The 66078-nt window shown below is 41.3% G+C and overlaps 1 protein-coding gene across 2 annotated transcripts; it reads left to right on the forward strand.

Annotated features, from left to right (window-relative positions):
* Nucleotides 1–6898: 6898 nt before the first annotated feature.
* On the forward strand, nt 6899–52896 carry ABCG1 (ATP binding cassette subfamily G member 1; the record flags this gene model as incomplete). Of its 2 annotated transcripts, XM_080613426.1 has the most annotated exons (16): nt 6899–6940; nt 9924–10178; nt 20796–20820; nt 40472–40589; nt 40983–41115; nt 42498–42548; nt 44351–44496; nt 45196–45319; nt 46344–46458; nt 47166–47314; nt 47486–47587; nt 48701–48869; nt 49057–49157; nt 49607–49765; nt 51157–51275; nt 52668–52896. In XM_080613426.1, 16 exons carry the CDS (start codon nt 6899–6901, stop codon nt 52894–52896), a joined length of 2037 nt encoding a protein of 678 aa, XP_080469552.1. The 2 variants fall into 2 exon arrangements, with proteins under 2 accessions (XP_080469552.1, XP_080469553.1); XM_080613427.1 differs by lacking the exon at nt 20796–20820 and having other exon boundaries at nt 9924–10167.
* Nucleotides 52897–66078: the final 13182 nt, after the last annotated feature.

The raw sequence follows: 66078 nt of genomic DNA on the forward strand, positions 1-66078 counted from the left end.
GAATAGAATGCTGTATCCCAGCAGAAATGGACTCAGAACAGGATTTGGCAACTGAAAGGTAGGCAAACCAGCATGAGCTCCCACAGTTTCACAGTGGCCAAGAAAGGTTAATGAGATGCTTGGATTAACAGTGCATAAGCAGGGCAGGAGTAAGGTAATGTTAACTCTGAACATGGCATTACTGAGGTCAACACTGGAATGCTGCATCAAGTTTTGGCATCAACTACTCTATGGAGAGGCTGAAAAGGTATAAACAAAGATCCCAAAATGGTTAGATGGCAGCTGCCTTACAGAGAGCCTTAAATGGTTCAGTGTGCGCAGTTTATCAAAAAGATTTGATAAAACTTTTTATGTCTAACTATCTACCTTCTTGGGACCAGGCGATGGAAAAGTACCAAACTGTAAAGGGCTTATTAACCTGGTTAATTGCACATCTAAATAAATAGATGAGAAGTGGAGTAGACATGTAAATACTCTACAAATGATTATACAGCAAATGAAAACCTGGTGGAATAAACTATCAAAGGTAACTTTGCTCTTCTTTGATTTGGTATTTTTAAATAAAGCTAGAATACCTGTACAGAAGAGAGCTGAACATTACCAACTCCCATACAGGGTAATGGAGACTGGCTGAAAGGCTGGTGACATATGAAGGACCAGACTAGCAGGTATGGCCTCTTAGTCTGACATGTATCAACTTGTCGATGGCCAAATATGTATGAATTAGGAAAGGCTCACCATGACAGCTTTCACGTCAGGTCTGCAGACTGACTATGTAAGTCAAGTGCTATTGAATGCTGTGGCTGTGAGGTTTGTGATGGTGCCAAATTATTTGCAGGGTTCCCAGTGCACCAGTCTCAAACCTCTATGAGCTGTGCCAGGGACTCCAAGGAGCTCATCTCCCCAGGCTGACAGACTGTCACTCTGATAACCATGACAAATCTGTACATAGTTCAGGGCCTGCAATTCAGCTCCCTCACGGGTAATGACAGCTCTGCTTCCTCAGGAGCCTTCTGGTGACCAGGTACCTTTCACAGAGTGCACTGTACTAATTTCTTGTTTCTAGATGTATTTGTGGACAAAAGCAGTGCCAAGGACATGTAACAAGCAAACAAGCATGCCCTAAGCGTATGAGCTCCTGCCACACTCCTTTCTGCACATAATCCTGATAACTGGATGATATAAGTGTGTTATTGCTTTTCCCCCTCTCAGTCTCATGTGGGCTACTGGAAGGAGGGAGTGGGACAACTTTTCCAATGCCTTGTTAGTAACTATACAGTTTTGAGGGGGTTTGTAGCTTTCTTCCCCTGAGCTAAAGGAGAACATGCGACTTCTCTATGGGACTAATAGGCTCATTTTGTTGCCTAGGAATCATGGTCATTATCTCCCAGGAATTTCAGTGCTGCAGGAAATAAATGTAATACAGCTGCAAGGAGCACCAAAGGAGGTTCATGTCACTCATAAAATGAACTTTGAGATGTGCCAGATGGCACGGTCAAGTGGAATAACTGGGGTTTCTTTGCTGAGTCTCGTATCTCTCAGAAAGAGTCTAAAATTCCACATCTTCTGCACTTCTGATGCCAGTCATGTACAAAACCACCTGAGGCAGACAGGGTTGGGAAAAGGACTCTTTTTCCTTATGATGTGGATAGTTACAGTGTTTTTCTGGCAGGCACAGTAACTGCTCTGCCTAACCTGGAGCAGCGGGCTTTATTCAGTCCTCTGTCCTTTATAGAAGAGCTGTATACCCTGGGGTGAAACTCCATGAAGTTGTTCCACTCCACAGAGAAACAGAGGAGAGGGGGCATTCACAACCCTTCCCCAGCTGGTGTAGTTGCTTTTTCAAATCAGAACAACTGCAAGGGGAAAGACATCCAACGCTTTCCCCACAGAATACTTACCTTCAGCTAAACTGCAGCTAAAACTGGTCAGAAATAGCTTGGTGTTTTGCTCTTGAATTTCTTGCCTTTGGATCTTGGAAAGGGGGTGTTTGAGTACCCAAATGTAAAAACACTGACAAAATCTCAGGGAAAATAAATAGGTGAGACTTCTTGTGTTATTCCTGGAAATGTTACTTGAAAACAAAAATGGTGTAAGAACACAGCTTAGGTGATCTCTGTCTCTATAGCACTGGCCATGGCTATTCCAAGTTAGGTGTCCCCAGCTGATAGGGAAGCCAAGATGGATTCAGAATCCATTCCAAATCAAGGTAAATATTCAAGGAAAGACTGAATTTTCTTTTGGGTATGCCCATTTCTTTCCAGTGACTGAGAGTTTGCATGACTAGCTTTGATACCAATTTTCTAGGCAGCTAAAATTAGAGACAAATCCCACCCATTATACAGAGTATACCTAACCTGAAAGGAATGACTGATTATGTTCTTCAATATTAAAGAGCTCCGAAGGCAGATCTGTTTAAACTGACTGATCACATTCTGCTCAAATAGCGTTACGTGAATATTTCCAGTTTAGGAAGGGATATATTAGTGTCATGTACAAGAAGACATGACAAAATTGAGAAGGGTTACAACTGTTGTTCCAACAAATATGGAAGGGGAACAACAGGAAGGGAGAAGAAAAATGTTATCTAAGTCAGGGATTTAATGTATTTTAGTAAGATGCTCCTTCAAATTTCAAGTCACTGCCAAAAATACTGGGATATACTTTTTAGCTGGAGACTGGGTGCAAAGCTGCTAGTAACTTCCTAGTAGTAAAGAAAAGTTCGACATGTCACTGGTGATTTGTTTGATGTATCACCTGAAAGTCATATATATGTTGATGTCTTACAAGTCCTAATACATGGGAACCTGAACAGAGAATAGCATTTGTTTAGTTAAAATAATTATCTTCCAGTAACATACTGATTTTCTTCCCCTTGATGCTTTCCTTTCCTGTGTCCTTTCTTTTTAAAGCACAATGCAGGCTCATGGCTACCAGCTGCCAGAACCCAGCCTTTCTCAGAATCAGACCATAAATTTTTTTTCAACTTCATCTTAGGCTGTTCAAACTTTCCAATGTCCTTTCCACTCTTATTTCACCAAATCTATGGAAATAACTGGGGTAGAGCATGAAAAGAGAGAAATTATACTTCGGAATCCAAAACAGTGTATATTTTCAAATGGCAAAGTGACACTCCATCTGCGATAAATTGTTGTTGCTGGGGCTTTAATTTAGGTCAATAATTGTCTGAGCGTTTCACAGTGGGATGTGTTTCTTTGTGTTCTCTGTTCCTTCAACTTTTTAGGTAGATTTAGAAGCACACTTCTGAAATGACAACCCCAAATGTTTTTCTTTGATAAATGTTTTTTTTTCTAAGAACAGGACATTATTGTCAAAAGCTCCTTAAATCTTTTCCATAGAATTCCTTCAACTCTGACCAGACCAGCATAAATTAACGGCAAGTTGCAAACAGTTAAAACCAAGGTTTTGTTGAGGTTTGTTTCGTTTTGTTTTTTTTATGAACACTCCATCTAAAACATTTTGCCTTCGATAGCTGAGACTTTCTTTTTCTCATCTGCTTCTTCAGCACTTCTCAGTTGAACTTTTCCTACATGTTGCATCTCGGCAGTTAAGACCATGCTGGCCTCTGCAGTTCCCCAGGCTACTTCTATGAACTAGTTCTTGTACAGAAGCACCAGAGCTATCAGCACTGCACTGAAATGCCTCCTCTGGCTGTGCTGCAAATCTGCTGTACCCTGCCACTGATGAGTTTCCACTTCACCCTGCTCTTCCCCGGTGCATTTCTGCTTGCAATGGATGTCCTTTTTCTTTCCTGTGGGCTGCATCAGTCTACTGCCTGTAACCCTTATCCTGCTGTAAAGCTTGGAAGCTACTACTATTTCCTATTCTATTTTAGGAGTCAGAGTTTTGTCCCTGCCTGCTTGTCCTCACCTTCATTTGCAGGTTCTCTTTTTTTTCTGTCCTGGATTTTTTTAACATGGTTTTATATCTTTCTCTCTTTTTTATCTTTCTCTTTTTTTTTTAATTATTTTTTTTTTTTTCCCTAGAGTTGTCTTCTTGATCATTTTGTCTGCAGGGACCAGGGGATCACTGGTAAAGTTAATGGAAGAGTTAATGAGGGAATGTAGGAATGCAGGAGACTGCTATTTTTATCACGCTTCGTCTTATGTAATCATTTTTTGCCTGTGTGGTATCAAAATAGATACCAAACACAACTTGGTTTCTGAGAAACCTGTTTTATGTCTCAGTTTTTCACACACAGCTCCCTTAGATACTGATACTGCGGCCACCCTGGAAAAGTAAGTCCTCAGGATCTGATCATGTATTCTTGCTCAGGAAAAACTCTCATGGAAGGTGACAGGAACGGTGCTTGAGGCTGCAGGGTAGAGCCATCACTTGTCTTAGTATCATGCCCAGTGTTTATGCCTTTATGACACTTCATACAGTGAAAGGTAGTTTTCATATGTGCCGTTAAAAGAAGTATGGTAAATAGATGGTTGAGCCCACGCTACTTCAGCCATGACATTGATAGAGAAACTGTCACTTCATTCATCAGGGTCATACAATGTCTCATGAACTTGGAGCAATGCTCCTCCTTGCATGCTGCTGGGCTGTGAACGAGGGGCAGTAACACGACTGAGCTGGCGACCTGCGTGAGCCCAGGTGGGCAGTGCAAGCAGCCCTGCAGCTGACAGGCAGTGCATGCCTTCCTGTGAAGGACTGGGCTGTGAAAGGACTGTTCAGCCTTTAGCACTGTAAGGTGCTTACAGATGGAGGTAAAACTTTTGTTTGTGCAGCGGATTTCGATACTGTGTTGTTTGAGTTTCATTAGAGCCTTTATGTTGTTACCCTTACTTCTTCCTGAGCCTTTACAAAGTTAAAACAGAGCATTGTGCTGGATCGGTATCACACATTCACTAAGATCAGAGTATCTCTTGCTCTCTGTACCTTGTTCCATCTCACAGTTAAAATAAATGATATCTTTAAGCAGTTTGGTTTACTCTGTAAATGCCTTAAACATATACAGCTGTATAGCACAAGGGGAAATGGCCTTAAAGTGAAAGAGGGTAGATTTAGATTTGATATTAGGAAGAAATTCTTGACTTATGAGTGTGGAGAAACAGTGGAACAGGTTGTCCAGGGAAGTTGTGGCTGCCCCAACCTTGGAAATGGTTAAGGACATGTTGGACAGGGCCTTGAGCAACCTGGTTTAGTGGGAGGTGTCCCTGCCCATAGCAGAAGGGTGGAACTAGGTGACCTTTAATGTCCCTTCCAACCCAAACCATTCTGTTGATTCTATTTCACAGCCTTTTTCAGGTCCTGTAGGGAGATAATGCAGCCTTCTCAATGTTTCTAAGGGAAAATAAATGAGACAAGCTTGAATAAATCTTAGATGCTATCGACACGTGCTCCAAATCAAGTTAATTAAAACCCGGGACCCTCACTGGAAGACTGCTTCATAATTTCTCTTTATTTCTAACATTAAAAGAGAATTGCATTTCAAATTTCTTCTCAAACACAGTTCAAGCCTTCAGTGAGTATGCGCCCATCCGTGTTTGGTCTGGTATTCCAGAGCAGGTAGATGACCAAAGAAGAGCCAAAATCAGCTGTAGGCTGGGTGAGTATCAGGGTGACACCTAATATAAGCCAGCCTGAGCTTAAGCATTTTGAGTATCCATTCTCAGGAGGGAGGGTACTGTGCGAGATGGACTCTCATCTGACCCGGCATAGATGTTCTGTGCAGCAGTTGCCTCCTTGCAGCGCTGTGCCTCTTGCAGTAAACACCCCCCCACAGCTCAGCAAGGATAAAACACTTAACTACCTTCCAGGGGCTTTGTGAAGATTACCTCTGTGTGTTTACAATGCTAAACAAGCACCAAGAATTATAGCAAGCCCCCTGGTTAGCAGAGATTATGAACTCATGTAGAACATTCAGTAGATGCTTGGAACCCTGCTCTTGGACCCCTGCTATAATTTATCACCTCTTCCTACTGCTTCCTAGGGAATAGAGAGGGAGCATCAGCACACACCAAAAACCGGCCCAGCAGCTATGTAACTTCTCAGGCACTCCAGGCAACTGGCGGCTCTTCCATTATCTGGCTTCTTGGTGAACTGGCTGAGCAGAGCTTCCTGCCAGTGGGTAGCACGGCTCATGAATCTATGTCACAACCTCATCATGGGTCTAGATTCAAGTCAGCAGCGCTAAAACAACCCCAACAGCAGGTGAACAGCACCCACTACACCTCATAAACATGGAGTTTAGGCCCCATCTTTGCAGGACCATGCTGAAATGCAGGTGTTTGATTTGACGGAGAAATGAATGAAGACGGAAACTCATTGAGAACCTTCATTCTCCCTATTTCTGAACCTAACAGCTTGCTCGGCTTGTAAATCAATGGCACGCAAGTCCCAGGGCCAGAAGAGCCGTCTCCTCATGCGGGCAGGATGGCACAAGACAACATCAGAAGGTGCCTCGACTCCCCGTTTCCTCGGGGAACGCCACCGCGCATCCCCTCCGAGAGGCCATGAGGAAGCCGGGCCGGGACCTTTGGTGGTTAGGGGGTGTGGAGGCAACGCCGGCAGCCCTCCCCAGTGGTGTCCGGGCGATCGCTCCTCGCCCGCAGTCCCCTAGGGGAAGCGTCTGCTGCCTGATTTGGGCAGAGGGACGGTGACGGCCCCGGCCCCCCCCGGAGGGGCGCCCCTTTGGGCTGGGCTGCACGGCACCGCTCCGCCGGCTCTCCCCAGCCTTGCAGCAGGGACCGGGGGGCGGGCAGCCCCGGGCGGAGGCGGCCCCAGCGCAGGGGGAGGTCGCTCCCTCGCTGCCCGCCTGCCTCCCGCAGCCACTCCGGGCGGAGAGGCGGCACTCGAGGGCTCGGCGCGGCGCCGGCGGAGCTGGAGCAGCAGCCAGCAGCCAGCAGCCGGGCGGGCAGCGGGGCACATGGCATGTCTGATGGCGGCTTTCTCCCTGGGCACCGCTTTGGTAAGGCGCGCCCTTACCTCCCTGCCTACCTCCGCGGGGTGCTGCGCGGCCGCTGCGGGCCACGTGCGGGGCTGGGAGGGACACGGGGCGAGGGCTCCGCGGGTAATGTCCCACTGTCCCTGAGGGACAACCGGGACTGATCGGTGGTCCCGGGGCTGCGTCCCACCGCGGGGTGCGGAGCGCGGGGCAGCCCCCGTTTGGCGGCGGGGAGTGTGAGGGGACCGCGGCGCTTGACCGCTAGTTACCTCAGTGCTGTCGCTAAGACGGGGGGATTAGCGGCTGCTCCGAGCATGCTCCTTGCGCCGCTGCGCCCCGTCGTTTTCAAAACAGATTTGCCGAGGCACCGTAACCTTTGCATAACAGCCGGGGCGGCGTGAGGCGGGCGGGCGGCTGGGCAAGGAGCAGGCAGAGCCGGCGGGACCGTCTTGCCGCTGCGGGAGGGCGGTGGGGCCTTGCACGGTGGGCGCCGGGAAGCGGTTCAGGTCCTTAGCGGGAGAGTAAAACTATAGGGGAAGTAAACCTGTACGAAAGCGGCTGAGATGTGAACGTAGTCCTTGAGAACATAGCGCTCTTCGTGTCTGATGCGCAGGGGGGTTCAAGTGGGTACCAGTTTGAAGGGTTTGTTGGTGTTATCCGGTGTGGGAAGGGAGTTGGGGTGTGCTTGAGGAGTTAGTTACACAGGGCTTGCGTAAGTGTGTGGCTGTCGTATCCATGGGGGTTGCCCATCTCTTCGCAAACAAAGATGATCCCTTGACTGGGAGCTGTTTCTGCCATCCCAGGGCCTATGAGGATCCTCACCCCTGGCAGGTGGTGGCTGGAGAAGGCAGGCTTGTGACCAAGGACTGGCAGGACTCTGTCAGTGAAAACAGGCATTTCAGTCCACTGGGTGATTGAAATGGTTTGTTTTATGTGCCCAGAATAAAAGTGTCTGGCTTCATACTGCCAGATGAGTAAGTAGGTGGACAAGGACTTTGCCCAAAGGATATTTCTATTTGAATTGATTTGAACTAGAGAAACTCCAGCCGTCACCTGAATGCTCAAGGTGACCGGCTCACTGAGAGTTGTTTTTTTTTTGATATTCTCTTTGATGTGTGAAGTGGTTCTTCTGAACCAAACAGCTTATGAGTGACAAGCCTTGAAAACATTCAGGAAAGAATAGTGCTAACTCATCTTCTCTTATTTTTTAGGGAAGAGGGAGGTTCCCCTACTTTAACTGTTCAGTTCTAGGATGTTTTACATTACTCTTGTTATGTTCAAATTACATACCATTACAGTCAGCTCTGTAAGAAATCAGGAGTGTTACTGGATACCTGACCTTTAAGTAAGTTGAGGGCATGATTAAAATCTCTTGAGAAAATTAAGTAAGCAGAGCTGATTTTAACCTCCAGAACTTGGGGCTTGTGCATGGAGAACAAGACAGCCCTCGCTATGTAGTGGTTATTTAGGGCTACTTTTAAAATATTTTCCATCAGTGTTATGTAGGACTTTAATATTCTTCATCTGCATTCGTGTCAAGTGACTGATCTGAGCAGCACTGTTTTTACAACATAAAGGAAAAGAACAGTAACCGTGACAGAGGATGAAACTGGCACAGAGAAAAGGGGGCAATGTGACTTCTCTGTGGCATTGGAGGATAAGTAGGGGGAGACAGTGGCTTGACCTACAGCTCTCTGTTTGGAGGTATTCCAACACTAATGCCTTGAAAAGTAGTGCAGCTCATAGGTTTTCCAACAGTTAACCTTTGGAGATGTGTACGTTGTTGGGAAGATGTGACAGCATGGGAAGCCTAGCACAAAAGAAGTCTCCAATGCAGATCTACATTAAAAATACTAATATTTTCTAATAAACAGCTGTGCAGATGTTGGGCCCTGCTTGGGACATTCACCAAACAACAGATGACAGTTAACAGCCTAACTCTTCAAACTTGTGTTTAGCTGAAGAAAATTCATTATTGTTTCACTTTTGGCTTTATACACAGCCTCTTGATATTGGTGCAAGGTGCCTATGCAGGTGAAAGTAATGGAAAAAGTTCCAATTTGTGTGCATAATAAAAAAGAAGAGAAAGGCAGGTGGCAGGCCATCATCATGGTCAGGAGAGGAGGGGAAAGAGATTCAGTCCAAAAAATGCCAAGTGGAATTACAATGAGTGCTGCAGTGGGCAAAGCGTAGTGAGAAATATGGCTGTAAGCATGGAGCATTGACCTTACAATGTCAACAGTGCAAGTACTTTAGCAAGGTTTAATATGTTTGTGTAGCTGATAAGATTTCCATTAGGAATCACTGTCAAGCAAGGAAAGGGTGCAAGGATTTTAGGTGGAAAGCATTGTGCTTTTCTAACAGACATCTAGGAAAGAAGTACTGTTCCAGGTTGCAAAGTCTCCAGAACTATCAGCGCAGGAGCAAATAAGGCACAAAATCATACATTTTAAAATTCACAGAAATATAGCTTGTGCAGCTTCACATTTATGGAATTACATGCCGATCCAAAGGAATGACAGCTCTTAGACTTTTTGAGTGGTTGTCTTTTGAAATGTCTGCACAAATAATTGTTTGGCAGCTCCCTTCCCCCTTCAGCTCTGTCCCAATACAAGCCCTGGAATCAGAGTAACTAGAACCAAATTCTTTTGGGTGCATGAGAAACCAAACACAATGGGGACTGAACTTACAAATGTATTAATCTGGTGCAAGAGCTGCTCTGTTCTGACGATACTAATGTGCTATGTATACACCCTTTGAGGGGTAACTGGTGCTAAAGGAACTACCCTTTGTGTGCTGCCGAATGCGAGGGCTCTTTTACCTCTTCTGTCAAGACACTGGCAGAACAAACAAAAGTTTGGGTTTTGTTTCCCCTTTCACCTTTCAGTACATTACAGTGCTGGGTTCTTGTGTTACTTAAGTAATAATTCTTCTAGTGCAGAAGGTTTGGAAACGTGTTCCTAAACAAAAGTCTGTGAACTTTGTCCATTCTCCAACTTCTCTCTAGAACGGCAGCAATTCTGCTTGTACCATGGCCGAGCCAAAGTCGGTGTGTGTTTCGGTGGATGAAGTAGTGTCCAATGGCACAGATAACCAAGACATTCGACTGATGAATGGACATTTAAAAAAAGTGGACAGTACTCTGACAGAAGCTCATCGTTTCTCCTACCTACCCCGCAGACCAGCTGTGAATATTGAGTTTAAAGAACTGTCATACTCTATCCAAGAAGGGCCATGGTGGAGAAAGAAAGGTGAGAAAAGCGTAATGTTTTGGCTAACATATAAACGTTATTGCCCATGTGGGTGGTCATGCTAGGTGTAATGAATCTGCTGTGGAGCAAGTAGAGGAAGCACATTTTCAGAGTTGCTTTTTGCTTGGCTTCTTGATATACCCACTGCTTCTACTTGACACTGGGGAACCTTCCCAAAGCCTGATGCAGTGGGGTGTGTGGCCCCTTGCACTCCAAGAAACTGTAGGTGCAATAGTTCATACAACTGCATATTTTTCCTCCTAATTCTAAAGTATCTGAAGTAATTATAGTGTTGCTGTACTGCCAAGTATCTGCCCTGTGATCTTGTATGTCTACAATTTGTTGTTGGCGGTGGGTGGAGCATGCAGTAAAGACGGGGGTGAGGGGAAAGAGGATGCTTTTTTTACTTTTGCAATTGGCTGTTTTGTGAAATGGTTATTTTTTTCAATACTATTTCAGAACAGACAGCGTCGCAGAATTTCAGAAGGCATTTGAAACCAGGGTAAAAGTTATTCTCTTAAAGTGCTGTGTTTGGAAATAAATGCTGTGAGCCATAGGAATGTCAGACCATGCCTATCTCTTGGTGTTCTATGATGGGTCTCTCTAAGCTTACCATTTCTTTTAACTGATGAAAGCACTGGCTATTGCTAGGAATGAATCCTAGCATATTCCATAATAGCTAGGAGTAAATCCTAGAATTTAATCAAGGACTAGGATGCTCTTTTGCTAGCTACTTTGCTAATAATACACAGCAAAGAGTTCACAGTCTACAACACAAGGCACATTAAATGGATGCATCTCAAGGAAGGGATGTTACCACTTTCACAATCCAGTTGCACTTACAGTGGCTCTGAGACAGTTCTTCTGGTGCTGATTTACTGATGGGAATAAGGAAGGCATATTCAGCTCTCTTCTTTATATGCTCTTGGTCTATTCCAGTTCTGAAAGGTGGGTGTAAGGTGGCTCCGTCCTTTTTCATCTGCTTTGTATGCATTCCTTTTATACCTTCATCTGCTTTGTGTAGCTGTGTGTTTCATAGAGAGTTTTTGTTTTGTGTGTGTGACTAGTCATCTCCAGAATGAAAACTAGGTTGTGCAGTAAATTCCTGCTAGCACAAAGAAGTAAGCCCAAGACAAAATACTGAAATCTTAAGGAGAATTTTATGTACTAAATTGTGTAACTGCTTTTCCTTGAGGAATTCTCTCTTAGTAATGTAAATTGGTATGGTTGTGTGCTTTAGTTCTTTTTAAGAGATAAGCCCCTTCCAGTATGCTCCTTACCTGAGCCATACTTGATACCTGCACTTGCTCTGAATCTATAAATCCACTGGCTTAAAGGTTCTACTTGAAATTGTTTCATAAAGTACACTGCTGCTGTCTTGAAATTGTGTAATTATCACAACACCAAGCCTTGAATAGTCTAAAAATGTGTGGTATGAAAAACACTGGAGCTATGGCCATGGAAGTGCTACTGTATGTGGACAGCCTGTGCATATAATTATTCATGTGTTGAAGGATGTGCTGACTTGAGGCTTTAATGGCTTTTTTTCAACATCAAAACTGTATCTACACACACCTGCCTTATTTTAATTATTGATTAAAATTGCATGTGTAGCCATACTGTCCAGAGGTGAACAACTTGATTTGGCAGCAACTTTTGTACATTCAGAATTATTTTTTATCTTGCAGAACAAACTCAAGTGTTGAAGTTTTTTTCCCCAAAAAATGGAGCTAGGTTAAAGTGTCTCATGTAAGATTTAAAACCTTGAGTTTTCTAACTGGATCTCTTTCTCATTGGCCTGAAATGATTGAGGGGTTCTATGCCAGAAACCTCTATCCACATTTGCTGAAATGACTGAGTGACATGGCTTGAACCCACTGGCACATCCTGGCAAAATGTCCTGCTGCTGAAAAAGACCTGTTGTGATATTTAACTCTAGGGTATGTCTATGAATAGGTCACTACACTTAGATTTGAAAGAGGAGATTAAACTTTTCTTGCCGTCTATAAGCAGGAGTTCATATTCCCTCCTTACCTGGTCTTGCACCATATGTGTTTCCTCAGGCCGCTAAGGACAGCCTGCAAGTGGCTGTGAGGCATACTGCCTGCCAGCAGGTCTTGGCACTCTTCTGCTCACCAGGGATCTAGAACAGACTTGGGAGATGAACAGTTGATGCCAAGCTGACTATGAGCCAAAGTGTACTCTCACTGCAAGCAAGAGAAACCACATCATGTGTCACCTTTGGAGGATGTGGCAAGTTGTTATCCTTCTCAACATCAGTGAGAGCACAGTGGGAATAACATATTCAGCTTTGAGCCCTCCAGATCAACAGAGGTGTTAGGAAGCTGGAAAGGGTCTGTCAGAGGGGTTAAAAATTGGTCAGGAAGCCTACAAAAAGAGGCTGAGGGAGCTGGGCTTGTTCGGTCTAGTGAAGGGGAGTCTGGTGGATGATCTCATTCTGGCATACCACTAACTAGAGGGCAGCTCAGTGAAACTGAACTCCTGTCAGTAGCACTAGATGATACATAACAAGAGCCAGTGGCCACATACTGAAGTTTGGATGGCTTATGGTAGTCCTTATGAGATACCTGTTCACCCCAAGGTTGATGCAGCCCTGGAAAGCCCAGCCATGTTGCCTACTCCAGGGACTGACACAATACATTGGTTTTAATAGAAATACATCAGAGAAATACAAAACTGAGTTGCCTGAATGGTCTAATGAAGGTAATGACCAAACTATCAGATTCCTTGAATTGTTTTAGTGGTTCTGCAAGTAGAATTGTTTGTGTGTAATTTGGAACGGGCTTGTAGATAAATGCCTCACATGTAAAACTGTTTTGAATGTCTCTTACTCACTTCTCCTCCAATGGGAAACTGTGACTTAGCAATGGGCTTTAATCTGCCTCTGCTTAACAGAAGGGCTATACTGTGCCTCCAGACACTGGTGGTGGTTGTAGCTCTACACTCCTTGTGGGTTTCCCATGCTAAAAGGATCTCTCATGGCTGTGACGTGAAATATTTAAAATTTATTTTTTTTTTTACAAGAATAGCAGAAAACAAACTCCTGAAAGTACAAATCCAATGTAGGAAATATGACTGATTTTTAAAAAGCAATACACTTGTATGCACAAGATGAAAATAAAAAGGGTGATGTCTGTCAGCTCGCATTGTTCTTGGGTGCTGGTTGTGGCAATAAGCGATAAGGGATGTTGTTACGAAAATGTGCCTTTTAAATGAATGGTGTTTCTATTCTGAAGTGGAGATTGGAAAAAAGTTCTGCTATTTCTACATCATCCTCCGTGACTGTAATGAATTAGTTAAAACCTTTTATGACTGTTGGATCACAAAAGGAGAAGTATAGTTTCCTTGCAAAGACAGTTTGTGCCAGCTTGTTGGGGAGGAATTCAACTAAAGAGCAACAAAAAAATGTACTCCTGTCAGTAAAAATGGTATTTCAAAGTAATGTTAAGGTTAGGCTCTAAGTTAACAAAAGGAAGAATAATTAGTAATGCTGCCATTGTGTTCTGTACTTAGTTTTGTTGTTCAGACAATGACACTCATGGTGTGTAACATCATTTACTTTTTATTAAAAACACAATGAAACATGAATTTGCATTGCTTGTCATCAACAAAGAAGCTAAATAAGTCATAGTAGACTTCAAATTAGAATTTTTATTGATTTGTGTCTCAGCCTTAAAATGCCAAATTTATCTATTAAATCTCACTTTCTCTTCAAAAATAAGGGCATTTTCATTCTCAGATTTATATGATAAATGCCACTCTCTTCATTTTAATGAGGTTTTATCAGATTCATAGCAAAGATTGGTATGACTCTGGACCTGATTCACTCATGATGTAATTCCTCTTGAAGTCAGTGATATTAACAGGGAAGTAATCTGGCCGGTGAGTCCTTGATCAGAGCAGCTGTGTATATGACCCATTTCATTCAGCAGGAGTTCTTACCAATATGGAAATTTGGAAAGGTTACGAGGTAAAAGTTTCGCAGGGTCTCGGATGACTTTTCGCCATAGAGCTTTTATGGAATCAGTCAACTTATAGAATCAACTGTTTCTTCAGTTTTGAAGGAGAGAGATTGATCCAGAGATCTTGGGAGGTTAAGGGTCTTCTAGAACTGGAAACATGTCTCAGTCTTTGAATCCAGCCTATCTTTAGGCATGTCCCAGGGGTCTCCTGTGGGTCACCAAGGTTCAAGGTTTGCTTAAGAAAGCTACAGGAGTCCTGGAGTGGAGACACTGATCAAGATCAAGACAAACTGGTAAAGCCAGAAAAACAAAACTTCAGCACACATAGAGCCGAAAATACCTTCTCCTTTCTTTTAGGACGTGGGAGCCAGCTGGCTTAGAGGGGAAGAGAGAGTCCTGTGTTAGATCCAGTGTGGGCTGCTTATATGTGGAAAAACAAGATCTGCAGAGTTTCAGAACAAAATGTGGCCAAAGTTTCACTGCCTTGTAACAGAGCCATTTATCTAAGGGCTGAGGAGAGGATCTGAAAGTGGATCTTATGTGGGCTTCAGAACTGTTTAAGCTGCAGTTTGAAATGCAAACCACAGAAATATATATTGGTTTTACCAGTTTATAAACAAATTATAGGTACATAAGTTTTGATACTAAAACTGCCTGAAACCTGTTTGCAAGAGGATTTTTGAGAAAAGTCAGTGCCTTAGGTTTCTGCTGTTTTTGTTAAAAGCAACATAAAGTAGTCTGAATAGAATGAGTGCTTTGAGGATGAAATTAGAGGTAGTCCCAAATACGAATTGGGCATGACAAGTTCTTTGGAGCCTTCTGTCTTGATCAGACTCATTTAGCTTCACTTTGAAAAGATAGATACATTTTATATACCCACCAGAGAATGTTTGTTCTATTGTTTTTAGGTAGTTTTGCTTTAATGTAGGATGGAAATGGAAATACTGTTTCTACGTAACTTGAGTGCATCCAGGAAGAAAGTAGTAATAAATTTCGAAACTCCACAACTCAGGGATTACTTTTTTTCCCTCTCATACTTGTCAGTATTCATGGTTAATTAGGCAACATTTTAGTTGGAAATTTCTCCATTGTTATTTTTAGTGCCGTAATGACTCATTTGTGCTGCACTCACAGAGTGTAAGATCTGTTAGGATTTGGTCTGTAGTAACCTTTGAGGGAACGGGATCCAGACAGACAAAATGCAGCCGAGGGTTTTTTTTGGAGTGGTTTAGTAGCAATTCAGAATGCATGCTCAGCAGAAAATGTGGTATTTCTGTTAATTTGGGTTTGTTCTAATGGCTCAGACCGTGTGGAAACAATCAGCCAGAGAGGTGCTGTCTTCTCTGTCAAGGTTGTTGCTTTGAGATTCAGCACATTAAACAGCAGGAGTGGAAGGAGAGGAAGGAAGAACCACACTTATTCTGGATTACTCTGTTACGTCCAATGGGGAAACATGGAGCCTTTGGCACGTTGCTTGATATTCATGAAATGCAAAAAGTGGTCATCACGGTCTGAGATAGTGTCATGAGAACATGGCTACATTTCAGCTAGGAGGTCTGTATATTATGTTAATACTGATTCCTGCAGAAGAGGGAAACTTAACCCCCTGTCAAATCATCATCAGAGATTTAAACAGGCTGGGTTTTGCTGATTTGCTTCGGTGCTCTGTTACAAATTAGTTCTGGTACGCGCAGTTAAACAGACCTGGTTCTTTTTAGTTAGGCTTTTTTTACTACATCCTTTCTGTGACTTCATTTAAAAGATTCCCCTCCCCCCCCCGTGAGATATCCGAAAAGGGGGGGAGGGGGGGAAGGGAGGGGGGGATTTGCTCTAAATTATTTGCTAATCCGTGCTGGAGGAGTCGGAAAAAGCCTGTCCTCATGCCCAGCAGGTGCACTGCGGTAGAGGTGCCGCATGCACGGTCTGGGTCTCTCCCGGCGCGGTTACTGGCGGGCAATGCACTGCAGTAACCCGGCGGTGATGCTCTCAACGTGCTGCCTGGGTCCCGGTTGGCTGATCCACGCGCTGTTGCTAAGATAGGAGGAAAAGATGCAGAACAGTAAAGAGCAAAAACCACTTCCCGAGAGAGGGTTTGGGTTGGGGTGGTTTTTTTCTGCCTTTTCTTTGACAGATGGGTTGTATTGTTTGACTGCTTTGTCTGAGAGTGTGTTTTCATCTTGGAGAGCAGGATGTATGCAAATTAAGATCTGTATGTTAGAAGGAATAAACAAGTTAAACTGGTTGAAATGAACTGCAGTACTAATAAAAAGCTCTTCAAGCAAATATTTTGTGGATTCATTTTCAGTGACTTAAAATGTTTCATTAATTTCACTAACATGATTTTTAGCAAGAAGATTTCTTAATGCATATTTCAACCTTGCTAAAGTCTATGCAGTTTTTCTGTTAACACTTAAGCTCTCTCATGATGGTAAAAATATACTGAGTAGTCACTGTTACTGGAATTGTTCACAGTTTTTTATTAAGTGATATATAGCTCTTCCTAGCAACTTCTTGCATGGGTTGTATAAAATAGAGGTTACTGGGGACAAGTCTTGGTCAGCCCCTTTCTCTGATCCTTCTACTGTTTCCCAGCTGAGTATGGCCTTAGTTCAGCATTACTTATTTTCCTTCAAGGAGAATCCATTGTTATTGTTGTGGGTTTGTTTTATGGTGGGTTTTTTTTGTACCTGGAGCTTTTTTTGGAAATGTGTTTGAGTTTGATTCCATGAATTTGGGTCACTGAGACTTTGTGTGAGTAGAACATATTCTTCTTCCTCTTGCTTTTTAGTTTATTAGAACTAAATAATACAATGACCTGTTTTTCATTCTAGCTGATGTTTTAATGCTAGTTGCCATTGTGAAAACTTTTGGCCGAGGAAGGAAGTTTTAGAGCTGTACCAATAAAGCATTTCAGAATTTATATGCCAGGAACATGATGATGGCAGTGGTGATGACGACTTGTCAGGAGTTTGAGCTGTGGACTCTGCTGTTTCCATCTCACAGTAAGCATGTGGGATGGCTGTAACTCACCTTGACAACCGTCCACTACAACTTCCTGTACACTGAGTGGGATTTGATGACATGCTTTGCTGTCCTCTGCCCATACACTGTCATGTCTTGCTCGAGGTGTTGAGGAGCTAGAGACAGCATGTACCATTGTATGGGTGTACTTTTTTCTTATTTCAAAGTAGCGTTCGGTCCACAGTCTGAAGATATTTGAAGTCTGAAGGAAACTGAGGCAAGAGTCATTTTGCAATCGAAGGCTTCAGCCATCATATGATTGATCAGATGGTTGATCAGTAAAAGAAAAGAGAAATCACAAAAGCAACCATGAACAGAAGGTAGCTCAAGAGTAAAAATGCTGTTACGAGTCCATTTTTACATGTGCATTTACATGCCATTTTGGAAAGTGCGTTCTGGAAGCATGGGTGCCTGAACTTGCCTGCTTACTAAGGCAGGTCTTTTGTTCTCAGGGGATTTAATGTCTGAGTTCAGTTGTGTATTCTCTAAAGAAATTAATTGCTTCACACTTCCCTGTAGCATTGTTCTTGTAGGTAAACTGGCTTTGGGAAGCCAGAGCTCAGCAAACATGATACTACTCAAAATGGGGCAGACCCTCCCAAGGAGTACTCAACTGCATTATGATTCACAACTGTACTCATTAAACTGATGGCTACATTTGTCCTCTATTAGAAAACAGTGTTTGGTCTTACTATTAAAATTATCATCTCAAGACTTAATTGAAACAACACACAAGGAGAATCCCAGCAAAATTTACATGGTATTTTAACACATGGCAATGAACTGATTTGGATTTTTAATTAGAGCATTGCAAACTGAAGGGTGGGTGCTCAGCCTCAAGGGGAATGTCCCTGAGGCAAAACCTAAATGAAGAAACCAAAAAGGCCATGCCTTATCCCCAGAACCTCTGTGATTTACACGCTTCTGAAGTATGTAAGGATATAAGGCTAACATAAGCTGTATAAATGACAAAAAAAGACAAAAATAAGATGGAAGTTTAGGTCAGCTTGCCATTGTGAGAAGTTAGAGAAAGTCCACCTGGCCCAATGTCCTTTCTTTGACAGCAGGTAGACCGAATGCTTGGGGAAGAGTTCCAGTGCAGGCAAGTGTGTAGTAGTGTTTCCCTGGGTTCTTGCAGCTTGCAGCTCAGAGATTTCCTGAACTAGGTGTAGTATTTTGTGTTTACTAGCTCTTGATGGATTTTTCTATTGTAAAACCATTAATTTGCTCTCTGAACCTAAGTGAGCTTTTAGTGTTCATGCTGGTACCTTGCTATTTACCTCCTTTTTCAAACCATTCAGGAGTAAGGTGGACAGAGCATAGCCCAATAAAGATTCCCTGAGACTCAGGGGTAAGCTTTCTTTATTGATTGACCATTGAGTCCTACTCTTTTGTTTCCTGTTGATTTATCTGCTGTCTCATTTATTTGAGAACTGGCCATCTACCTTCTTGTCAGATTAATTTATCTAAGAACTTTAATAGCAGATCTTGTTGAAACATGACATTCATGTAAGATGACAAAATGGCCTTCTTTTTTTAGGTATTACTTCCAAAAGGCATCACATGCAATTTATATTAAGAAATCTTGTAATTTACCAGAATTCTGTAGTAATACCAGAGGCTTCTATACAAGATCTGTCCTTTTTCTCTATGAAAAGCACTGGGACAGTAGCAAGCTGAGGTGTTAGGAGTTCACATTGCCTCACCACTGTGCCGGCTTTGAACCTAGAAGCTAGCAATTTTTGTTTACCACTGTTGGTACAGAGGATAGCAAAACCACCATCCCTTACTTACATTGTGCCATGTGGAAAATTTAGTTATCTAATAGAAGGTAATTTGCAAGCACAGTTTTAATGCCTAGGACTGGCAGAGTCCTCCTCATCAAGCACAGGACCAAGGTGTAGCAGGCATTGTCTTGATCTCAAAGCCTATGTTAAGTAGGAAATGGAAAGACTGAAGGTCCCCAAATCCATTCAAACATAGTCACTTTTCCACCAACCTTCAAATATATGAAAAGAATATATAATAAAATATGTATGGAAGAATTACTTCCGTTTTCAAACAATTCTTTAACTCGTTCATCCCTGAAACAACGTTAAGCGTGATGGGAAAGGGTTATAGAAGGCCAAGCAATTTTGTTTTCAGTACCTATTTAAATCTCAATAGCTTCCTAAAAGTAGATGTTCTTATATATGTTTCACCTGTTACTGAAATAATTATCAGGAGGCCTATTGAAATACCCCATCGGTGATGATTCAGGTATTAGAAGATGCTCCCTTGTGAATTATGTGCTTTAGTGTAGACGTTTACTTTGGTCTTTGGATACTTCGTCTATAAGAGAAGATTTTAGAATGAATATCTGATACAGAATACAAGTGGTAATATAAAATACAGGAGGACTTTCGCTGTGTAATTATCTCTGGAACTGAGGGCAAAATAGTTCTGCCTAGGAAATGATGTGGCTGGAAACACATGCTGCAGAATGTCTTGAGTCATGCTGGGGGAACCTTTGTAACTGCATTTCCCAATTGGACTTTCTTGTTGCTGTTAGGCTTGTATTCTCATTTACAGTTCATTTAGATGTCGCTGATTTCAGGGGGAGAACCAGGTGCACCCTGAAGACTTAATTCTCTTCAAAGGCAATACAGATGAAGCCACCCAAATTCTTATCAGGAAGAAGTATGTGGAATTATATAGTAGTCAGACTGAGTTAACCGCTTCTTTGTTCATTTTTTGTTACGTATCTGTTCCAAAGAAAAATAACAGCAGAGACCTTGGCTTTACAAGATAATTTACCATCTGCCTCTCATCTAGTATCTACAGCCTACATCTTTTGTGTAAGAATCATACTTCTTCCTGCTTTGCATGTTTAGAATGATAACAAATGCTGCTTATAATTGCAGTACATCTGCTACAGGAGAGAGGAGAAGGTGGAACATGCAATGGTCAGGTTCTTGGGTAACTGAGACCTGTGCTCTGTCTCTTGCAGACAAGAGGAATTTCAAATGAGGTGATGCACCTAGTTAATATAAAATTTGAAGAACAAAAATCTGAACTTTTTGATACTCTTTTTAAGCAATAAAGTTAAATTCTGCCCTGTTGCATCTGTTCTCTGCTTGTGGAAGCAGTCATGTGGATGAGGCTGCACCAACAGAACATGGCTAGTATAATTTTTTCAGTCATGATTCAGTTACTACATCAAATGCTTCAGAAATTAAACACTGTAATAGCACCAGCATGGCAGAGCTAAAATTGTAAATGAGTACACAATTAAAAGGTAGAGGATCGAAGATAAATAGTTGCTATTAGAGGAAGGTCAGGGTTTTTTTTCTGGGTCAAAAAACCATGAACTTCAGCCAGCTGAATATGAATATTGAGGCCCAGCTGTCTACAAGAACTATTTGAGGCTCATGAAGCTGAAGCATGTGGTGACTGTCTGGGATGGAGCTCCTTTTCCTTCTGCACTTGCAAAGGTGAAGGTCATATGCTGCCACCAGTGAAATGTGAGAGTCAGAAAGGCAAGTTAAAAAGTGGAGGGGTGTGTGTGTGCACAGCTGAAGCCGACACGTTACTCTCTTGGGTTTTGGTTTTGACCCTGAGTCTTGGAGAATTACTAAAGGAGAGTTTGCCCCAGAGGAGCAAATTGACAGTAAATATTAAGCCTGCATACGCTGGATCAGAGACCTTTCTGAAAACCAGTTGGGTCAGATCTGTTTTGTAATCAGAACTGCAAGTTCTTCACAACAAGAAGTTTGCGAGAGCTTCTAATTGTGGTGATTGTAAAACAAGACTATTGGCAGTAGCCAGATTTGGTGGGGCTTTGGGACCAGAGGGGATTTCTCCAGCCCCAGCCCAATTGGTATGTAGCAGCCTTGTTTTGTATTCACAGGTCCAGCTGATAACAAGGCAGAGCATGTATTCCCAACAGGCACACACACATGTCCATACATGTGGTGCAGTCAGCCAGCCATATGGACCAGCACAAGGACAGGAGTACCTTTAGAGCACCCACCTAAACACAGACAAGACAGCACTTGTGCAAACCTGACAACAGTGTGAACTGTTGGCTCGCTGCTATTCCTCCCCACTGGCTGCTTGTGGGTTGCACACACACACAAGACAGGTTTCTGGACAGTTTTGGATACTGTTAATCCAGTCACTGGCCCAGACTCTGGTCTCCAGTTGTTGGTACCTGGACCTGCAAACCATCAGGTTTGCAGTCTCTTGCTCCAGTAGCTGACATGCAAACTTCTGTTACTCACTGGTGAAACCATCATGATACTTGCTAGCATTCATGCACATGGGCTCACAGTAGAGACTGTTCATGCATCTGTCTCCTTTAATCTCCTTTCCATCTGTTTTTTTCAGGCTTGTTCCTCCTCAGTCCTTGATCCATCCCTTTTCCTGCCTTTGACAGTTCCCCTAAATATCCTGTCATAAGTATTTCTCACTGTCCCTAATTCCCATAGCCAGCCCATGGCTGGTTTTACACCATCCGAAATTTCTGTTCCCCCTGCATGACATCATAAGTCTGTTCCCCAGCCAGGCCATTGTCCCCTCTATCTTGCTTGGGATTCCAAGGAGAGAGTTTCTCTCTTGGTGCATCTTGGTGGGCTTTCCTCCAGGAACAGCGATCCTGTCCTTTTCTTTGAGTGTCTTCAGACTGGCTGATTCAGGGGTCTGTGTATGCTGGGTACGTTAGTAGGGTTGATGCTCTGAGCCTCAACTTAGTCTCTATGCTCAGTGTGACTGGCCTTCTATTTCATAACTGGGCAAAGACCATTTTTAGACCTTTTTGGCTAATCTGATTTTTCTAAGCTTTCCATTTAAAAATAAATGAAATTGGCTGGCTGGCCAGTCACTTGTTTAAGCCCATGGGAAGTTTCCCTCTGATGTAAGTCATCATTGAAGTGGAACTCACACCAGCACATTATTACACGTGAAAGTTTCAGGAAGTTGTGGGTAACTGCAAACAGGGAATCAAGTTGCTGCCACTTGTGATTTATTACTCAGGTTCTGCTGTCCTGAAGGCTGAGTTATGACTATGTGTGCAAGCTGCTATATCAAAAAAGTCAGAGGAGGTTGACAGATATTCCTGAAGAAGGTTGACTACTTGATTTCTTGTCTGGGAAAAAGACGATGTAAACCTCAAGGAGAAATACATTACCTGAAGTAGTCATAAGTCTATGAATCCTAGGATTACTGTAAGACTAAGTGTTCATAGAGAATGATTGTGTCTCATCCAGTAATAGTATGACACCTGGGGACACCAAAAGAAAGATGAAACTTCAGAATATTCATAATAACACTTACTATATTAAACTTTACATATTAATATAAAAATATATTATACTCCTTAGCCTCCAAACAGAAGTATTGGCATCAGTCTCCTGAAACCCATATACTCTAAGTATGCTGAGTACACATGGGAAAAACACAAAAATAAATAAAAATAAAGCAGGCCCCCCCATACAGGACATGGCTGAGGCATTTTAAACCCCAGCATTTCATTCTTACTGACAGGTAGCAAAAATTAACTCCCCAAGAACATGAGTTGGGGCAAAAAGTGACACACATTGTGCAATAAAGAAAACTACCTTTGAAGGCAACCTACAGCTCATCTCAGATGTTCATACTATGCCACTTTTAAAGTACAGGGCCATTTGAACTTTGAAATCACCACAATAGCATAATGGACAGTTTACTCGAGGAGCAGGTACTGATAGTCTGCCAAGAGTGTTGTCTTATGATTGAAAATTTTGGACCAAATTTATCCCTGATATAAATAAACCAAAATGAGTAAAGCTTGCTGAAGGAAGAGTAATACCTAAACCACACTTTTTTACTTATTAAAATGGTTTTCTGCTAAAACTGCATTCTAAATAATGCAAAAGCTAATGCAGTTCATGTGAAATGTCAGTGTTGAATTGAATGTCAGAGAGCAACCACTATGCTGTTTGAGCCAAACTAGACTTTTGACTATCAAGATAATAAAGCAAACGACATCTTTTTCCCACTCCTTCTTACCACCCATAGTTATAACCTGAGAAAACTTGTCCTGACTTGGACTGCAACTCCTGTCCAGATACTCGGCATTACAAATGAGAGAGTGCAAGGGATGTTTACATGGGGGTGGAAATGTGTCAGGAGACAACATCTGATATAGGAATGTCTCAAAGCATCGGAAACCCCCCTTTTAGAGTGCAAAGAGTAGTGTATTGCTTCTTACAAAGAACTGTAAATTTTGGGTTTAGTGATCTATGAGTATACTGCATATGCATTGTCTTTACATATGTAAAAATGTGCTCAATATAATGTATAGATGCATCTAATATATAGATATGTGTAAATATAGGCATGTGGGTGTATATATACATACTATCTCTGTTTTCATATATGTATATGTTTATATATGCACATACGATCAGACACTCAGGTATGTTTATTTATGTACAAAAACTCACTGTGTATCACCATAACAGATATTTTGAAGATAACAAGTTATAGAGGTGCCTATTCCTCCTCCTTTGTAGTGACACAATATTACAATTAAAGAAAAACAGTAACAACCTGATTTTTTTAAATGAAAAGCAAGACAATATCAGTTGCTTGGAAGTGGTTCAAGGCTGTTGCTACTGGATTAACAGCGTAACCAGCTAAAATAGCAGGAAAAATGACTGCAAAATGGAAGCTGTTTTATCCACCTGAATGCCAGCAGTGTAAAGAATGGCATAAAGAAAAGAAAGCATTTTGCTGGTGCTTTTCAATAGAGACTTACTGCATTACATAAGTTATTTACTGCTGTCAGTCATTTCCCTCGTAATCAGATTGCTTATGCTTTGTTCTTGTTTTCTTTAGAAGTTGTATGAAAGAATGGGTTGGAGCTCTTGTGTGTATCAGCAGTGGGTCCAGTTCATACGTGTTTGGGCAATTTTGCCGGTTTATAACTGCCGACATCATTGTCTGAATTTCCTTCTTTAATAGGTGAGCACTATTGCAACTCACTTCCCTGCTGGGTGTAAAGGAAAGTATGCTTACATGGCAGATGTGTGCTACTTCTCCTTGTTTGAATAGTGGTTTGCTGTTGACAGAAATCTCGGAAGGAGTGTGTATCTTGGGGTACAGAAAGAAAAGACAAATGCAGACTACTGGGAACATGTGCTTTGACTTGCAAGAGCCGCTGAGACAGTGGTGCAAAGAACAGGATTATGGTAGAGATGTTCATCTGGCTGAGTTTCTTGGGGGCTAGAAGTGTACCTTCCATGCACCAAGGAGGGCAAATAACAGCTTCCAAGATTTGCAAATGAAGGGTACTTCCAGAAATAGCAATGTGCACACAGTGGGTGTCCATGTTCCCTTGTGGCTGCATTTGCCTTCCCTGAGCACTTCTGATGTGGGGAAGAGAAAAGATTGGTGGGGATATTGTCTGGTTATGGTCAGCCTTGAGAAGATCCACTCTGTGTGCCCCTTACACCCGGCATATCTCGGTGGTGTGAGCAGGAAGTACTCTGTGGTGTCTTCTTCACAGGGATGAAGGGAATGGAATAAGGTGGCAAGAGATGACATTGCTGTAATCATCTCTTTTGCTAGTCAGACTGTCACTAATACACCTCAGGATTTGTGTGAATTGCCCAGAGTGTTTGAAAAGATTGTCTCTTCTGTCTCTTTAGCTCCCCTAATTATCCACACTTGTAGCCATTCTGACACTAGAACACATAGGAAAGAGTTGCTCCAAGTGCTTCCAGGGTGTTTACAACTGTACACAAGGAAAGGAGATTGAAGATACAGTCAAGATTAACCTCTCCTTTTGTACTGCAGTATCATTATCTAATTAGATCAAAAGCAAAGCCCTGTGGCTTAGTCAGTATTAGAGCGTAGGCACCCATTTCAGGAGGAAGCCTTAGAGAAGAGCAATCTTCAGCCGTCCACCTACACCATTTTCTTTGTGGCTTTGGAAGATGGAAAAAGTGACAGATGTAAACCTCCCCAAAGGCAGTTGCATGTTCTCCTTCTGCGCATTGTCTTTAAAGAGACTCCTGCCTCCTGAACCACTGACTCTTGGGTGATCTGTGTGGGGATCCCTTGTCTTTGCTGTCTCTGGGCTGCTGGGGCAGAGACAGAAAAGCTCTGCTGGAATTCGGTGGGTCAGACTCTGAGGAGAGGATCTGCTGGTTTTGAATCACCCATGCTATTTTGTCGCCAACACAGGTAGCCTTTACCAGGGAATTTGGGCTGTGATAAGCTGGATGGAGAGGGAATGGGAGGGAGTGGAGAATTCTTCCCAGTTGCCAGAAAAGGCCCTTTACCTGAACAAAGACTGTTGACACTCAGTAGTTAGTTGCTCTGCCTTTCTGCAGAAAATGGCCAAGATAGTTTAAATATATGGAGATGCTGCAGCTGAGGCTGTCACTACACAATTCGTAGGACCCGTTCTTGAGGTTTATATGCGCTGGGACTCATGTCTGATTTTCTGATTTTGGTAATTTTCAGTTCTGAAATTACTTTCTGGTTTAGGTTCAGCGAACATCCTTCTAGAAGAACATGTCTTTTGCAGTTTCCCCAAGCATTCTTCTAACATAAAAGATGGTGGGATTTTTGTGGGCAAAGACAAACTGTGGGTTTGATTAAGTTTTGAATTTATGTGAAACTAATCCCAATGGTGTGACCTTGGCTTTACTGACATATAAGGGTCTTAGGGCAGTGCTTTGGGTTCCTGTAGGAAAACATATGGTAGCAAACCCTTTCATTGTATTGAGAAAATTTATTGTCAGCAAATAAGTGGAGAATGTGGGAGAGAACAATGGAGTAGATAGATTCTGGCCTTGCTCCAAAATCTTGATCTTTATATTTGATGTCATGGGACCATGAGTCTGACCAGGGCACGTGGAGGCTACTGTGTAACAGTAATGTCAACTGTGAGATACACAAGAACTCTTACAAATATTACAAATACAGAAGTAGAAACTCATCTGCTGGGTGCTGGTAGAGCTTAAAAGCAGTTAGTTGAGTTTCACTTAGGTCTCCATTGGAAGTGGTGACAGTTTTAACACATACATACAGAAAAGTAAGAAAATGGTATTACATTGAAAATTTGTGATCTAATGGCAGAGCAATGTTCTGTACTTGTGCCATTACCCAGATTGTTGCAGCCCCTGTCAGCATAATGTAATCTCACCTGTTGTCACAAAGACAAAAAAGACACTGGTGGTGCATTCACCCCTTGTACATGATTGTTGAAAGCATTTAGCCAGCACTGAACTGAAAACTAGCAACTGACTATTAGAGCTGTGCTTATTCTTCCGTTTGTGCACAGGGTACAGCTGCCATTACTTTCCCTTGGTTTGTCACAGACATTTAGAAAAAATGCATGAAAACTTTGTGCTTGTGAGTCTCCCGTGTGGCACTGACTACACTGCCCATAGGAGGACTGCCTTGTAGCATGGGATACTACAATTGCTTTATCACTGTGTGTAATGAAGCTGCTTGTCTCACACTGAGATTTAGGTATATCAGTTATTTTTAAAAACACAGATTGCATAAACTGCCATACCTAATAGATAGTAGACAACATTTTTCCTTGGACATCTCGTAGCAGTGAGAGACAGGCTTGACAGTCACATTCACCTGTGTCCATGTAGGTTTCTACTGTGTAAGAGGCTGTGTCCATGTTAGACAACAACCTAGGCTCTCTCTCAGACAAAAGATTTCACTGGCAATCAATGGAGTGTACATTACTATTCATTTAATCCAAAACTATTTGAACAAGCAACTCTCTACATTTACTAGGAGGAATAGCTGTGGTAGGGTGGCCCCAGACAGCAGCTGAGTGCCCAGCACAGCCACAACTCCCTCAGTCCCCCTCACCAGAACAGGGGAGAGAGTCAGAAAAACAAAAGCTGAAAACTTACGGACCAAGATCAGGGCAGTTTAATAAGTAAAGCAAAGCTGTGCACGCAAACTAGCAAAGAAGGAATTTAATCACTGCTCCCATTGGCAGGCAGCTGTTTAGCCGCTTTGTGAAAAGCATGTGGAAGGGTCAGTGTAACCTCAAACATGCCCCCTTCCTCCCCATTCCCCAGGCTTTTATTGCTGAGCACAGTGTCATATGGTATGGGTTATCCCTTTGGTTATCTGTCCTGGCGGCGTTCCCTTCTAGCTTCCTGTGCACGCCAACCTATTCTAAAAAAAGAAAGCCTTGACTTTGTGAAAGCATTGCCCAGCAATAGCCAAAACACATTGTGTTATCGATACTGTTCTAGTGATATACATGACTCTTCAGGCCATTAACATAGCTAATTTCTTTTGATGGACTTCCAACGTCCAGCTTAAGTCAGTCCATAGCTTACCCCTCTCCTTTTTATTGAGCAGTTGAATAAGCTAGTTCTAAAGAAGGACAAAAAGTGTCAAAAGAAGTTACAGGTGTTACTGGGAGATAAACCAATGCAGAGATAAAGTGTAAGTGAAAAGACTATTAATGCAGAGGGTCTCCTAATGAACCTATAAGGAAAATCCCTCTGGAAATTTTTGATATCCTCATGTCATTAGAAAATGGTAGTGCATCAGAGTAGAAACGTTGTTTCTTCACTATATTTTTCTGACTGTATTTTCATGGAGATTTGTTAGGAAGAGGACTTTCTAGTTAGGAAGAGAGAAAACGCAATCAAGCTGATGATGAGGGTACTTGAAAATCTAAGAGATGCAGGTTGTAGTTCTTGGTCTGATTCAGGGGCTTAGACTTGGTTCACCCTCATCTCAGTGTGTTCCGTTGGTCCCTGGGATGACATGTTACTGGTTTGTAAAAAATACAGCCAAGCAAAAAATCTGCCTCCAAAACTCAAAATTGAGTTTTTCCTATGCCTCAGAATAAGAACAAAATGGAAACTTGAGGTGGAAATCATGCTTTTGTGAAATAAGTTATTGCTTCCCAACTTGCTTTACTAGTATTTTATATTTTTTAGATAGAAAAGGCAAGATTTCCAAAAAGCTGGATGATTCTGATGCCTTATTTAGCATGTTCTGAAATTGAGAATTCCAGTTCATTAGCCTTTTTTCAAAACGTCACATAATTTTAATATGTACATTTAAATTTTTTTGGTATGTGAAATGAGCTAATCAATTTGATGATACTTATACTGCAATCTAAGTGCATCTGTCAAATCATTTATAGTTAGTGTGTGAAATGTCAGAGTTCTCCTCTTGAAGACTCTCATCTTTACATGGGACATATTATTGATAGAGCATTTAATTGCTTAGGATATGTGGTTAGCAGCAAGAGTCAAGCTTTGCTCATGCTACTGTGTAAACTTCAGCTAATCCATAATAAAAAAAGCTGGAGCTTTTTAAAACAGGTAGATATTTAGTAGTTTGTGGTGGTTTGATGGATGTATGTCCCTGCAAGGCTGACAACTTCTCCAGTTCTGAATTGAGGAAAAAAGCAGAAATTAGACTGCTGAAACGTTCTCATTCTAACTCATTTTCATTCCAGAAGAGCAGTGCCCTGTGCAGTGGGTTTTGTTTGTCACATATTCAGCACTGACATGCTACAGAAGATGATAATTACTTCAGTGATGTTTAGAGGATTTTATATTTAGTTTGCTGACAACGAAAAGTATTTTAATTTGGGCAACTTCATTAGTGTAAATATTCAAGATGAGAGATAAAAACACAGTTGTTCCAAGTAAGATGCAAGAACTGGAGGTAATCCAGGGCTTATTTCCGCACACACATCAGGTTTTCCTTTATTTTTACATTCAGTAACATAGGTTTTCTCTGTTATTAGATTAGTGCTAGAATAAAGTAAACATATTATCCTGTGTTTCTATTTCTTGAAACTCTTGAGAGTGTTGAGGATAAGTGAGCACAATCAGTATGGCTATTTCTGAAGACAGAAGTTCTTTTGGCTGGCCACAGGGATGTCCTGCTGCTGTAGGAGCTTCTTCAGTCTCAGCAGTTCTTCTGAATGTGACTGGTTCTCATTTACTGAGCTCTTCCAGTTTTGGAAGCCAGTTGCTGACGTATATATCCATGTGTCTGATCCTGGGTGTGTATACTGGAATTAAAGATTCAATGCAGGAGTTTAAAATGTTTTAAAACACTTCTGATACTTGCCCCTGAGTGTGTTTCAAAGGATCCTCCTGGCTCCAAGTGTTCCTCAGCCTACTGGTAGGAAAGAATGGGATGGGAGCAGCGGGAATATGAAGAGGTGGAAGTACAGAAATTTGCAGTGCAGAATTGGTTTGAGAGGTTGGGAAGAAGCAGGAGGGGGATGTACAAAGGTTGTTCAGAAGGTCAGATGACTGAAGTGCTCAGCAGTTCCCAGCTGTAACTCTAGAAAGCCCCAGGGCCTTCCTCTCTAGCCCTTACACAGGTAGATAGGAGGAGAGAGCCAAAGTTTTACTTCTGCTTTTTTACCCTCCTGCTTTCATGCTCTGTGTGCATGTGGGTGGGGAGAGTCTGGGAGAAGGAAGAGAGAGCGCAACAGTCAGAAATGTGGTAACTCTGAGCATCCCCATATGAGACCCAAAGTAGTCTTCTCTGAGGGAGGGTTTCTGCCTCCCTTGCTGCAGAATGACCCAGCTGGATCTGTGCTTCGAAATGAAGGCAAATGGGGCAGTTCAGTTCATAAAAGCTGCTGGGCTACTTTGGAGTATCTCCTACTTGACGATTTTTTCAAAAGGGAAAGGATGTTGGGAAGGGTTCTGGTTTTGTTTGTAAGACTGTGAATAATACTATTTGTACTTTGAGGAATAAAGGTACTGCAATTATAAGAAATTGCTTTCTGCCTGACTGGAATACGTAAACAGCTTTCATCTCTCAGTGTGTGTATCAAGCTCGTGACTTCAGTTTGTTATTCGAGGGAATGTGTCAGCCTTTCTTTTTGGATTGTGTTGACTCTTCTTTAGTCAGGGAAGATCTTTCAACAGAAACAAAGGCAATTAAAAAAGGCAGCAAAAAGCAATTATCAAACAAGTATTAGGCTATGGCTATTGCTTTGCAAAGATATTTCCACTAGATTCAGAAGAAAGACAAAGCTGTACGTCATTCATACATGGGATTTTTTTTTTTTCCTTTCATGTTTCCTAAGGGTTGAAGATAAATTAGGGTAGCTATTTTCTGCGCAGCCAAAGTAGAAGCTATGCCCCAGATCTCCAAATGCTTCAACATGTAAATACTGCTTCTGAAGCCATCAGGTCTTGCTGCAAGTACAGATTTCTTTGCATTCATCTTTGAAGGTTACTTTCGTTCATTGACCCACTTAATTGTCATTCTGTATCCTCAGTTGCAGGCGTATGGCTCATGGGCATGCGTATGGAAAATGAACAGCTTTGACTCTCTCAGGCAGAAACATTCATCAGAGAAACCGATAAGAACTGAATCTTGCTGTGGATATGTCTGATTAATATTGGTAGGCAGGACCCGTATATAATGATAATCATCTTGGAAGACTCAGTAGAAGGCTCTAACCTTGCTGTAGGACTGGGTAAAGGGACTATACAGAAAAGGGGAATACAAGGAAAGGCTCATAGCAGCTGTTCCAGTGGGACTGGTGCTAACCCATATGAGGTATTTCTTTAACAAGAAGGGTGTCTAGTAGTTACCTGGGCCTGTTAGTGGTGCGATGGATTACTTCAGCTCTGCCTGTTTATAACTGTACAGAGTGTAGACCTAAAGGGGGCTGGCAAAAAACCCATTTACCTTACAGCATGGTGGTGAGGTATAATCAACAGTTGCAGGAGCAAGTACTCAGAATGCCACTGACTCTTGTTCTGCTCCTCTATACTGCTGGAGAAATGCATGTTTCTTTTTACAAGAAATTCTGTAAATTCTGTGTCCACCTGCAAGCACTTCAGTCTCCTGTTACTTGATGATTCTCTGTATGTAAAACACATCTTGTTTATAGAGAAACATTGCCTGGCCAGGAGATGCAGAACAGCCAGACAAGGCAAGTCTATTAAACCTTCAAACTGAAAATTAGGGTGTTGTAGGGCTAACACTGTCATATCTAATTAGTTATTCTGAAGAAAAGCAGTATTCAGATACTAAATGCGTGAGCAGCCTGCAAAATAGAGAAGGAAGATGGTGCATCCAACTCACAACTCTTATTCTGAAGTTTCAAAAGAGTGAAATCTTTACTTAGGGATTTTTTTGTTTGACTGCACAATGTGGACTGTCAGAGACAATGTCTTGCATAAGTTCAACATCTAGTCCAGGGATCTGGAAGAACAATGCCATTAAAGGGATTTTTCATATTCTTTATAACCTACAATTTGGTTTAAGATTCTTCCTCTGCTAGAATGCAGTTCCTCATCTGGATTGCCATCTTCTCATCAATGTATTCTTTTTTATTATACAACGTGGCCTACAATAACTAGGGATTTCATGTAATAAACCTTGATTTGGAGGCTTATAATCTGTCTGTAGGCTCCAATTCACTGTATGTTTTTTACTAACTTGCCACAGTAGGCAAGTTAGTTGATATGTTTAGTACAAAGGAAGTGTGCTGGTAGAAGTCAAATCTTAGGCATGCACACAAACAAATTCAAAAACTGCTTTAAAGTTTGTTCTCTAACATTTAGCTTTTGATTAACATGGAATCTTCCACAGCACGTTTGGATTTCTCTGGTGTTGAGATGTTCTGGTTAAGTTTCAACCAAGTGCTACCAATACAGTGGTGTGTTCTTGAGCTAGTAGATAACGTGAATCAGAAATGTGTACAATTTTGAACTATCGCCAGATATCAGAATGCAGAGTAAGTGCTAAATACTAACGATAAAGTAAAAACGCAACATCTGATATATTTGTACATCCTGAACATGGGCAGCATGCTTTTCTTGATAGGAAGTGCCTGAACATGTGCCAGTCCAACTTGAAGATTTTGAGTGCGATTTGTGTGCTTGATTACTGCAATCATGCAAGCAAATGAGGGACTGTGATCAAATTGACATCTAAACAACACAGTAGAGGGCTCGATGACCATTTTATTTGTGACTGATCCTGAATTCAGCCATGATTTTGTTGGCAAAGGATGAGATTTGTCACAGCATCTAGAGGTTTGGTGTCTAGTCTAAGCTAATTATCCTGAACTCCCAGTATAGTTAAGAGAAGGATGCGCTTCCAGAGGGTTATTTATGCCTTCCCAGAAGAGGAATGCAAAATAAGTAGAATTAATAATCTGTTAGGTGTGCCTGTTTCTCTCTGTTGGTAATTTATGGGTCCTAAACAGTGAGTTAGGTTAAGCACCAAACTTTTAGATATATAAAATTAGGTAGGAAGGCTCACAAGGCTCACTGTGAGCATGGGCTAAGCTCTCCATCTGAGTTACAGATAATCCATCCCTGATCACTAAGTGGGAAATCGGCTGTGGATCAAGAGCAATATGTTTAAGAAGGCCTCGTTGTGGGTTATATTAAGAAATGCAGTTTAGTCCACCAGAAAGAAAGAGTTTTGCTGCCCAGGGGATTTTTTTTTTTTTTTTTTTTTTTTTTAATTTCTTTTTTCTTTCTTTTTCAAAAAGCTTGAGAGACATATTTTTAGGTTGAGAGGAATGGATTCCTCATTTCTGAGTTGGAAAGGACTTAAAGGCAGAGAAACTTGATTTAGTTACTTCAAGCACTCACTTAGCTTTTCTGCCCTCTCTCTCCTGATGTTTTGGTGCCTGGCCTGCTGTTTTATGGACATTTACATAATGAAGGTCATTTCTCCGAGGCAAGGTACAAGAATGCATTACAATTGTAAATTCCCTTAATTGCTCTAAAGCAGGGCTCAGGGCTTAGACAATATAAAACGCTGTTCTAGGATGTCTGCATCCCTGAGAGACATGTGAATAGAAATACGTGGATATGTGGATTCTAAAGCTAAAGTCGAAAAATTATTCATAAAAAGCTTCATTTACTTGTGATACACGAATTATAGCGGAAGCCATGAACCAATGACCTGTGAGATTACATATAGGTTTTAGTTGGTAGACAGGTTACCTGAAACATGTTTATTGTTTCTAGTATGACTTGCCCCTCAGGCTTTATAGAGGTACAGTTAATAGCAGACTTAGAAATATATGGAAAATGTCTCTGTGAAGATATGCCAACTTATGGAAACAGCCTGGCTTTGAACTAACTTTGATTTAGGTGAAAAGCCTTCAGTGTCTTCATCTAACTAATGGGAAGTGATTTAATTTTTGGTTCATACTAAAATAAAGCAAACAATCCAGTTTGAGATTAAATGGTTTGAATGGCCCAGCATGAGTAGTGCAGAAGGGGTAATTTCATTTAACTGTAAAAGTTGTATTTGTGTTTCAGAATAGAAAATGTGTCTCAAGAGACAGATTCCTGGGTGGCATGAGCTGCTGGAAGGTCCCCAGCTGCTACAAGGGCTGTCCCACCTTTCTTCCCTCCTTGCGGACCGTGCCATCTTGTCCTGGCAGTGACAGTCCTGCAGCCCATGCAGGTGGAAATAAGCCCTTTTTGTTCTTAATTTCCCAGGAATGGTTTCCAGGTGGATAGGCTTGCTGTCCTCACTGGTTGTGAAGGTGCACTTGAAAGTCAGCTCAGGGAAAGTGATGAGAATGTGTCCTGGGGAGAAAGGGCAGAAGGACACTGCTCGCTTCAGTAGCAATATCATCTTCTATTGCTACTTCTTAAACTATATAAAAGAAAACTGCTTTGAATAGCCCAGACGCGCAAACTGCGCCATGACCTCGCAAGGGCTACTAGTCACTCTGTGAATCTCCCAGCTGTCATATTTACGTGCACAGACTAGATGGCTGTCTGGCTGCTCAGTTGTAGAATGGAACTATTGATCATAAGGAACGAATTTATATGCACAATTACGTTATTTAAAGGAACCTATCTTTACATTTTCAGATAGACTATGTGGTCACGACTGTACACTCCATAGCAGCACAATAAATACAAGATATTTACTGTGACTGCCCTCAGTGCTCTGCAGTGTCAGCCTACTGGTCTACCCTAAATGTGTACTTGCTTCTGGGGTTTAGGAAGGTTGTTACTCAGTGCAGGAGAGAAACAGAGGAAGTAAAGTGTGAGGAGACCAAGAGAGACTCCATGGGACAGTGACATGGGGTAGCTTTGTCCAGGAGCTTCACATAAATCTCTATGCTGCCACTCCTGCTTGTGCCTTCCCCACAGGATTAAAATGCTATTAGATGAAGCAGATTGGTGTAGTCTCTACTCGTAAGCATGTAGATGTTTTGCTATGATGGTGGCTTCTTCTCAGGAATAAGAACAGGGGCTGAGGTGTACAAAGTGAATAATAGATTGAGAAAGATCAGAGAAGAGGATTTTTTGTTGGCATATTTAGATGTAGGTGTATGGAAGAGACTTTTTGCTGATGTAAATATTATAAAGAAATACATTTCCTAGTCAATGTTTTATTACATCTACAAATGTTTCTAGTATAAATCTGGCCTTGGACTGTTATCTCTCTGTGTGTGCATGTGTGCGTGGTGTTTCTGGTCTTGTGCTTCTCTTTTTCTCAATAGGGTTTCTGCCAGCATTCCTCAGCTGTTCAGTTTTCTGATCTAAATCTTAAGAGTCTATAAATGACATATCTGACAGATATGAGGACATTTTCCATGTCTGGATGGTCTTCTGCAAGCTTTCTCTCATCCATAAGTCACTAACTTTCCCTTTAATATGATATATGACTGGGTTAGCCTGTTTTTCCCTTTCTTGTGTTGTTGTACAGTAGGTAATCCAAGGAAATGTCTTCAGCCATCAAGCAGCAAAGTCATGAATTTGCTCGGAGCATTCTTCCATAATAGGAGGACTGCCTGCTCCTGCCTCAAGGGGAAAGATCTGGATGTGACCTCTTGATTCCACTTTCCCTTATTCAGGTTTTGTGTTGGAGAATTTCCTGGACTTTGGCATAGTGATTTTGATTGAAATGCGGAGAAAACGAGATGACAGTTCAGCCTATCAATTTTAGAATAGGGAAACTGAGTTTCTTTAATGGAACAGGCTCAGTACACAGGGCCGAGAAACTGCTGCAGTTTGTTATCATGATTTAATAAACAATTTGACTGATGGTGCTGTAAAAGAACAAATTTGTGTACTGAAGTTTAGATTGTTGTTTAAAAATCATGTTGATTGTTGAAGGTATCAAAGTAAGGCACATTAGTAACATAGCACTTGCCAGACGTGTCTTCTATATATCCAGCTGAATGTTTCTAATTGGGAATACATCAAACCCCATCTAAAAAGGCACCACAAAAAGATGCAGAAATACAGTCCTCCTATAATTTTTTTTAAATAAAGAATTGGTGCACTTCTGCCTGGTTTCAGGTAGAGAGTGTGGAAAGAGTAGGTTATGATTTCTTCAGTTTTGACATACAAGTGTCAAATGTGGCTTATTTTTTGGCTTGGTTTTCAGTCGTTTATAGTTTTGCCAAACTTGAGCTGTTTGAGATGGAATGTCCTATGTTACCTTATTTGCTGTAGTAAAACCTTAGAGCAAGTTCAGGCCAGTGGTACTTGGAGGGTCCTGACAGATATTTCCTACCTTCAGAAGAGTTTGTGATAAAACAGTTCAGATGTATGGGGAAGGGCAAATCCTGCTCTAATTGCAGTGAGCAGGGAAAGCCTGCGGTGCTCACCCGGGACCCAAGATGGGTTCTTGCTGCCTGTTGATGGATGCAGAATTAGGCTACAACACCTAGAAACTTCTAGCAGTCTGTGTGACATTTCTGTGAGTAACAGATGAGTATATTACTTGCTGTGAATTGCAAATGAATGAAGCATTTTAATCAGAAACCTAGAGACAGTATTTACCTGAGGAAATTCACTGTAAGAGCAGGAGTGAGTTTTGGTTATGGGTTTTTTTGATCCTGATTCAGTCACATTCATAAACACACACTCCTACCCTAAGTATGAAGAGGGGGTGGCTTACTTCTTTCCAGATTAATCATAATTATTGTGAGAATTGTGAAACCACATCTTCCCAGAAATCCTTGTAAAATCCATGAGGAAGCAGATAAAACCATCAACATGTTTCTCCCTTGCTGAATACATTAGCAAAAACTTTGGTGACTTGAGCAGCGAGAACTCCCTTAGCATCTTCATCAAAGACAAGAGGTCACCCTCTATCAGCTGATTAAAGAAGGGGCTGCTGTGGGCTTTATGCTGCAGCCAGGCAGTGAGGGAAATCTGCCTCTTGAATAGGGGTCTGTTCAGTCTAGTCATGTGTTTCTGGCTGTGAATCCAGTCTGGTATCACAGTGCCTGGAGTTTGCTTTCCATGGGAAATCGTAACATGGGAAAACAAAACACATTTCACTTTTCAGGAGAAGCAGTTGAACTCCAGAATGTAATGTGAGGTGAAATTAAGACCAGAAAACTTTGCATCACTTGAGTTTTCTCTTTCAGCTTTGATTTCTTACTCTTTGTATTCTATATTTAGTTGGTTGGACTGAGAAAAATGCTGAGTGCTTATTCTGGTCGGTGATGGTGTATTAATGTCACATTGACAAATTTGTATTTCAAGTAGTTCCTGAAAACTGGTATTTGGATTCTCTTACACCTCAGTCCCTAAATACGTTTTTGAGGGTGAGGTTGCAGTGACTCTGGGAGGGAACGCTGGAAACCTGAAAGCATTCAAGCTATTCTTCATTGTAATTTAAAACAGGTTTTTGAGAAGTAACTGAAAGTTATGATGCTAAACTTGGTCTTGCCCAGTCCAAAAGAAGACAGCCACTGTGGTGCTCAAACTGAACAGCCTGTAATATGCATTCATCTTGGGGTGAGTTTGCTTTGAGGTTCAGCCTCTCATTAAACTCTGGGGTACCAAAACTTACTGCACGGATCATGTACTGGTGGCCTAAGGAAAATGAGGTGGGTCAGGTAAACTGGGATTGAAGGTGGTCAGAAATTCCTAATATACGGCAGATGGCTATAAAACAGTCCCTGTACTGTAAGAATACAATCCCCTCCGAATGCATAATCTGTTTCTCGTGAAAGACATGTGGCCGATACGTAAGTTTTAGGTCAACTGATTCAGTTAAAGATTAGCCTCAATATTCTGAAAGAGAAGGCTGTAGTTACTTATGGACTTTAATTCCTTATGAAGGATTATACTGGGCACCACAATACAGCTACAATGTCAAATCCTTTCGTCGGTTTGCTAAATTAACCTTTGTAATAGGAAGGCTTCTTATGTGCTTCCAGTCAAAAGAAGAGATGGTTTTGAGTTTGTAGTAAGTTAAAATGCCAGTGATTGGGATCCTGATCTAAAATTCATAAGTTTTTTTCTATTTCTTCATAAATCTTGTTCCTCTGCTGTTTTGCAAATGAGTTGCTGAAATGTGTCCTGCTCTGATTTAACATTGTGTGTAGGATACTTAAAATTACGCCAGAGGGGCAGAAACAAGTGCAGGTAATGAGGGGGAAGATACTGCAGTTAAAGGTAAACTGGTTATCATTTGTGAAATTATGTTTGGAAAAGTGACTTTAATGGATGTAATGTTAAATCTCATATGTAGTGAGAGGAAAGGCTTCAGTTTTAGGTAATGGTATGCATGTTGATATATGTTTTCAGACAATGAGGTGTATTCTAGGTTGTACTTCCCTCAGTGTTCATGGCAATACACATTCTTTATGCTCCCCTATAAGTTTGAGCAATATTTACTGTCCTGATATTGAGACTCACCATGAGTTGACTATTATGAAACTGACAAGAAGTCTTTACCCTGGAAATCTGGGTCAGATTTCCATATAATAGAAATTGTTGTAATGGAGTTGCCATGTGATGTTCTATCATGTTGAACTGCTTTGCAGGGCAGACGGGGAACAGAGATGGACACCAGTGTCTACTTTACCCTGTGCACTACATGTGGGACCTAGTGAAAGAAATCCTATGCCAGTGGAAGTTAATGACAGGCCAACCTGGCAGGCTTTTGACCAGTGTGAGAGTTTCCCAGCTGTACATAGCTTGTTCGTGTGGTGGGTGCATCATACAAATAATTGGTGGTAAAGTTTAGTGTTTGAGTCCCTTACAAATTTAATAGGCTTGGGAGGTAGCTGGTTACACTTAAGGGGTAATATAAGGGACTTTGTAGGCCACATTTATCATAGAATCATAGAATGGTTTAGGTTGGAAGGAACCTTAAAGCTCATCCAGTTCCAACCCCCTGCCATTGGCAGGGACACCTTCCACTGGTCTAGGTTGCTTCAAAGCCCCATCCAACCTGACCTTGACAGGGATGGGGCAGCCACAACTTCTCTGGGCAGCCTGTGCCAGTGTCTCACCACCCTGATAGTAAAGACCTTTTTCTCAGCATTTAATCCAAATTCCCCCCCTTGTCAGCCTAAAACCACTCTCCCTTGTTCTATCACCACATGCCCCTGTAAAAGGTCCCTCTCCAGATTTAATAAACATTATCATGTTTGGAAGGTCTCATCTCTTCCTAGCACTTTTCCTTCAGATTCTGGTTTAGGTGGTGACATTGGCATGAGGGATAAGTTCTCATGGATTTCTCTCTTCAAAATAGCTGTTCCTTTTGGTAGATCGCCTTTGCTTTTGTTCCTAGGACTTGTGCCATTAACAAGCGGTGTGACTACGCTGCTGTTTTCATATCCATAATATTGCATAGCTTCCAAACGAGTAGTTTTATTCAGGTCCAGGACAGGATTTTAGAGTGAAAAATTACTGGTTTTAAAAAAGGCACTTAAAAAACCGATTACTTTGATAGATTTGGTCAGTTACATTTTCTAGGACATTTGCTGTGAAAACAATAGGATCAGATATTTCTAGACAGAGTTTTTGTGGCTACTGCTTTGCCTCTGGGCTCGGGAATACTCAAGAATTATTTGCTATGGATTTGGGAGGCTTCATGGCAGTATAACATTAATGGTTTTGGTGCAAAAGTTTGCTCACTGTGGCATTGAAAGAGTGTGAACTGAGACTAGAGAAAAAAATAAAGAGTGCTAAGCGACGATGAAAGGAAAGCAAGAAATTGTGGAGTTGGGAAGAAAGAGAAATCAGAAGAATATAATCCACCATTCATTTTCTAGGAGCTTGCAGACAATGTGATTTTTTTTTTACTGCATTTCAATATCCAGATACAACCTATGCTAATGATAATTGCAGGACTGGGAGAGGTTTACATGTGGAATATAAATGCTGCCTGTGTATGCAAAATGGATTGCCAGATCCCAACACTGCATTGAAATGAATCCTTCTACTCTTCTTTTTGGTTTTAATATGAGATTGGTTTTTGACACTTTATGTAACTTATTTATTATTAAAAGTTTTAAATAAAAGCACTGGTAATTAAAGTAAGCAAGCAAAAAAAAATAAAAGGGAAAGAGATCCTTAAGAATTTAAATGCCAGTGAGGGTTCTTTCCACCCTCCCCATAGTGTGCTTATGCCATAAAATGGGAATCATACAGGACAAGATGAAAGCAACTAAATCCGAATCTAGAATTCTCATTGGAGTCCAGTTTGCTTACACCTAGAACAACAGGGAGTTTGGGGTTTAAATTAAGGTTTATTGACAAAGGTAATTTACTCAGGAATAAGGTGAGATATTTGGATTTGGTTATTCTGGAACAGCTTTGCCTGGGACGTTATTGTTGTGGCATGACCTTCTGAGGCGGATTAATCTAAATGAGAAAAAACCCTGCATGTTCTTAATCTGGAGTAAGTATTTCCCTAGGAATTATTTTTACAGAGTTATTGTGATTAGTCTCACTGTCTAGACAAGCCTTTATAGTTCCTCTGGTAAGAGAGTCCTTATGGTCCATCTGTATGTCTCTTTTTGCTGTGTTTCTTGTCAATACTCTTTTAGCAGGGAATTAAGAAAAGCATAGGGCTTTGCCTTTGAGATCATGGCTCTTACTCTCCAAGAAGTTGTTGTATTGGTGAGAGGGCAGAATTTTGGCTTTGGAACTGCAGTGATTGGAGGGCAGTCTACTCCAAGGCTGTGGAGTTAATGTTACCTGTGAGGTTCTAGGTATCTTAATGGAAATGCCAGCCTCCAAGTAAAATACTCTGAGAAGACACTTATGAAATGGCAGCGAGGCTTCCTAGCCCTGTTAGAAAATTTTCCTAGAGTGAATCAAGAGTGTGTGATCCTGTAACCTTAACATGATCCTTGTGTAGCAGGAGGAGGCTGCTGCTGCCTCTCAGAATTTGGCTTTTGGTAGTTATTAGTGTCTTGATCTTAGCATCAGCCTCTCAGTAGGTATCTGCTAATGCCTGTTTGTCATCATTGTTTAGTGGAAATGAACTTTCATTGCTCCCCAGACATGATTGTGAAGGGTTCAGCAAACTTCTCTTTCTTCTTTCAGGCTATAAGACCCTTTTGAAAGGAATTTCAGGGAAGTTCAGCAGTGGAGAACTTGTTGCAATTATGGGTCCTTCAGGAGCTGGAAAGTCAACACTCATGAACATTCTGGCAGGATACAGGTCAGTAACAATGAAAATCCCAAGTAAGATAAGATCAGCTAGCCTGACGGCTCCTTGGAGAAAACAGCAGAAGAAATCTTACCCCAGTGTATGACGAAAACATGTATTTCACAGATTTTGAATGAGATTCTTACTGCTTATATGTTTTCTTTTTGTCCTGTTCTGGTCACTTTGGATATATCTGTTAACAAGTCTGATCCAATGATAAGAAGCAATTTGAAGTCCAAAACACACAAAAAAAATTTGTCCTTTCTAGCTGTGTAACCAATCTGACTCAATGTCTTGCATTTGTGCTATTTTTTAAATCACGTTTTATACACACTTGAAGTGAGGCCTATGACAGCACAAGCGAAGGCAAGATTCACCCCTCTTTGTTTTCTTGGTTCCTTTCAGAGAGACGGGAATGAAAGGAGAAATTCTCATCAATGGACAGCCTCGTGACCTGCGCTCTTTTCGCAAAGTCTCCTGCTACATCATGCAAGATGACATGCTCCTTCCTCATCTGACTGTCCAGGAAGCTATGATGGTGAGCTTTTGCTTTCATTCAGGATGGAGAAAATGGAAAAATCTTTGTGTCCTGTGCATATGTTCTTACTCCTGGTAACGGCACGAGCTGTTATCTCTGTCTGATCCCACTCAATGAAAGTGCTTGGACTTTGATGATGCCTTGAATTCCATTTCAGGCTCATCCTCCTAGGGCTTGTCTGAGCTTCCTTAGCTTTACCATTTTCAATTTGTGACTAGCAGTATGATCTGAAAGAAGATCTAAAGCTCTACTCCTTAGACCTTCTAGAGAGCGGAACCTGAAATTCTGCACAGAATGAGCCTTTTTAGTGTGGTGGATGAGTATCCTTGTCTCTCTCTGTCTCCCCTTTCTATGTTCTGACTGCTATTTTGACTTGAGCATGGTCTCTCTGCTACTTCTACTCCTCTGTGCCTATTTTAAAATAAAGGGATTGTATAAAATCTCTCCTGGTTCTTTGCAGGAAGCCAACAGGAACAGAATAATCTCAAGACTTACAGGGAACATAAATTCTTCTTACTGTTTTTCGTAGCATTAAGAAGTTTACTAATTGCCGGCTTGACCAAGCAGTCTATAAATGCCTGTTGATCAGTTTGAGAGAATGAGGCAGTTTTTCTCAGAGAGCGTTATCAAAATAAGTCTGAGCTTGCTCATACTGTATACCAGCATCAGCTCACAAGCTTTAAGGCCAGAACAAATCACAGTAGTTTTTATGTGGCTAATCTTCTGCAAAGGCTCTTCTCTGTGAGGAATTTTTTCTTCTCTTTTGTTTACGTGAACATTCTAGTCAGAATCCCATAGGACCACTTTTTTAGAATTGGTCCCAGAGGATACTTGCTGTCTGAATTAATCATTCAGGGCTCTGACAAAAATAATTAGTTAACAGTTTAATTGCTTCTAATAGGGGTTAATCATAATGTTTTGTGGAGCTGCCTCTTAGGACAGCAGATGACATCTTTCACAAGATTTATTTCTGTACTCATTTGTTCACATGCTGGAGAATGGCAGATTGGTTATCCTTAGAATATGGATAAAGCACCAGAAAACTGTGATTCTAGCATTGCCTGGGAAGTCAGTGGCTATGCAAAAGACATGACTCCCTCATCATCCTCCCAAGCTCTTTGACTTGCAGAATGGCCTTTCTTTCTAATATGTTTTTTGTCAGATGCTTGAGTGGTTGCTTAAATCAGATTATACTCAGTTACCTAGTGCACAGGCATACGTGATGCTTGTCATTTGAACATTATAGTTCAACTTAAACTTTCTTGACTGGGTTGAAAGTTATTTAAACAGGACATTGGGATGTTGTGCCTGAGATATGTGCTTTAACTGGTTGCTGTGCTTCAGAGCAGTTAAAAATCAAATTCCATTGTGTTGCATTGCAGGTATCTGCTCATCTGAAACTTCAAGAGAAGGATGAAGGCAGGAGAGAAATGGTATGTATAGTGTCCATCAAACAGAGAATTTCTGGGGATGTCAAAGAGGTCCATGAAATGAGATCTGTAAAGCAGATATTTTTATCTAACATTGAATTGCAGTGGACTTGTAATGGTAGAATAAATCATAACCTCAAATATATTTATTTCCAAATTGGAACATTTGGCATTTCTTCAATCTCAGAGACCCTTAAAAACCAGAAAGAGCTCCAAAGAGGGAAACTTAAAAGAATCAGTGTATCTTTGGCAGTTTAAGATTGCTTTGATTCTCTCAAATTTTATTATTTTTTTTTAATAAGCTATCCACAGATTTTATTTTTTTTCTTATTGGAAAATACATTTGTCTAGAAACAGCTGTTAGTTTTATTTGTACTTTGAAAGTCTTAATTCATTTACACTTTAGTAAGCTAGGCCAAGCAAGTCAATTCACTTGTCCACTCTCTTACTGTATTTACAAAGAACTCTTTGAGGAAAAATCTTTGCTGTATGCCTTTATTCAAGACATACCAGAAGGGCAGTCATTTTCTGGTTAGTGTTACTGGCCTGTGCTGGACTACATCATTCATTTTATTGTTGTAAATTGTAAGGTAAATGTTTACCATAGATAAATATTATGAATTTATGCACTTGTGTTATCACCATTACAGATGCTTGTTCGAAATAGGAACAAGTGAAAAATCTTCCACTGAACCATAGTTTATGTTTTTAGTTGACCTAGCTAGTGCTGCTCATGTCCCGTAGCATCTTTCCTAGGGATAAAGGGAAGGATGTCATTTGGCTCCTCTCTCTGAGGACGAGGGTTAATAGGGTTTGTTTTTTTCCACTCGCTATCACTGAAAGCTCCTAGAAATGAAAATCAGGACAAATGCAGGGTCAGGCCCTACTTGGTCTAACCAGTTTTTTACCATGTCAGCCACCCTTTCTTGAAAACTCCCTCCATCCAAGCAACATTACTTCAAAAAATGGCAGGCTGCTCTTCCCATACTTCAGTGAAGTATTAAATAGCTGGGCTTGCTTTCTACCTTTCAAGTGGTAGAGATTTTAATTGCATGAGCAAGGTGGCTTGGATTCACTCATGTTTATGTTCATGTTTTTACTGATGCCAAAGAGCTATTTTCCTCATACAGGTCTACCAGGCCAGATCTACAATCATTGAAACCAAAAAATTCATAGCAGCTGGGATTGTTCTTCTTTTGCTCCTAAGATCCTGGGACAAGCTGTGCCCTTCCTGAGGCTGTGCCTTGAGGAAATCCCAAACATCTGAGAGTCTGTGACAACTGAACTGGCTCTGAGGAGAGTGAAACACTTAAAATCAATGTCCGCCTTTTAAAGAGTAGTCTGTGAAGAGCAGATGGGATAAGAGCAAGTCATTGCTCCGTAGAAACCACTTTTTTTGTTACAGAGTTCTCCAGTCCCATGTAGATAGAGCCTAGAGGTTCTATTAAAAAAGCTTCTTGGTTTCACTATATAATAACTTCTCACTTGCTGCAGAGCTGTTTTGATATCTGTGCCATATCCAAGTGGTGATGCAGAACAACTGATTTCCACTCATTTTCACAGGCAGGTTTTCCTTACTGAGATAGGTCGTATAGGGCAAACAAGTAGAATTTGGGTCAAAATAGTAAATGGTAGATTGTTAAGCCCCACTGAATCTAATAAATCCTACATTAGATGGAAAAAGTCTTTGGTATATGGATTGTGAAACAAAGTCATGAGGTAGTTTACATACTCCATGAAAATCAGTAAAGAGGCTTTTCTTCTGTGTAACAAATTTAGATGATGCATTGTTGTGTTTCCTCTAGGTAAAGGAAATATTGACAGCCCTTGGTTTGCTGACATGTGCCAATACGAGGACTGGGAGTCTTTCTGGAGGCCAGAGAAAGCGTCTTGCCATTGCTTTGGAGCTGGTGAACAATCCTCCTGTCATGTTTTTTGATGAACCAACCAGGTACTTCAAGGCCAAAAATTAAAGCTAGGCAAACACTGCTTTATATAGTAGAACAGTGCTGCAGAAAGGTTATTCACCTCTTAAGTCCTTGGAAAAGGCTCATTTTGTGTTGCCTGTAAGTACTGAGTAATGCCACAAGAAGTAATTTGATTTAGGTGCTTAGTGCCTTAGGTCACTGCTGTAATTGCCAGACCATGCAACAAATGATTTTTAAGGGAGACACAAACTGAAACAGGAAGGAAGAGAGAGAGGAAAAGATTTTCAGATTGTGGCATGAGTATTCTTTTTTTTTTTTTTTTCAAGAAAAGTTAGCTTGAATATAAGATTTTAAAGTGTGACTTCTAATAATGAATGTGGCATATTTAGAATCAAAGTCTATGATCAGTCTAGGAAAGGCTGGGAGAGCTATGAATATGTATCTATTCATTAAAGTTGGGAGCATTTAAATCTGCAGTCCTAAAATGTAGAAGTCCCTTAAGGCAGCTTTGAGAATAGTCTATTTTTCATTCTCAGGCATGCTTCCAACTTAATTAAAAGACTGATGGAGAAATAAAAGCATAAGGTTGGCATATGATAAAATTAAACTGCTACAGAGAAAATTTATAAAAGGATAATAGTGAGGCAGAGGTAGCAAATACGTGTGCTAGCTTTGAATGGTGCCTATGGAATTGTGGATAACACACGTTTCTTTTTATTCAGTGGCTTGGATAGCGCATCGTGTTTTCAGGTTGTTTCTCTGATGAAGGCTTTAGCTCAGGGTGGCAGGTCCATCATCTGCACGATTCACCAGCCCAGTGCTAAACTGTTCGAGTTGTTCGATCAGGTATTGTTTTCAAACTCTTTATGTGTGGTTTGGTAGGTTGTATTTTCAAGGCTACACTCTTCAGGTAAAATCATGGATAATTCTAGTCTGTGGTTCCAAATCAAATAAAGAAATTAAATAAGAGCAAAATATACTTTTTGATTATGTTTTTTTCTTGTTCTGTGCCCGTTTCCATTATTTACATGTAATGTTTGTAAAGAATCTGGCTGGTATGATTCTCAAATTATGATTATTGCACTTGTGGTTTTCAGCCCTTCACCCACCACTGCTCCTGGGCACAGGGATGTCAGTGGAGTAAATTAGATTCATTTAAGAGCAAGAGAGCTTTAGTGCCAATGTCTGCAATGTTGCTAATACACATTCTCATCCTAGCTACACAGGTGTAAATTCAGAAGAGTTTATTCATGTGAGATAGTAATAGTTGAAGTGAAATTAGTTGGAGATCTTTTCTCCAACCTAACAACAGGAGGTGGACCACATGTGTTTAGGTTAAATTTAAATTTACTTTAATCTTATTAGGTGACTTAAATTAGATCTGTGAGAGCTAAGAAAAGACCTACTACACTATAGGTGAACAAGCTCTTGCAGATTGTCAGTGTGGCAAGGAGGTTTATTGAAAGTCAATAGTGTAGCTGAAAGTTAGAATAATCGAGCTGTTTCCCATCGCTGTGCTGTTCTTCCATTCTTGCATTCACCAACACAAAATATCCATAATGTGTTTCTTGCATATTTTCAGCATGTGTCTATCTGCAATTAGTCTGTTTCTGTGTTAATGTGCTTTAAGTCCTGAAGGGAATGTTTGCAAAAGTCAAACCTTAAGCATGTAATTTCCCATTAGTTATAATTCTGTGCAAAGGTAGTTCCAAGTGGTGACAGATCTTCCCAAGGTCTTCTTACCAGAGGGACAGGAAGAGGTCACTATGTTAGTGGATTGCTGTCATATAGGTAGCAGGTTCAAACATTTACATACTATTTCATGGGGTTTTATCTTTTTCTTCTTTCTTTTCTTTGCCTTGTTTTCCAGCTCTATGTTTTAAGTCAAGGCCAATGCATTTACCGTGGGAAAGTAGTAAACCTTGTCCCTTACTTGAGAGATTTGGGTTTGAATTGCCCAACCTACCACAATCCAGCAGATTTTGGTAAGGACAATTTGAATAGTGTATATAATTTATTTTGTATTTGATTAGCACCTTCAGGGTAATAGGGTCCATGGTGCGTTTTATACTTTGGTACATATATACATGTGTGTATATATGTGTGTATGCATACATTCATGTATACATACATATATGTACCAAAATTCAAAATATTCAAAATACTAGTTTTTTTCTAAGTAATTTGAATGCCATCTAGTGGTAAAGTTTAGTCAGTATTTCTCTCTGGTGGAAGTCCAGGTCCAGGCAATGAAAGATAAAATTCTTAGTAATTAATCTTAGTGGTTTCAAAGTGACTCCAGTATTCTGGGGTTTTTTTCATCTTGAGCAATACCACTGTAGTATTGTACAGCTAATAGCATTGAGAGGTTTTTTGATTGTTGTTTCTTAATTCCAAAGAATCAGTAAGGACCACAAGAATAGGCTTTTGTCATTTGCTGTTACCAAGACTATCCCATGTTCACTGCCTTTCCCCTAAAATGGTTCATTTAACTTCCAGAATGAAAACTCTGAAGATTTATAGAAAGATACATTTAAACTATGTGCTTATATTTATGAACTTGTGTGGCATTTTAGAGTCTGTTCTAGACAAAACTGGTTCTGTCAATGCTGCTGAATCAAGGAGATCTAATAGTGAGGCTTGTAACTAGTCGGTAGTGTAAATCAATAACTTGCTTTTGATTTTTTTGTAGTTATGGAAGTAGCATCTGGTGAATATGGAGACCAGAATGGCCGGCTGGTAAGGGCAGTACGGGAAAGGATATGTGACACAGACTACAAGAGAGATGTTGGTGGTGAGAACGAGTTGAATCCCTTCCTCTGGCACAGGCCTTCTGAAGAGGTATTTTATATATCACAACTAATGGGCATGGCTTGAAGCTGGGAGGGGGAGAGAGTTTAAATCCTCAATCAGTGGAGGAGGTTTCTGGGCACACGTGTGGATAGGAGTGGGGTTTTGTGAATGAAAACTAAGCAAGATACTGCAAAGAAAGAAGTTTATGTGTTTCTGCAGGATTCCTCCTCCACAGAAGGCTGCCACAGCTTCTCTGCCAGCTGCCTAACCCAGTTCTGTATCCTCTTCAAAAGAACTTTTCTCACCATCATGAGGGACTCGGTAAGACTGCCTTTATAATATCTTTTGTAGCCAAAAGGTTTGTTCAGTTGGTTTTGAGGTAGTATAATACACCTTAAAGGTCCTGTTCAACAGCCCATACATGGAGATCATCACAGAATTTCAAAGGAAAGAGACTGATCTTTCAGTCTTGCTTTTAACTGTACCATCTTCATTGTGAGCAACTGGTCAAAAATAAATTGACATGTTCATGTGGGAAGGCTTTTGTAATCCAAAGCGAACATACAGCTTCACATTCTCCACGTGGTTCAATGAGCTGATGAGTCTCTGGTACACTTGGAAAGCATATCTCATAGGTGTGCAAGCACTAACCATGGATCATATGGTCCTGTCCTCATCCCCATCAAGGGGAAATTGTAATTTAATTTCTGATGCAGAGATTGAAGAACAGTGCTGGTTTTATTTTTTTTAATCTTGTTCAACTGTAAAGGCTTGCAGTTGGTCCAAATGTTATTTCTTTTTTTTTTTCCATACCTCTTGTAGGAATGCTGTATTGCAGAGAAGGCACAGAAGGATAATTTATGCCTGATTAAGTTAGTTTGGTCTAGATAAGCATGAAATACCTTTTCTGCCTCTCTTCTGCTCTAGAAAGGTCATCTTTTAGTTAGAAAGCCTCCTCCTGATGAATGAGGGGCCAATAGCTCCATGGCATTGTCAGGAAGGTTTCAGGTTGCAGCATTTGCAGTTTCTGACTGAGTTTACGGAAGAAATTTTCTGAACTCTAATACCCCGGTGTCTGATTGACACTGAGAAGCTCATTACAGTAAGTTTTCCTTAGCTGAAGTGTGGTTTGCCAGAAGGAAATGAGCAGTGTGAATGCTCCATCCCTGGCGGTATTCAACGCCAGGTTGGACAGAGCCTTGGGCGACATGATCTCATGTGAAGTGTCCCTGCCCGTGGCAGGGGGGTTGGAACTTGATGATCTTAAAGTCCCTTCCAACCCTAAGTATTCTATGATTCTGTGATTTCTGTATAAGCTCTTCTGGACATAAGTACTCCTTTTCTGCAATCTGTATATCTGATTTCAGTCATATCGCCATTGTTTTTTGAGCCCAGACTTTCTGATCAGAAATACTACTCTTTCCTTCCTTGTAGGTCCTGACGCACTTGCGTATCACCTCACACATTGGTATTGGGCTGCTCATCGGCTTGCTTTACTTAGGCATTGGCAATGAAGCTAAGAAAGTCCTCAGCAACTCTGGCTTCCTCTTTTTTTCCATGTTGTTTCTTATGTTTGCTGCGCTGATGCCAACTGTCCTTACATGTGAGTACCTGACCTCTCATATTTCATTACAGATCATTGAAACTATTGCTGGTCTGTCAAAGGCCTCAGAGTTCCAGTCCCCCTACAGGACTGCAGCAGTGCGGGGTTAGATAGGGATAAACTATGTTATTATGTGCAACAGTATTGCATGCTGACAACCTAATTTACTAATTTGTGTTCTCTGTAGTTCCTCTTGAGATGGGAGTATTTCTTAGAGAGCATCTGAACTACTGGTACAGCCTGAAAGCCTACTATCTCGCCAAAACCATGGCTGATGTTCCTTTTCAGGTATATGCTCTACTCTTCAATAAAACAAGAACCATTTAAGTTCATGGCAAGTCCACTTGCCAAAAAGATTAGTACTGCTACTTTATTCATCTGAATAGTGGAGAAACTGTCCATATGTGTGTGTTGAAGCTTCAGGTCCAAATCAGAAGCACCCTCACAAAAGCCTAGGCCTGACCCAATAATATTTTAATGAACAGATTACTATCTTCTTTTTTGCAGAAGGGGAATTGGAGAGGGCTATAAGCAAATGGGATCTGTTTTCTAATGCCCAAGTAGTACAATAGGTATCACAGTCTCTGGCAGATATATGTATTTTTCTCAGCCATTCCAGTCATGTAATGGAAAGGCTTAGAGATGTGGATTCATTAGAAATCCACATGTCGTTATTAGTCATAGTAACAGCAAATATTTGGCTTTAATAGTCTAACTCCAAGGGTATCTCCTTGCAGATCATGTTTCCTGTGGCTTACTGCAGTATTGTGTACTGGATGACTTCACAGCCATCTGATGCACTCCGATTTGTCCTCTTCGCAGCCTTGGGAACCATGACATCCCTGGTGGCTCAGTCACTGGGTCTCCTCATAGGGGCAGCCTCTACATCTCTCCAGGTACTAATGGTGTTTTGTGGTTTCACAGGAGCCCTGCTGTCTCCTAACACTGCTTACTATGACTGCTGCTGTGTCCCCAAGACATTTGTTGAGAGATGACAGGCAAAAAGTTGTCTTGGTCTGATACAGCTACTTGATGCTTTCCACTGGCATCAGCTTAAACAGCATATACACACACACTGGATATGAGGCTCCTTTCGCTATTTGAGTGAGGCTGTGCCTGTCCCTCCTTGAGTAGGTTGTCATTTGCTATTCATCCCACGCTGAGTAGGTCCTAGAACTGTGGGACCAGTGCATTTCTATGCATCTACAAAGTGGAGGTAAGCCATGAGAATCAGGAGCTTGGAGAGGGTTCTTCCATACACACACAAAAAGATTGCAGGAGGCAAGATAAGAAAAAGCTTTCCCAAGATACTCAACTTCTCCAGAAGGAGGGAGGGAAGCAGCTGTTGGTAGGACTGTCACATTGGAAGCTGGCCATGTAGCTCCATTATGCTTCCTGGCAGGAGATGTGCTGTGGTGACCATTCCACAGCAGTACTGTTTTGTAGTGCTTATAATAACAGGTGATACCTACATTAACATACATTGACGCTATCATTGATGCTATCGTTGGTGCTATTTCTGCAGTAGAATATTTGATTCGCTCTCTGTGCCACCCTGTGGAGACCAGCATAGCTCTGTTGTGAGATCTCTGTGTTTCTGCTCTCCCCATATACCTGTACCTTTGCCCTGGAGGGGATGTAGACAGGACAGGTTGGAGTTGGGTCAAGATCTATCTTCCCCACCAAAGCCACCCAGCTGGAGATGCTCCTTATCCTCTTCACAACATTTTAGGACCAACTGGTTGAAGCTACTGTTCATGTGGGGTTAATGAGGAGGGAGGTCTGTGTGTCCTCAGTGGGAAGTGAGAAAGGATAATATTTAGAAAGAGGGGTCGCAAACCCAGAGGAGCAACTGAGTCAGAGTGTCCATCTTACTCTCTAAACTTCTGGATGGGTTCAAGTCCTTCAAAGGACAGATCCCAGCACAGCAGCTTTGTCAACTAGTAAAGGGTTTAGGAAGACGAGAGGAACCCCTTTTTCTCCATTAACAGCATCTACCCTTCCCCTCACAAGAAATCTTGTCTACATAAATAAGTCAGTAATTTCCTAGTATTTGAAACTGTGATAATTTTGGGAAGTTGCATTATAAGAAGGACTTGAATGGCTTCGGTCCCCACTGCTTAAAGAGTAAGTTTGCACTGCTTGTTTGGGTTTGGCACAGAACAGAGGATTTGCCATAATAAAAGGCTAGTTTCCTCCCTGGAGGCCAGGACATCAGATGAAAGAGGAAGTTAATTTTTTTCTATGGCTGTCTGACAAGAGATTTGTCTGTTCCTTCTCTTCACAGGTGGCCACTTTTGTGGGCCCAGTTACTGCAATCCCGGTGCTTCTGTTCTCTGGTTTTTTTGTTAGCTTTGATACCATCCCAACATACCTCCAGTGGATGTCCTACATTTCCTATGTCAGGTACTGCTAGGGAGGCCATTAACCTCCTGTCTGGAAATGCTGTATGTTTACCTTTGCTTGTTTGGTTGGTTATTTTGGGTACCAAAAAGACTGTGTTCACAGCACATTCTTTTAGAGTATAAATTTGCATGTGATGTATGACATGTTTTCTCACTGCATTTTATGATGTATATGACATGAAGTAAATAGGAGCATTTAGTATTTGTAGCCAAAATTATTGGTCTGTGTCAGTTTCCTTGAATTCATTGAGATTGCACACCATGCAAATCTGCCTAGATTTTGCAGTAGTGGATATCTGAAATAATAGGGACAGTATGCCCAACTGAGAAATTGATGCCAGCACCTTATATTAAAAGACAATATTGTGTAAATCACTGCTGTATCATAGGTAGACTTGCTGGATAAAGATCTGGTTTTAAGTTTTGCAGTAGCACTGCCACAAGAGGTGTGGGATTTGTGTCATCTCTAATCTAAACTAGTGTTTTAAGAACCATAGGCACCTTATATCCCATCTATGTCTGTCTCTGTTGCAGTCTGAGACAGCTGTCTTTAGATGGGATGATTGCCATGAGGAATCCTCTGGAGACTGGCATGGAGGGTTAGTTTAGACAAGGCACTTAAATATTTACAGCTGAAATTAGGTGAGGAGAATTTTCTCATCCTCGTTTTCCCCACCCTGCCCAAGCTGCGCTATTAATGAGAAAGCCCAAGCTAAAGTAACCTCTCATTTAGCAAGTGAGGTCTTATGCAGAGACCTACAAAAGATAATGAGACCTCCCCCCCAAATTAGTAGCTAGAATTCAAGATGAGGCTGTAAGCCATTGTCCAGCCCATGTGGGGTCTCCTGAGGCCGTCTCCTCGCTCTGCTCACAAACTCAAATGGTAAGTGCAGCCCATACCAGGGGACATGTGGGAACTGTGCATTGTTAGTGAAACTATAGTGCATGGAAGGAAAGAGAAGAAGCATCCTAGATTGATGCCTGTTTGAATATGTTTCTGACTTCAAACCATAATTGTATTCGTGGTTTTGCTTATTTAAGAGGAAAATTAATTAGTTATGTCACTTTTAAAAGGGGAATTTCTGAATAAGAGCTGAAATTAGTCTGCTCTCTATTTTAATGTTTTTTTTTGGAGAAATTGCATTATATACTCACTGGAAGCACTTAAAGGCAAAACTCCTGTCCTTTTTCAATCTTATGTGAAATACCATTGATGTGATTTGCTCGATTGTAACAGGGATAGAACTTGCCCTGAGACACGTGTCAGAGCAATACTGAACTACTCAGTAGTTCAGTGTTTCAGCGGAGCTCTCATAGGGATTTTATGGCTGGTGGAGTAGCTCTAAACAGATCATCAGGACTTTTCTTTGTAATCCATCTTTCTTCTTTCTAGATACGGATTTGAAGGAGTTATTCTCTCCATCTATGGACTGGATCGAGAAGACCTGCATTGTGACAAAGATGACACTTGCCATTTTCAAAAATCAGAGGCCATTCTGAGAGAACTGGATGTAGAAAATGCCAAACTTTACCTGGACTTCATTGTTCTTGGAATTTTCTTCTTCTCTCTGCGCCTAATTGCCTATTTTGTTCTCAGATACAAAATCCGAGCAGAGAGGTAAAGGAAAACCAGCTGAAACAATGCAGTAGGAAGATCATTAGACATGCAATAGAGGGCACTTGACATTGTCTCACTGTGGCAGGCCAGTCTCCAGTGCCCAGCTAGATGCTGTTATGACCTAGCCCATAGAGAACCACAATGGGATAGTGGACATACAGTGTTAAGCCAATCAGTCCAGTTGGGTTGGGTCATGTTTTCATTACACTTTCTAGCTTTAACTAGGAAGAAGAAATAGAAGGGAATTTTACACCACAGAATATCAAAACCGAGGCAGTGTAACTGTAACAAAAAATCTGCCTGCAGGAACTTTCCTTATGAAAACCAATTTCGGGTTAAGGTCACTAAGATACTAGTCCTGGTAGCCAGAATAGTATAATATCATCTATAGTTGACAAGGTAATGAGATGCTAAATGGGAAATGCAAAGAAAATAGGATTCTCTCATCTTTTTAAATTCTGAGTTTCATCTTTGCAGTTTTCTATGTAGTATTTTGCAATTCTTTTCCACAGAATTACCCCTTCTGGCCAAAAGTCTCTAAATGTATTAATTAATAAGGTAAAGATACCTTTTTAATATGAGCACTTTTTTTTTAAAACAAACCTCAAGCGATTCAAGTCATCATTTTTGTTTCTGTCTAAATTTAGGATTCTGGTTCTTTACCTGTCGAGCTGGTCTCATATCTGAAAACTGTAATGACGGGAGGAAAAGGCAGATTCAGAATCTGCACTAAACCTGTGGCCCGTGTTTGGAAGCATCAGTAGATAGCACAGGCAGTCAGACATATTCAAGCTGTTGCTGAATGAATGAAAAAAACGTTCTTTTGCAGTGTCTTTTAAATCAATATTTGTGATATTTAAAATATTAACTCTGCTCACAATCTGTTTGATCTACCTCCTGTGAATGAAAAATATCAAAGCACTCCAAGGCTCGTTTTTTCTTAAATTGTGAAAGCAGAATCTCTCCCTGAAGCCTGAGAGCTTGTTAAAGCCTGATGGAGCTCAGGAGTTATCCACAACTCAAAGCTTGGGGTATTGTGTTAAAACACTTAAGACTGCCTCACCTGGCAGTGTTTATTATATCCGCGACACATTACGTGTAGAACTCTCCTCAAAATATGCAAATGATCTTGTAATACTACAAGTCTTAATTATGCCAAGCAATTTTGTTCTCATCCTGCAGTCTACATGCGCAACATGGGAATTAATAGCTAATTTATCTGAACACCAATGAAACCATTAAAAGAAACATGCATTTGTTTTGCATGTTTCACCATTGTAAACTTGGCAGGGGGAATTCTGGTTCCAAGTTGATGTGACTCATGTCTCTGATTTTCATGGTTTGGATTTTCAACCCAAAATGAATTTATGGAGCCCATGCTCATGTGGGACACCTTGGCCAACTTCTCTTACTGTGTGTTCACTGTAGTGTCACAGACCTCTGAGTCAGACCAATGCATTCTGTAAATGCGTATCAGGATGCTGATGTCTTCTAGTTTGGAAACAGCTCAATGTCAGCAAAACCTTCAGCAGCTCATGGCAGTAAAGTAGATCTTGTGCATCTGCTGGCCACCACCAACAGCCACAGCTCACAGACTGTTTTTGAAGACTCCATGGCTACATGTATAGTAGTAAACTAAGTAGTGCCAGGGCCAGCCCTGTTAGTCCTCAGACAACTGGGACTAACAGGAATGGTCCCTGTACTGTGCTAACTCCTAAATAGAGCCCAAACATAGCTGGAAAAGCTCTGGCCATGCTGGGCTGCAGCTCTGCCATTTAGCAGTGAAGGCAGCTGTTTCCCGGTTTTCGTGGCCCGTGCCCAGGCTCTGTTTAATTTGCCAATACAGACATAGAGCGTGTGTATCGGTTAAACTCAGGACGTTTGAATTTAAGCCTGTTTTCTGGAAGACTTTAAGACAAGTCATGTTTTAGGAAGGTTAGCTGAACTTTCCCTGAAATTGAGATTCACCTTTGAAAGCAAAGTCAACCTTTACTGTAGGAGGAAACAGAAAAATCCTTACACAACCTCTTTGCATAGTTTTGTTACTTTTTTTCCCAAAAAGCTTTTATACAGCTCTGCAGCTTTTCCAGGCAGAACCACAAGCAGATGTCGAACTATGTGGCTGTCAGGTATGACAAATTAAGAATTTTGGTTATTCTAAATAATACTTGTAACTATGGAGTGCTTTTAAATAAGGCACAAGCTGAAGTCCCTTGGCACAGCATGCCTTGATTATTTCAAGACTCTCAAAATATTTGTGAACATTACAGACAGTTCAAATGCTGATTGCAAGCAGGCAAAAGACTACCTTTGCCATAGTACTTGTGTTGCATACTGCTGGTCCAGCTGTAGGCTAGCTGAGTGTGAAATAGTGTGATGTCCAGTGCATTAAATACCTTCAGGGTTCATGTTTCGTGTTTACCAACACCACTTACCAGATATCACATTGAAAATCCATTGCAGTGTATTAAATGAAGTAACTCTGCTGACATTTTCCCATCCAGACCAATTTAGTATGAGTTCCTTTGATGCTATCTTGTTGTCTGTGCCTATTCCTCTGTAGACTTTACCTTATAGATTTTACCTCTTAAGTCTGCAATATGTCCTGTACTATAACTTTGTATTGTATTGTGGTAGCAAAAGGTCTGGTCCTCCATGAGTGTTCCTAAGAAAATACTTGCTCTGAAATGTTTTTGTCACTCCTTTTTTGTTAGATAGCCTTTCTCCCATCCATCTGCTGGTAGCGTTTAGCTGAAAGTTACTGTTCTAAGGAACACTTACAGACTCCAGTATCCTAGTAAATAAATAAATGAATTTTCTGGAAACTCAGTGCTGCACATAGGTGAGATAATAATTCTTTCCCTCCTTAGTCTAAAATCAGTGATACCTCTTTTCTCACTACTGTGGAACAGAAGTGTTTAAAGTCCATCCCAATTATGTTTTTATATACTGCAAAGATTTTTAACACAGACTCAAAGATTTTTAGCATAGTCTCAGCTCAGCTTTTTTCTGTTTATGTGGAAATAAATTCTAACAGGCTGCTATCAAACACATTCCTAGGTTAATGGAATGAGCATGCATGTGCTGTAATGTTCAGCAAGCACATTGTGAAGCTCTGGAGGCTTCATGTGGAAGAATGAGGTCACCAAGATTCTAAAGACTTCAAATCCTCAGTTTATATAGCCATATATTAATAGCCATGAACTGATTTTAATCAATGCCATCGTTACCATTTGAACCAGTCACAATCTGGCTAAGATTTATTTTAGAGGCTAAAGATTTTTAAAGGTCTCTTGAAAACTGAATGTATGATTTCTGTTGGGATTGCCGGAAGACGTCAGTGTTCTGTAGGCCTCCTTGTGTTATTTCAACTTGTTTTTGACATGTTGCTTTGGTTACTGTTTGCATCAGCTAAGATTTTAGGTGCTTCAAAATATATTTTTGTCGGTTTTCTTCACAGAAACCTGCATATAATCTGAAAAACACTGAAAGTTTTTCAAAAGAATTTAAATCATTGTTTAACATTAAATAAAATATTTGGAAAACAGATTCTACTCACTTAAGAAATTGAGAAAATTTCATCTTTATAGATCAAAGGGAGTAACAGAAGATTATCTGGTGCTAAAATCCTGTTAACTTGTTAGTATTTGATGCCCAAGATATCTTTTTTTTTGTTAAAAGAGAGGAATATATATGCACACATAATAGGGAGGGCTGGTTATATGAGTGGGAGGTGATAACTGAGTCCAATTACTGGATGTACTGGTCTCTGTACTGTGAGGGTGATAAGGCACTGGAACAGGTTGCCCAGAGAAGCTGTGGCTGCCCCATCCGTGACAGTGTTTAAGGCCTGGTTGGATGGAGCTTTGAGCAACCTGGTCTAGTGGAAGGTGTCCCTGCCCATAGCAGGGGGGTTGGAACTGGATGAGCTTTAAAGTCCCATCCAACCCAAACTATTCTGTGATTCTATGATGTATCCCGTGACTGGCATTTAAATCTACTCTTTTGTGTTAAAGCCTATGTTGTCAACAGAAACAAATGTTTCATTAAACATTTGATTCTGGAAAGAGGTGTAGTACATACAGACTTGCACCACCCCAGTGATCCTTACAGAGGAGGCTGTGTCCTATATTTTCAACACTATATAGATGTTTGTGACTCTGATGGGATCCTTTGAAGCTCTGTTCCAACAAAGTGCCTAATGTTAATAACTTCTCACATTTGTATTGTCTCATGTGAATCAAAGGAACAACTAATGTCTTTAAAGTCCAGGCTTAAGTGCTTTGCTGACTGAGGGTCCAGGTTAAAGCTGCGAAGAGAAAGCTTCTGCTTCTTGAGGGCTACTCCTTCAACTTACCAGATGTCTCCTGGAAATACAACACATCAGAGACGAAACAGTCCAGGAGGTTCCTAGAGTGTGCGGAAGATGATAACATACTGACAGAGTGGTGAGTGAGCCAGCAAGGGAAGGCACCCCACTGGACCTGCTGTTTGCAAACAGAGAAGGACTTGTGGGTGATGTGATGGCTGGAGGCCATCTTGGCCATAGTTATCACTAAATGATAGAGGGTTTGATTCTTAGAGAAGTAAGGAGGGGGTCAGCAGAAATTGCTACCTTGGATTTTTGGAGGGCAGACTTTGGCCTGTTTAGGAGCCTGGTTGACAGAGTCCCTTGGGAGGCAGTCTTGAAGGGCAGAGGAGACCAGGAAGGCTGGGCATGCTTCAAGAAGGAAATCTGAAAGCCATCCCCATCTGCCAAGAGACAAGCCAGTGGGGAAGAAGACATGCCTGTCTGAACAGAGAGCTTTAGCTAGAACTCAGGACAAAAAAATGAGTTTATGAAGTTTGGAAGAAGGGGCAGCCAACTTAGGGGAACTACAAGGATGTCATGAGGAAAGGAAAACTTGTTAAATCTGGCCTTGCATTGTGGATACGAGAGCACACTTAACAAGTAGATGAGTTTTTTGAAGTTACCTTGTTTCTGTAGCCCTGTTGTAGGTTAGAAAAGGTCTGCACTTCACCCTGACCTCTTGAGTGTTAGGATTGTTGTTCGCTTTCACATTCTCACAGGGCAGCAAAGATCCCTGTTGAAAGCAGGAATATTAGAAAACATCTAGGATGGCTTTGGCAATAGCTAGCATTAGGCTCTGCTAGAGCAGGTCGACTGCAATAGGTAATTGACCTGTATTTCTGCAGAGGGGAACTGAGTGGTAGCTGCAGAAAAACTGTCCTACATGGTTTTTTTCTTTAAGAAAATGATCTCATGCATGCCCATTTTCCTACCAGATCAGGCTGATAGGGTGAAATTGCTCAGGAATTTCTTTCCTTTAGTTCCCTGTGGAAAGCCATTTATGAAGTATGACAATTTGAAAAGCTGCTGGGAACGAGGAGTAGGCAGAAAATGACACCTTGTCATGTCCTCTGTAGCAGTTTATAACAGGCTGAGCATTGCTGTGCCCATGACTCTGCCACACAGCACTAATGAGTCATAAATTAAGTGCAGAGTGTCACTGAAGTTGATCATGAGCTCTGCTGTTTGTGGACAGGGGCAGCAGCATTTTTAGGGATCAGCTGCTACTGTCCTGTTCTTAAATGCCTGTTTTCATAATACAGAAAGAGACTGTTGTAATGAATCCCACTGAGTGGTTTTTATAACCCCAGATATCGTTCTGCATATTACATACCCAAAACTTGCAGGTTGAGCCTGCAGGCATAACAAGTTTCTTTTCAATTCTGTGCGTTTGTTAGTGTATTTCTGTTTCTGTATGGATTTCATGTGGAGTTTGTGAAGGAGAAATGGTACTGCAGAGCACGGAATCTAGCGTCAGTGCTTTTATTGTTTTGGAATCTTATAATGAACCATAACTTCATGCAGTTGTCAACTGTAGAACCTTCCTGTAAGAGATTTAGGTTTCTATGGAGACTCATTGCCAGCACAGTAAAACAAAGGGTGACCAGTCAAAATCTATGTCCTTTGGCACAGGAAATCCCCATGGCTCAGCCTGCCAGTCTGCATTCTCAGCATTGTTCATGCCTTTGAGGTACATCAAGATTTTGTCAGCCCATTTTCTTTCTGGGTCCTCTATGCAGCTCAGGCCATGCTTTCCAATTGCTTGTGTCCCTATTGCTAGATATTGTTGCTGTCCACGTGGGGTGTCAAAATTAGCTGCTTGGGAACAGTGTGAGGTAGTTAGATGTGGAGGGATAACTTCTAGGCTTCTTTGAGCTACTGAATGCATAATGTGCTGGATCTATGGGTGTGCTTTACTCTTTGAAGAAGAAGAAAATCTAGAATGTCTTTTTAAGCAGATTGCAAGGCAACATGGAAGTCTTGGCTTTTAAGGTTGATGGGGTTATTTTGCTTCTGTGGCATCTGTAATAGTTTGGGGTTTTTTTGACCCCATTGTAGCTTATTTGAGTAGCCCATTTAGGGTAATCATTACACAGACTCCTTTCTATTACTTCCAAGAACCAGCTTTCCTGGCCTCAGTGATAATTGTACCAAACTTCACAAATGTGAGTCAGTTGGGAGCAATTAAAAAAAAAAAAAAAAAGTGGAAAAAAAGGCTCTTACATTATGGTAATAGTAAATTAAATTTAAGGAAAATATTACATTGATAAATCTAAAAAGAAGACAAATCCTGCAGTGTAGCCAAGCTTTTACCTGTGTCAGTAAAGATTTGTGAAATACCTTATCTGAGTCATTTGACTTTATTGTGAGATACTGCCCTTGAATCTGTCATTGAATTATTTAACATTTGTTCTTCTGGTTTTAAAGCAAGAGTCAATGCAAGGTATCATTTTAAATCAGCGTGCTAAAGTGTGCATATTCTGTGTATCTAATATGTCATTGTTGTCTCTTGTTTCTGTAATGCATTTGCATTACTATGAATCAGTTTTATTATGCTTCTTTAGAGACTATTGCTGCCTGCACGCTGTGATATATTTGCACTGTTGTAGATATATATATACATACATATATTATCTAAACCATGTCTTTTTCAGGTTGCTTGTTACCTTTGTAGTTTATGCTTACTGGTACAGTTGACCTGAGTAAAAATGTGGGATGTGGGGCATTCTGATGGTATATTACAATAATAGAGAAATCTTTGTATATTTCTGTATACTTAATACCCATAAGAAGAGATTTGTATGCGCATTATTTTCCAAACTAGGGCTTTGTTTTCTGAGACTAGAGAACATTTATGATAATGTAACAAAAAAAAAAATAAAATCAAATAAAGTGTTATTATTTTCAGACAGATGCCTTTGTCCCTATTCTCTCTCAAGGGGAAGTGGCAGGTGAGTTGGTAGTGGCATGTTTTCTCTGCCTGCCCCTAGGTTCTGGCAGCCAGCAAGGACATGGAATTGCCTGTTTCAGATGTACACTGTGTTGGTTTCAGGTAACTCCCAATGCAGGCGGGTGACAGAAATACGCAGTGAGAATTCTTAAAAATGTTAAGTGCAGTCACATTGGCTTGGAGCAAAGGTCTGTGTTGCACAGCACCTGGATAACATCACTGTCCTTGTGCCACCCCTCCTGACCACCACAGTAACAACACTGCCTGGGTTGGTCACCACGGTTCAAGGATAACAGCCCTGAGTTTTACAAGTTAGTTACAAGTGTCCAGTCCTAAATGATGTGAGCAGTGATGCTTAAGAGATAAATTATCCTAAAGATCCAATAGGCTTGCATTTTCTAAAGTAATGTCAAGACAATTTTCTAATGATAACAAAGATCATACTTTATGCTGTGGTTTTTTTTTATTAGACTGAAGGAATTACAATCCCAAGAATTAGATGCCTCCCCATGCCAACAGAAGGAGAAAAGAAGGAACAGGAGTCCTTCATAGCCTGAGTGTCAACATAAATTACTTTTAAGTGTTTTATATTACAGTCAATGCTGTGAAATAAGCCAACCATAAACTACTCATTAGCAATGCCACAAAAATTCATATACCTCACATGCCATTACTATCCACTGTGTACTCCAAATGGATTAATACATGAAGAGTGTTTGAAAATACAGGACAATTTATACTGTATTTTCTAATAACTATCCATTTAAAACCTGCTTCATAAGGCAGGTAGAAAGCCATTGGCAATCAGAAAAGCTGCTATGGTAAGAATGATTACCTTTTTCAGCACGGGAAGATATGAGGACCTGTGCAGTGCCCAGGTGAGCAATGAGCAGCTGTTGTGCTGTCAGATGCTGGCACTGACATCTTGACTTTGGAGAGCCTTAATAAAGGGCTCGGCAGGGAAGTGTATGTTACAGTCTCTATTTAGGGCAGAAAAGCTGTCAAGGGGTGGATTAGTCAAATTGGCACTAGTTGCATCAATTTCTTTATTTTATTTTCAATTTTGTAGACTTACTCAGTTTCTTTTATGTTTTTTGGTGCCTTGAAGATATTTTCAACATTGTGCATTTTTTGTGCAATACTAACTTTGTGCAACAGCATTGCTGGATACCTGATATTTTGGTTCTGTGTCTTTGCCCACACACACATAGGAAGGCTGAGAAGGAAGTCAGTGCTTGATCTCCCCCACAGATGGAAAATGTTATCAAAATGTGAATCTGATCCATTATCAGCCTCTAGATGCAAAACCACCTTCACTACTGCAATATTGCACTATTTGCCTCTGCTGTTTTCTCTTTTCACACTGCCAGTTCATCTGCTCTGCTGGGCAGGTTGGATAAAGCTCTGCCAGTTCCTAACACCATCTTGCTCATCCCCACCAGCACCTATAGAGTCAAATATTTAGTAGATTTCATAGCTTTATCAAGAGTCTTTCAGGAGCATGTGTCCTGGCTGGGTTTTACTTAACCAAACCTACCCTTCATGAAGCTTCCTGGAAACACCACAGACCAAGATCATCCAGCTGATGATACCTGCTTTCAAACAACTGTCAGTCCACTCCTGTGTTTAGTCAGACCCATCTAACTTCCACAGGCTTTGAACCCTGGGAATTTCCTAGAGTTTCTGCAACAAGTTCAGCAATGAAGCAGTTTGGCTCAGCTGCAGTGAAACACTTTGATTCAAGACTTCCAGAGTTTCATTTCAGTTGTTGTATTTTGGTATTAAATCCCTCGAAATTTCTGTTTTTTCAAAATAAACTTATTATGCTCAGAGATGGAAGTGTGTGTTGAAGGCAGTCTGGGAGACCTAACTCAGAGACAGATGGGAGCAAGACCCTACAAGTGCCTGTCTTTGTCTAGTGCAATCTCTGAGGGGAATTTCTGAGTGCCACAAAGAGTATATACGAAGTGTGCTCATAAAGCACCAGATATACCTAGATTAAGAGATACACCTGTCTCCAGCAGAAGAGTACTTGATTTTTTCTCACGGCTCAGCTCTGATAGGCACACAGAAGTTTTACCATTCACTAGCAAAGATTGTGCCACCAAATGACTGCAAACACTTGAACAAAACAGCATCCTCTTTCTATAGCATCTACAAGCACTACCAATTAGTTCTAGCACTTGAATGAATTACGCATTGCAGCACACACATTTTAAGCAAAGTCTTGTCTGTCTGGCCATTGTTTTCCAGTAATGAGATCACATTTGTAGTCTCGTCCTCCCACTGCGTACCTGGTGGGGTGTACTGGGACAGTGACCATGCATGCTGTCTTAGGTAGTCAGGCAGCTCATTGTTTTGTATACTGAGACTAGCAGTTTTCAAATGCCTTAGAAGAAGGTTCGGGGGAGAGAAGTCTACAGAGTAATAATGGGCGGATCTGCCTAAAGATGACTTCTGTTTCCAGTAGAGAGCTGCTTATGAAACTCTCACCTGAGAGCTTCTGAAACTGTCACCTGAGCTTTGCTCACAAGCAAGGTTTTGCAACCCGTACCTCAGAGCAGTGAGTTCCCCTTTGTTGGACTCAGCCTGGCAGCAAGGGCAACATCCCAGTAACTGAATCTGGGTCCTGAGTTCATCGTTCTGCCTGGTTTTAACACGGGAAATCAGATTTGGTTCTTGTGTTTTACCTTCTGCTTTTCAAGATGCTTGAGGGCATCATGGTCAAGTTTTCAAGCTTTAGTGAAGTGAATAGCTCGTTAGAGACTTGTGGCAGAACCACACAATTTAGCTGCTCTCAACAGAGGAAGATTTCAGTTTCTGTATTCGTTTTCACTTTGGTTTAGCACCCTGTCTGAAACATTCCTTTTGAACAGGAGCTTTCCCAGAGGAGGTGTGTGATACTCGCTGTAGCAGAAAGCATATAATTTCCAGAGACATCTGGGAATGGGCTCTGAAGTGAGTGGGCACATGAAAATACACCATTTTGGAGGTGTTTTCAGTTATACCCGTTTTTTCACATTGCTACAGGTTTGTTCTTTGTTCCTAGCACCCATCTGCTCTGTGCTTCTTGTCTGTCCTAGTTTTCTCCCCTGTTAATTCTCCGTGTCAGCCAAGCACAGCTTTCCTGCATTGCTTCAAAATGAATGATTTCCAAGACCTTTTCCTTGGCTACAATTGCTTTTAAAAAGCAGTAGAATATCCTCACACACTGCAGAACCACAGAGGCAATCAATCTGCAATAGCAAACATTTTCTATTCAGCCTTTATTAGGAGTGAAGCGTTGGTTGCACAGAGCTGTCATGATTACAGTCAGTTTAGGACTACCAGTCATTTGTGATTTTAAACATCATTCACTATCTGTGTAATAGCCTCCTCATCACAAATGCTTTGTGTCACAGAGATTGATTCCTATTCCAGTGGTACTTTTGTTGACAAAAACCATGAAACTGGCCTACTTTTTATTCCTCCCCCCTAGGAAAATATTCAGAAAAATATTCAGAACTTTATTTGCTTATTCACTCACCTTACAGTGATGTGGCTGTGCAAGTAGAATTGCAAAGCTACGAAGGGTAAATCTTCATTCGGGCTTCTCACGTTTGCTTGTTAAAACTGATTCACATTTGTGACAGTTCTGCATTTTATTAGAAGAGAAACCTTGTTATATGCTTATCCTTCACCTCTCCCTAGGCAACCTTTTTGGTCAGTGATGGATGAACGGCTAAATGAACATCTGAAATGACCCAGTGTGGGCACCCATCAGTCTCAAGGCGTTGTGGGTACACTCAGGTTTCTTTCCATTACACAGATTAACTAGGTAGAGTAGCCAGCCTGAAAACAGGCTGGCTGAAACACTAAAAACAGTTTTAAAGTTTCTGGTTTAATTTCTCTTTCTAGTGCCAGATAAAGCTAAATACAAGCAAAAAGAATGGAAAAAGAAGATGGAGAAGGGACAGGGAAGGACGGACTTCACACAATCCAATGAATTGAAGCTATCTTCATCATGCTAGAGAGTGAAGATTGTCAATCTATTAATGCAAAATAAATGAATGAACTGCACATATCTACTTGTGTCTACTTGCTGGCCAGACTGTGAGCTCCAAAAGGCAGTCAGTTATAAGCACCCAGGATGCCCCTGTTCCCATGCAGTGTTTTGTCTTTCTTGGGCATCTGCCACCAGGTTGGCTAGGAAAGCAAAACTCAAGTTCTGCACACTCATTTTTGGTGTGCATGCCTGTTTTGGGATCTCACTTTGCTCTACCTTGGCTCTGCTTGCCATCTTCAGATCCTCAGCAGCTGTGTCTTCTAATCTGTTTTGTCAGCTTGTTTTCTCACCAAAAATGTTAATTTTAAGAATTCTAGGCAGTCTTTTGGGTGGGTGTGGATAAAAGTCTACATAGAGAGACCTCAAGCACTTACTTAACGTAACTTCCCGGAGTAGCCATCATCCCTTAGCACTTACTCATGATGGCAAATTCTTAGCTCATAATCCTTTTTGCTATAAACAATTAACTCTCTTTTTCTAACCTCAAATGTCTGGAGCACCTGCATGACACAGTGCCCTGGCTTAGTGTGCTGGTAGTGATTTGATGCTCACCACACAGCAGTTAACGGGTTTTGCAGGGGACACCAAGCCCAGGGACAAGAAGTGAGCAAGTTCAGCCCTTCATGCTTCATGCCTTTGGGGTCAGACTGCTGTCAGCTTGGCTTTCCTGCACAGTCACCATTGTTTTCTCATGCCAACATGCAGACCATTTCAACAGGGGGGCTCAAGCAGTTTCCAGGAGTTTCAGCTCCTGTGCCTTGCCAGGCTGAGTTTCCCCATCAGATTTTGCAGCGGAAGACACCACAGTGCCCACTGCCCCCCTTACTAAGACATTTCTGTTCATAGTTTTTCTTGCAAAGCCAAATACAGCCCCAGAATGCTGTGAATCTCAGCAGGACCATTGACCTGCACCTGCTTCACTGCCACAGCCTCAGCAGAGAGATCTGTGAGGGTGAGACAAGAGTAGGGAGCAGTTACTCATCTGAGCCTCTCCCTCTGAAGTCCCCGCATGCGCCCTTACACTCTCTTGCACATGGTGTCAGTGCCTCTGTGGAAGGAAAAGCCTTCTGGTGAGTACATGTGGCTCAGTGAGAGCTTTGCTCTCAAAAAGCACTAGCTGGCAGCCTAAATTCAGCCCCTGCAGATGGTTTCCCACAGCACTAGTTAGGGTTACCCTTTTCAGTGTGGCTGTTTTCATTCTTTCTCCCAGTGAGACTCCTGTTAACCTGACGAATGCACCCAATTGTGGCCCCAGATTTTGCAGCACAGTATTACTGTGATTACACTGTGCTTAGGCCTTCCAAATTCACCCAGGCTACAGCACCAAACCTTCCTCAGCAAAGACCTTCAGTAAACTTATCAGTTTATCACTTAAATTATACCCGGTATCCTACTATATTCATATCATATTATAGAAACTATTTTAAGTACAAGATAATGTTTTATGAATGACTAATTTTTCCCGCTTGGATAAACTTATTTATCACAAAAGCGTACTTGGCGAAATCTCTAACATGTCTCCACCCTTTTCTCCCTCCTTGGAGCACAACCCTGCACAACTGTTTTTTCCTGCTAAGCCCCGAGCACGGCTTGCTGCTGTGGCAGCCTCATGTTACCCATTCTCCTTCCACTGCTGCTCTTAGAGGCTCTTCACTGTGCTCTCACTCAGCTGAAGCAGGGAAGCATTCAAGCTGCTGTGCTGATCAATAAAGACACCCAGGAGAAAGCAGCCACACTGGCCTGGAGACCAGGAGCTTCTCCTGTGTCTGGCAAGACACAGCAGGCTCTATTTCAGGTACAGGTCAGGGCCAGGGGCACCTATGTCTTGATCTTAGTGTTA

The sequence above is a fragment of the Psittacula echo genome (assembly GCF_963264785.1).
Source record: "Psittacula echo genome assembly, chromosome: 3".
Lineage (NCBI taxonomy): Eukaryota > Metazoa > Chordata > Aves > Psittaciformes > Psittacidae > Psittacula > Psittacula echo.